General features: G+C 38.6%; 3 protein-coding genes across 22 annotated transcripts in view; 1 reads left to right on the forward strand and 2 right to left on the reverse strand.

Moving 5' to 3' along the window:
- Positions 1-1841: 1841 nt before the first annotated feature.
- akap12a (A-kinase anchoring protein 12a) lies at positions 1842-36298 on the forward strand. The gene is made up of 4 exons (XM_087289687.1): positions 1842-2412; positions 23157-23256; positions 23391-32274; positions 32597-36298. Exons 1-3 carry the CDS (start codon positions 2293-2295, stop codon positions 32237-32239), a joined length of 9069 nt encoding a protein of 3022 aa, XP_087145813.1. The 5' UTR covers positions 1842-2292; the 3' UTR covers positions 32240-32274; positions 32597-36298.
- An 89-nt stretch (positions 36299-36387) lies between these two features.
- Positions 36388-51257, reverse strand: zbtb2a (zinc finger and BTB domain containing 2a). 2 transcript variants are annotated; one of them, XM_087288712.1, is made up of 4 exons: positions 49651-51257; positions 42166-42303; positions 41144-41891; positions 36397-37704 (listed from the first exon to the last, which is right to left on the reverse strand). In XM_087288712.1, the coding sequence occupies exons 3-4, from the start codon at positions 41314-41316 to the stop codon at positions 36546-36548; spliced, it is 1332 nt and encodes a 443-aa protein (XP_087144838.1). In that variant the 5' UTR covers positions 41317-41891; positions 42166-42303; positions 49651-51257; the 3' UTR covers positions 36397-36545.
- Positions 51258-54513: 3256 nt separating this feature from the next.
- rmnd1 (required for meiotic nuclear division 1 homolog) overlaps positions 54514-72089 on the reverse strand; it is an 18359-nt gene continuing 783 nt past the window's right edge. For 2 of the 19 annotated variants that reach the window (XR_015512583.1, XR_015512589.1), the window contains exons 2-12: positions 68900-69288; positions 66276-66384; positions 65152-65227; positions 65003-65042; positions 62930-63030; positions 61331-61437; positions 61155-61246; positions 58766-58842; positions 58571-58691; positions 55904-56020; positions 54514-54701 (exon numbers count right to left, since the gene is read on the reverse strand). Coding sequence is in view for 12 of the 19 variants with exons in the window: in XM_087289120.1 (XP_087145246.1) it covers positions 54669-54701; positions 55904-56020; positions 58571-58691; positions 58766-58842; positions 61182-61246; positions 61331-61437; positions 62930-63030; positions 65003-65042; positions 65152-65227; positions 66276-66384; positions 68900-69286 (1233 nt within the window). In the remaining 7 variants the exon portion in view is untranslated. 19 annotated transcript variants of the gene reach the window in all.

The following is a 72089-nucleotide window of genomic DNA, read 5'->3' on the forward strand; positions in this document are numbered from 1 at the left end:
GTTTAAGTTTTATAAACAACCAATAATGACTTCTAGTTGATCATTTGGTATCAGAAGTGGCTTAAATGAAAAGCAAAGACCTCTAGATTATGCTTATTTCACCACAATAAAATATAATCATGCCTTGATTTTTAATATTTTATTAGATCAGTAAGGTCTGACTTTGCTTAGACAAAAGTCTTATCACTTAACAGAAATAATGTCCAGTATAGAATATAAAGTCATGCTGCAGTGGAAAAAGAGTTAATATTGTGTCTGACTCCCATGAGCTTAGAGGACTGCATCCACATTTCTCTGAAATGACTCAAATCACTTACTAATAGTCATCTGGAAAGGCAAAGAAAGCGTTCTTGCAGGACTCCCAGAGTTCATCAGGATTCTTTGGATTCATCTTCAATGCCTCCTCCATCTTACCCCAGACATGCTCAATAATGTTCATGTCTGCTTACTGGACTGGCCAATCCTGGAGCATCTTGACCTTCTTTGCTTTCAGGAATTTTGATGTTCAAGTATGAGGAGCGCTATCCTCCTGGGGAATTTTCCCTCTCCTGTGGTTTGTAATGTAATAGGCAGCATAAATGTCTTGATACCTCAGGCTGTTGATGTTGCCATCCACTCTGCAGATCTCTCACACGCCCCCATACTGAATGTAACCCCAAACCATGATTTTTCCTTCCCCAAACTTGACTGATTTCAGTGAGATTCATGGGTCTATGCGGATCCCAATAAGTCTTCTGCAGAATTTGTGATGATCGGGATGCAGTTCAACAGATAATTCATCAAAAAATCTTCTGCCACTTTTCCAAATCAACTATAAGTCAAGTTATTATTTGTTGCTCTTACAACTGGGTTCAATACAAGACTTTTGTCAGGTAGTGTACAAGTTCTATAGTATATACAGGGGTCGCCACAGCAGAATAAACCACACACTATTCCAACATATTTTTCACATAGAGGATGCTCTTCCAGTCACAACCCAGTACTGGGAAACACCTATACACTTTTGCATTCATACACTACGGCCAATTTAGTTTATTCAGTTCACTTATAGCACATGCCTTTGGACTGTGTGGGAAACCGGAGCACTCGGAGGAAACCCATGCGAACACAGGGAAAACATGCAAAGTCTACACAGAAATGCCAACGAGCCAAAGCTGGAACTCAAACCAGCAATTTTCTTGTTGTGAGGCGACAGTGCTTACCACTTTGCTAGCCCATGAAATGAGTTTAGATTTTTGTTTCCTGATTATTTAATTTCCTTATGTGACACCAAATTTGACCATTTACAAGTTTTAAAAACGACATAATAAAAAAGCATTTGTATCTTTTCATTCATTCATTTTCTTCTCGGCTTAGTCCCTTTATTAATCCGGGGTCGCCACAGTGGAATGAACTGCCAACTTATCCAGCAAGCCCTTCCAGCCGCAACCCATCTCTGGGAAACATTCACACACTACAGACAATTTAGCCTACCCAATTCACCTGTACCGCATGTCTTTGGACTGTGGGGGAAACCGGAGCACCCGGAGGAAACCCACGCGAACGCAGAGAGAACATGCAAACTCCACACAGAAACGCCAACTGAGCCAAGGTTCGAACCAGCGACCTTCTTGCTGTGAGGCGGCAGCACTACCTACTGTGCCACTGCCTCGCCGCATTTGTATCTACATCCTTAAAAATAAAAGTTCCAGAAGAATGTCTTTAAAGCAATCCAACAGAATAACCAGGTTAACTAATTTTGTTGTGGTAAAGAACCTTTTACAAGTTAATTTAGAGAAAAGTGGGCTAAGCCTTCCATGAATTTTCTTCGTAGAATCATTGATTTAGTTTTTTTTTTTGTTACACAATCTAAGAGTTGAAGGGTAAAATTGAGTTGATTTGTTTACACGGGTCCCATGAGAACATTACAGCATTTAAAGTTATAGCTTATTCCACATAGCATAAGTTAAAGCCTCTAGTTGGCTCTAATGCAATCAATGAATGGCCTATATATAAACCAGTGCGATGAATATAGAAACATAATTATGAGGAAAATACGTGCATTGTCGAGTTTTTTTTCCGGTCATCCCAGGACTCTGCTTCTCTGTCCCACTGATGCGTCGAGGCGTTCCGGTATGTGTGTTCATGTGATGCAGGGAGGATGTGTCCTAAAAGAGTTTGCATCGAGCCAAACTGCATCACTTCTGAGTCCGACCACCGCACAGCAAGCATCTGTGGATATCCCCCCTTTCGCTTTGCATTTATATCTGCTGAAAGAGAAGCAAGGGCAGAGAAGGAAAGCAGGATTGTGAAATGGGAGCTGCGACATCATCCGCGCGCCGGGACAGCAGAGGTGAGGAGGACGCGGCCGCGGAGGAGCTCACTGCAGCGGGGAGCGATGCTCCGGAAGACGGCAGTGCTGCGGATGACAAGGTAAAACCGTAAAGCTCGCCTCCTGCTGCAGAGAAATGCTTTAGAAAGTTTCAAATGCATATATATGAATCTAAGGACAAGCATGGGGCTGTATGTCAAAACAGAGTACATAATACACATGCATCCCCTAGGCAGGACTGTTTTAAAGGGATAGTTCACCCCAAAATGAAAATGTACTCACCTTCAAGTGGTTTCAAACTGAAGATAAGATATTTTGAGGAAAGTTGTAAACATTTAATCATAAGTGTGGGGAAATCTAACACTCAAATTACTCTAATTGGGTAGTTTACTTTCACTACATTTTTAGTGCTGGATCGGTACTTTTACTCCAATTTCCTTCAACCTTCAGCCACTTCATTTTTTCTTGTCTATAAGAATTGGCTGAGTAGAAAAATCATGCGATTCCTGTCCGAAAATAGACAGTAAATCACTTTATACAAAACAAAAATGGGCGCTATCTAAATGCAGCAACCCGCTTGAAAGTATTAAAGGTGTCCAAGAAGATTTCCAAAATCACCACTGAATGAAAGTCAATAGTTGCATGTTTCCATTCTAAACTTCAAGTGGTTTCAATATTTCATGAGTTTCTATCTTCCGTTCAACTCAAAAGAAGATGTTTTGAAGAAAACTGGAAACCTGTACACATTAGTGGAAAAACCAAATACTATGAATGCAATGGTTACAAGTTTCCAGCTTTCTTCAAAGTATCTGAAAGAGCCATAATTTGATTTAATAAAATTTATTAATAGTGCTCAAATAGCAGTTTACACGTTATGTTTAGTTCTGTACATTCGCTGACTTTACCCCTACTCTTTTGTTTGTAATGGTTTGCTCCGCTACTGTTTTTGGTTATATTACAAAATTTGACAGCGAAAGGAAGACAGAGCAACACCATCTTTTGAACAGAGTTTGCTGTTATGCTGGTTGAGAATTCAGTTAACATCTTTACTTGGAAAGAAACCAAAGTCAATATTGCCCGACTGATTTCCTGAAATCCTGATAGTACAGTCATTAAGGTTTGAAAAAAGTAAAGGAAGAGTAAATGACAGAAATGTATTGAGTGAACGACCTCTTTAAGGTAGCGTGATGCTCAATGTTGTGTAGGCAGATGAACTAACAATTTGGGATTTATGTCACAAGAAAAAATAGTGTACAAAAACTGTAGTGTTTTTTAAGGCATATACTGTTGAAGTCAGAATTATTAATTTAAAACGGCTTTTATCCTAGTCGAAATAAAATAAGACTTTTCCAGAAGAAAAATATTATCAAACATATTGTGGAGATTTCCTTGCTCAGTTAAACACCATTTGGAAAATATTTTTAAAAGACGAAAAAAATTCGAAGGGGGCTAATAATTCTGACTTCAACTGTATATAGCAAAGTAATTTTATACAGTCTGTTGTGGTAACTCTATAGCTGCTATGATTATATAAAGCTTATTGTAATATAAACAATGCAATGCTATATTTTCTACAACTATAGGGTATATAACAAACTAAAGATTCTGTTTTTTTTTGTTTGTTTTTACAGTATATCAGTTTACTATAGCTAATACTACAGTATGCCATAGAGTCTAAAACAAGCTGTGACGTTTTAACATTGGGTCAATCATGGGTTTCTTATTTGAGCCAACACTGAATTCCTGCTGAGAAAAAAACAGCTTAAACCAGCCTAGGCTGGTTGGATAGTCAACCAGCCTGGTTTTAGAGTGGCTTTGGCCTTTGCAGGGTGGTTTTCAGCCATTTCCAGCCTGGTCTTAGCTGGCCAGATGACCAGCTACAACTAGCTATGTCCACCTTAAACCGGGCTGAAAATGGCTGAAAACCAGCCAAGAATCGCCAAAACCCTTCTACAACCAGACTGGTCGAGCGCCTAAAAGCAGCCAAACAGCTTAGGCTGGTTTAAGCTGTTTCTTCAGCAGGCCTAATACAACACAGCAATATTTAGAGTGTGGCATTCTTTATCAAACTGTATATATATATATATATATATATATATATATATATATATATATATATATATATATATATATATATATATATATATCCGCGATTTTGGTTGTCTGAAACTGCAGGGGACAAATAAGATACGCAGATACAATTAAGAGAAGCAGCATGCAGAAGCAATAATATCCTCATTTGATTATTATTTTTTTAAATAGGAGAAACAATAAATGTGAAAAAGTGACCTTTTTTTGTTGTTGTTGTTTTTCTTTCCTAGAAGGCAGCACAGCAGATTTTCAGATTTAGCCATACAATGATTTCTTACATTTAAATGAACATGTTTTTTTTTTGGTAAAAACAATAGTTTTCAACAATGTCTATAAATTAAATATCCTCACTTATCCTCACTCATCCTAACATTTATTAATTTATTTTTTTAAATGACTAATAAAAGCTAAAGGAAGATTAGGTGACTGTCCTATTTACACTCATCGGCCACTTTATTAGGCACACCCTACTAGTGCCAGGCTGGACCCACTTTTCCTTCAGAGCTGCCTTAATCCTGCATGGCATATAGATTCAACAAGGTACTGGAAATATTCCTCAGAGATTTTGGTCCATATTGACATGAAAACATCACACAGTTGCTTTAGATTTGTCGGCTGTACATCCATGATGCGGATTTAAGGTTTTCTATTAGCTCGAACTAGGCCATTCTCCTTTGAACTCTGGCATCAACAAGGCATTTGCACCCACAGAACTGACGCTCACTGGATATTTTCTCTTTTTCGGACCATTCTCTGTAAACCCTAGAGATGGTTGTGCATGAAAATCCCAGTAGTTCAGCAGTTTCTGAAATACTCAGACCAGCCCGTCTGACACCAACAACCATGCCACGTTCAAAGTCACCTAAATCACTTTTCTTCCTCATTCTGTTGCTCGGTTTAAACTGCAGAAGATTTTCTTGACCATGTCTACATGCCTAAATGCATTCAGTTGCTGCCATGTGATTGGCTGATCAATTTGCGTAAACAAGCAGTTGGACAGGTGTACCTAATAAAGTGGCCGGTTAGTGTGAATGTTTGGCCTAAATTCACTTTACTGATCTATAAGTGATAAACAGTCAGATTTCAGCAGTTCAGATTATTCAGCATAGTTTTCTAAACGTTAAACTGATTGTGATTTGCATTTATTTCTATGTTGAAATCACTCGAATTGTCATATTTCTGCTTTATTTTGGCTGGTTTCTGTCGTCGTGTGGTATAAGAACTGTAGTAGTAAGTCATTTTTTTGGATAAAATCATGCACATTTTAACATTATTATTTTATTATTGGAAGCAGAATAATTTAATAACACTGATAACCTATGCATCCCTCAAGGCCGACAAAGAAACTTTCCATTCTCTGAAAATGAAGCGAAATTAAATTACACAAGGTTACTCGCTGCTACACGGCTCCTCTTCATGTGGATTGAATTTCTAGTTTGACCTTTGATGTCTGTTTGTATGTTTGGATTATTTCATTGCATTAAGTGAAGGTTGGAAATTTTAAATGCAATATTAAATTTTATATTGCAGACCATAAATTTAATTTTATCAATGCAATTCCACTTCTTTTAGTATTTAGGCTTATCAGTTGTTTTATACTAACGTGTGCATATATACTGTATCCATTACTATATATGATTTAGTTTTATAGATATTGCAAGGAGCTAAACCCGTGTAACATTTACATTTGATTTGATTAATTTATTTTCGAACAGAAATATCATACATGAAATATCATTAACAAAACATATATTTCAACATGGTTGAAAATAGTGATGAAGCACAAGCTTATTATTTTCCCACCCCACATACCCCACAACCACATACATCATTAGTCTATTACTTAAACTTATTTCTTCTTTTACTCATCTCTTCTTTTAACATGAGACATATTTTATCCTTTTGGCATCTTGGACAAATTATATGTTTGATTCCATTTGTACCTTTACATTTTGTAACATAGACCCCCAAAATACAGTACTGCAAATAGGCATTAATTAAAATTTCATCAAACCTTTCTCAATTTATCCTTTTTCAATCACCTTCATCATTATATTCCTTTAATAATATACATTAATAGTATACCTAACGTGCATTTGCGGCAATGAGAAAAGCAATAATTGTTTTATTATTAACATACATTTTATATATAATATGGCATGAAATTGGCTTTGAACAATGGTAAACATTAATAAATGTACAGTTGTCAAAATTATTATTATTAGATTTTTTCTTTTTCAATATTTGCTAAATGATGTTTAACAGAGTGAGGAATTTTTCACAGTATTTCCTATCATATTTTAGGTTAGGTTATTTTAGGTTAGGTTACTTTATTTGTACCCAAAGGTAGATTTGGTTTGCAGTCAAGAGTCCTCCTCTCATAACAGTGCCACACAAAGGAACTCACATAGTAACAACAACAAATGAACAATAAGACATAATAAACATAAAAAGACTTATAAAGAAGAAATAAATAATCACTCACCCCTGAAGCAACACAGACAAAAGTATGATGAATGCATGGCGATAAAAGCCAACAGTAGTAATTGTAAAAATATATATTTTTAAAATGGGTATTTGTTTTATTTATCTGTACATTTGACTTTTTAATGTTATATTAAAGTAATTGTAATTTAATTCAGTAATGTAAAGATGTTTCTGTTATTTAATTTTGTACAATTTTGTTTCCATTTGAAAACATTCTTCATTTCTAGTTGTTGCTAGATTGCACTGTATACTGTATCTCAGTTGAAAAATATAAATTTCAGCATTATCAGTAATCTGTGTGTGCATTTTTCTTGACAATAAACAAGTCATCCCACTTGTTTATCGTATCGCATTTGTAAACCGCAATTTTGACCTTAAAAATTGCAATGTGATATTTCTCCCAAATCGTGCAGCTCTCGTGTAGGGGATGAGCAGTGTCAATTCAAATTGAATTTGTGATTGTCTTTAGCTGCCTGGTGTACACAGCCTGCATTTGTATGATTGCACACTTTCCACAGTCTGATTTGTGCTCATCTGTGTGTGAGCAGCCTTCCTAAAAACAACATCTTTTGTCGTTAAAATATTTAACTGAAGACATGACTCCTCACACCATCTGACAAAGTCAATAAGTACTGGACCATGACCTGTTTCATTATTATGAAGTTGGCTGACAATAACAGGTCATCTGGAGTCTTATTTTTTTATTTCGGCTGGAATAAAAGCAGTTTTTAATTTTTTAAAAAACATTTTAAGGTCAATATTATTAGCCCCCTTAAGCTATATTTTTTCTGATTGTCTATAGAACAAACCATCATTATACAACGACTTGCCCAATTACCATAACCTGCCTAGCTAACCCAGTTAAGCCTTTAAATGTCACTTTAAGCTCAATATAGAGTCTTAAAAAATATCTACTCAAATATCATGTGTGGTCACCATGGCAAAGATAAAAAGTAATCAGTTATTAGAAATGAGATCCTAAAGCTATTAAACGTGTTGAAAAAAATCTCTCCGTTTAACAAACTGAGTCAAATACAGGGGGGCGAATAATTCTGACCTCAACTGTACTTTGTAATATTTATAATTAATAATCAGAATTACAATTTCCATGGAATAATTCAGTTGCAGCCTTAGTGCACATTAATGGCCAAAGATATTTGTAGTGCTCTTATTCCCAAAGGACTGTAGGAATTTTCTCCTACTGTGTGGTGTGCATTGATTTTTCCATGTAAAACATGATGAGGTCAGCTACGGTTTAACAGGAAGTCTGTGAGATGGCTTTTAGTCAAAGGAAAGCCATCTGAAACTCATGAATGTGTTCATTTATTTTGTTTTGTTGGTTATCCCTAGGGCCACCTTCATCGTTGAGGTTGGGTGCTTAACAATCAGAAAATGTAAATGTCAGAACATATTGTGATAAACTTCGTCAAATGTTTGGGGAAATCCTTAACTTGCATGCACTTCAATTGTTTTTGAGTGAGCAGCGCTGACTTAAACGTTAATACAACAAACTCAATGAGATTGTTACATAAAATAATATATAAATGCATAAGAACTACAATGACAAACTATTTATGGGGATTTACATTTGCAAATAATCGACATTTTAACAATAAACCTATGAGGTTGTTGTTGTTCATTATACATAGTTTATGTTTATTCATTGTTACCTAAACCCAATAAGTTAAGGTAACTCAAACCATTTGAGGAAACCGACTGCAACAAACCATTTGAAGTTAAAAAAACTAATCCTAATTAAAGCTGCAAGCAGCGATGATAGGGACCTCGCACCCGGGCTCACCGCCGCCCGGTGGCCTCAGGATGACAGAGAACAGCGAACAGTAATAATTTAAGCCGATATATAAAAAAAAATCTGAGAAAATCACAGATTTATGCCAAATTTCCTCCTGTCAGCAGGTGGCGCTATAACTGTGACTCACGATTGGCATGTAGATGTCTTCAGGAGAGGAAACTTATCAACCATGTGAAGTTTCAGGCAGATCGGACATTGTTTGGCTGAGTTATAAGCCAAACTGCCTTTTGTTAGCAGGTGGCGCAATGACAGACTCAATGTTGTTATGTAGATGTGTTCAGGAGAGGACTTTAATCAAACTTGTGAAGTTTCAGCCAGATCGGACTTTGTGTGGTTGAGTTATACTGCAAACTACCATCTGTCAGCAGGTGGCGCTATAACTGTGACTTAAGATTGGCATGTAGATGTCTTCCGGAGAGGAATCTTATCAACCATGTGAAGTTTCAGGCAGATCAGAGATTGTGTGGAGATTGTTTTATAAGACAAACTACATTCTGCCAGCAGGTGGCGCTATGAAAGACTCAATATTATTATGAAGATGTGCTCAGGAGAGGACTTTCATCAACCATGTGACATTTTAGGCAGATCTGACATTGTGTGGTCGAGTTACAAGCCAAACTTCCTTCTGCCAGCAGGTGGCGCTATGACTCTGACTCAATATTATTATGTAGATGTGCTCAGGAGAGGACTTTCATCAACCATGTGAAGTTTCAGGCAGATCGGACATTGTGTGGCCGAGTTACAAGCCAAACTACCTTCTGCCAGCAGGTGGCGCTATGACTGACTCAATATTGTTATGTGGATGTGTTCAGGAGAGGACTTTTATCAATCATGTGAAGTTTCAGGCAGATCAGACATTGTGTGGTTGAGTTATGAGGACTTCCTGTTCCATGGCGAAGCGTTGAGGTTTGTCATGCCACCACAGACACACCCCTTTACAAAAACTCTAGATCTTCACAATATATCATCTGTAGAGCTTTCAGATGACACCACTCTATTTTGGTGCTGATACGGGAAAGTTTGTGGAAGGAGTTTGTTACAGTGTCAAACATGTCATTTCCTGTGGCCAGCAGGTGGCGCTATAACTGTAACTGGATATCGGCACGTAAACCTGATCAGGTCAGGACTGTTATTAAATGTGTGAATTTTGAGGCAGATTGAATATTGCATGCCTGAGTTATAATGACTTCCTGTTTTGTGGCAAATCATCAAAGTTTGCGAGGCCGCCACGGACACGCCCATCGATGAAAACTCTAAAGCTTCGCAATTTAACATCACCAAGGCCTTTAGATGACAAAACCCAATTTTGGTGTCGATTAGATAAAATCCCTAGGAGGAGTTCGTTAAAATACAATGCCTGGAAATGGCAAAAATGCCACTTTTTCGCCACAGGAAGTTAAAAATACCCGACTTCCTGTTGGGTTTGAGATATGGCTCCAAGAGACTTTTTCGTATGTTTTGTCATGTTTGAGGTTTGTGCCAATTTTCGTGCATGTGCGTGATTCGTAGATCGGGGGCTCGTCCGTTTAATTTTTCTAGGGGGCGCTGTCGAGTCATTTTGCCACGCCCACTTCAATATTGTTATGTGGATGTGTTCAAGAGATGACGTTTATCAACCATGTGAAGTTTCACGCAGATCGGACATTGTGTGGTTGAGTTATAAGGACTTCCTGTTCCATGGCGAAGCGTTAAGGTTTGTCATGCCGCCACGGACACGCCCCTCGGCAAAAACTCTAGATCTCCACAATATATTATCACTAGAGCTTTCAGATGACACCACCCAATTTTGGTGCTGATACGATAAAATTTGTGGGAGGTGTTTGTTACTCCGTAAATCATGTCATTTCCTGTGGCCAGCAGGTGGCGCTGTAACTGTATCTGGTTATTGGCATGTAAACGTGTTCAGGTCAGGACTGTTATTAAACGTGTGAATTTTGAGGCAGATCTGATAATGCATGCCTGAGTTATAACGACTTCCTGTTTTGTGGCGAATCGTCAAAGTTTGCGAGGCCGCCACGGACACGCCCATCGATGAAAACTCTAAAGCTTCGCAATTTAACATCGCCAAGGCCTTTAGATGACAAAACCCAATTTTGGTGTTGATCGGATAAAATCCCTAGGAGGAGTTCGTTAAAATACAACCTCTGGAAATGGCAAAAACGCCACTTTTTCGCCGCAGGAAGTTAAAAATATCCGACTTCCTGTTGGGTTTGAGATATGGCTGCAAGAGACTTTTTCGTATGTTTTGGCATGTTTGAGGTGTGTGCCAATTTTCGTGCATGTGCGTGATTCGTATATCGGGGGCTCGTCCGTTTAATTTTTCTAGGTGGCGCTGTCGAGTCATTTTGCCATGCCCACTTCCGAAGCCCATAACAAACGTAAATTTTCGCCACTTCTGAGGCGTGTGCAAAGTTGCGTGAGTTTTCGGGCATGTTTAGCCCCTCAAAACCGCGATTCATTCCGCGGAAGAAGAAGAAGAAGAAGAAGAAGAAGAATAATAATTAAAGCTGCAAGCAGCGATGATAGGGACCTCGCACCCGGGCTCACCGCCGCCCGGTGGCCTCAGGATGACAGAGAACAGCGAACAAAAATAATTTAAGCCAATATTTATATAAAAAACCTGAGAAAATCACAGATTTATGCCAAACTTCCTCCTGTCAGCAGATTGCGCTAAGACTGTGAGTCAAGATTGGCACGTAGATGCCTTCAATAAAGGAATCTTATCAACCATGTAAATTTTCAGGCAGACGAATATTGTTTAACTTAGTTATAAGCCAAACTTCTGGTTGCCAGCAGGTGGCACTATGACTGTCAATCAATATTGACATTTAAATGTCTTCAGAAGAGGAATTTATTCAACCATGTGTAGTTTCATGCAGATAAGACATTGTGTGGCTGAGTTATAAGCCAAAATTCCTTCTGTCAGCAGGTGGAGCTATGACTGTGACTCAATATTGGCATCTAGTTGTATTCAGGAGAGGACTTTTATCAACCATGTGAAGTTTCAGGCAGATCAGACATTGTGTGTCTGAGTTATAAGCCAAACTACCTTCTGCCAGCAGGTGGCACTATGACTGTGTCTCAATATTGGCTTGTGGATTTCTTCAGGAGAGGATTTTAATCAACTATGTGAATTTTCAGGCAGGTCAGGCATTGTGTGGCTGAGTTATAAGCCAAACTTCCGGTTGCCAGCAGGTAGCGCTATGACTGACTCGATATTGTTATGTGGATGTGTTCAGGAGAGGAATTTATTCAACCATGTGAAGTTTCAGGCAGATCGGACATTGTGTGGTTGAGTTATAAGAACTTCCTGGTCAATGGCGAAGCGTTGAGGTTTGTCATGCCACCACGGACACACCCCTCAGCGAAAACTCTAAATCTTCGCAATTTAACATCACCAAGGCCTTTACATGACAAAACCAAATTTTGGTGTTCATCGGATAAAATCCCTAGGAGGAGTTTGTTAAAATACAACGCCTGGAAATGGCAAAAATGCCTCTTTTTTTTCAGCAGGAAGTTAAAAATATCCGACTTCCTGTTGAGTTTGAGATATGGCACCAAGAGACTTTTTCGTATGTTTCGGCATGTTTGAGGTGTGTGCCAATTTTCGTGCATGTGAGTGATTCGTACATCAGGGGCTTGTCCGATTAATTTTTGTAGGTGGCGCTGTCGAGTCTATTTGCCACGCCCACTTCAATATTGTTATGTAGATGTGTTCAGAAGAGGACTTTTATCAACCATGTGAAGTTTTAGGCAGATCGGACATTGTGTGGTTGAGTTATAAAGCCTTCCTGTTCCATGGCGAAGCGTTGAGGTTTGTCATGCCGCCACGGACACGCCCCTCTGCAAAAACTCTAGATCTTCACAATATAACATCGCTAGAGCTTTCAGATAACACTACCCAATTTTGGTGCTGATACGATAAAATTTGTGGGAGGAGTTTGTTACTCCGTAAATCATGTCATTTCCTGTGGCCAGCAGGTGGCGCCATAACTGTATCTGGATATCGGCATGTAAATGTGTTCAGGTCAGGACTCTTATCAAACGTGTGAATTTTGAGGCAGATCGGATATTGCATGCCTGAGTTATAAAGGCTTCCTGTTTCGTGGCGAATCATCAAAGTTTGCGAGGCCGCCATGGACACGCCCATCGACGAAAACTCTAATCCTTCGCAATTTAACATCGCCAAGGCCTTTAGATGACAAAACCCAATTTTGGTGTCGATCGGATAAAATCCCTAGGAGGAGTTCGTTAAAATACGACGCCTGGAAATGGCAAAAACGCCACTTTTTCGTCGCAGGAAGTTAAAAATATCCGACTTCCTGTTGGGTTTGAGATATGGCTCCAAGAGACTTTTTCGTATGTTTTGGTGTGTTTGAGGTGTGTGCCAATTGTCGTGCGTGTGTGTGATTCGTGGATCGGGGGCTCGTCCGTTTAATTTTTCTAGGTGGCGCTGTCGAGTCATTTTGCCACGCCCACTTCCGAAGCCCATAACAAACGTAAATTTTCGCCACTTCTGAGGCGTGTGCAAAGTTGCGTGAGTTTTCGGGCATGTTTAGCCCCTCAAAATCGCGATTCATTCCGGAAAAGAATAATAATAATAATAATAATAATAATAAACGGAGCAATTCCAATAGGGCCTTGCACCGTTCGGTGCTCGGTCCCTAATTAAAGCTGCAAGCAGCGATGATAGGGACCTCGCACCCGGGCTCACCGCCACCCGGTGGCCTCAGGATGACAGAGAACAGCGAACAGTAATAATTTAAGCCGATATGTTTAAAAAATCGGAGAAAATCACCGATTTATGCCAAACCTCCTCCTCTCAGCAGGTGGTGCTATGACTGTGACTCAAGATTGGCATGTAGATGTCACCAGGAGAGGAATCTTATCAACCATGTGAAGTTTCAGGCAGATCGAACATTGTTTAGCTGAGTTACAAGCCAAACTGCCTTTTGTCAGCAGGTGGCGCTACGACAGACTCAATGTTGTTATGTAGATGTGTTCAGGAGAGGACTTTTATCAACCATGTGAACTTTCAGGCAGATCGGACTTTGTGTGGTTGAGTTATAATGCAAACTACCATCTGCCAGCAGGTGGCGCTATAACTGTGACTTAAGATTGGCATGTAGATGCCTTCAGTAATGGAATTTAATCAACCATGTGAAGTTTCAGGCAGATCGGATGTTGTTTGGCTGAGTTATAAGCCTATCTACCTTCTGCCAGCAGGTGGCGTTATGACTGACTCATAACTGTTTTGGGGATGTGTTCAGAAGAGGACTTTTATGAGCCATGTGAAGTTTCAGGCTGATCTGACTTTGTGTGGTTGAGATATAAGGACTTCCTGTTCCACGGCGAAGTGTTGAGGTTTGTCATGCCGCCACGGCCACGCCCCTCTGCAAAAACTCTAGATCTTGACAATATATCATCACTTAAGCTTTCAGATACCAGCCCACCAAACTTGGTGCTGATACACAAAAAAATTGTGGGAGGAGTTAATTACTCTGTAAATCATGACATTTCCTGTGGCCAGCAGGTGGCGCTATAACTGTATCTGGATATTGGCATGTAAACGTGTTCTGGTCTGGACTCTTATTAAACATGTGAATTTTGAGGCAGATCGGATAATGCATGCCTAAGTTATAATGACTTTCGGTTTTGTGGCGAATCGTCAAAGTTTGCGGGGCCGCCACGGACACGCCCATCGACAAAAACTATAAAGCTCCGCAATTTAACATCGCCAAGGCCTTTAGATGACAAAACCCAATTTTGGTGTCGATAGCATAAAATCCCTAGGAGGAGTTCGTTAAGATACAACGCCTGGAAATGGCAAAAATGCCACTTATATGCAGCAGGAAGTTAAAAATATCCGACTTCCTGTTAGGTTTGAGATATGGCTCCAAGAGACTTTTTCGTATGTTTTGGCATGTTTAAGGTGTATGCCAATTTTCGTGCATGTGCGTGATTCGTAGCTCGGGGGCTCGTCCATTTAATTTTTCTAGGTGGCGCTGTCGAGTCATTTTGCCACGCCCACTTCAATATTGTTATGTGGATGTGTTCAAGAGATGACGTTTATCAACCATGTAAAGTTTCAGGCAGATCGGACATTGTGTGGTTGAGTTATAAGGACTTCCTGTTCCATGGCGAAGCGTTGAGGTTTGTCATACCGCCACGGACACGCCCCTCTCCGAAAACTCTAAATCTTCACAATATATCACCGCTAGAGCTTTCAGATAACACTACCCAATTTTGGTGCTGATACGAAAAAATTTGTGGAAGGAGTTTATTACTCTGTAAATCATGTCATTTCCTGTGGCCAGCAGGTGGCGCTATAACTATATCTGGATATTGGCATGTAGACGTGTTCAGGTCAGGACGCTTATCAAGCGTGTGAATTTTGAGGCAGATCTGATAATGCATGCCTGAGTTATAACGACTTCCTGTTTTGTGGCGAATCATCAAAGTTTGCGAGGGCGCTACGGACACGCCCATCGACGAAAACTCTAAAGCTTCGCAATTTAACATCGCCAAGGCCTTTAGATAACAAAACCCAATTTTGGTGTTGATTGGATAAAATCCCTAGGAGGAGTTCGTTAAAATACAACGCCTGGAAATGGCAAAAATGCCACTTTTTCGCCGCAGGAAGTTAAAAATATCCGACTTCCTGTTGGGTTTGAGATATGGCTCCAAGAGACTTTTTCGTATGGTTTGGCATGTTTGAGGTGTGTGCCAATTTTCGTGCATATGCGTGATTCGTGTATCAGGGGCTCGTCCGTTTAATTTTTCTAGGTGGCGCTGTCGAGTCATTTTGCCACGCCCACTTCCGAGACCCATATCAACCTGCTATTTACACTGCGTTTGGTGTGTGTGCAAATTTTCATGAGTTTTCGGGCATGTTTAGACCCTCAAAAGTGCCCCGATAGGGGGCGGAATAATAATAATAATAATAATAATAATTAAAGCTGCAAGCAGCGATGATAGGGACCTCGCACCCGGGCTCACCGCCGCCCGGTGGCCTCAGTATGACAGAGAACACCGAACAGTAAAAATTTAAGCCAATATATTTAAAAAATCTGAGAAAATCACAGATTTATGCCAAACTTCCTCCTGTCAGCAGGTGGCGCTATAACTGTGAATCAAGATTGGCATGTAGATGTCTTCAGGAGAGGAAACTTATCAACCATGTGAAGTTTCAGGCTGATCAGAGATTGTATGGAGATTGTGTTATAAGACAAACTGCATTCTGCCAGCAGGTGGCGCTATTAAAGACTCAATATAATTATGTAGATGTGCTCAGGAGAGGACTTTCATCAACAATGTGACATTTAGGCAGATCTGACATTGTGTGGCCGAGTTACAAGCCAAACTATCTTCTGCCAGCAGGTGGCGCTATGACAGACTCAATATTATTATGTAGATGTGTTCAGGAGAGGACTTTTTTCAATCATGTGAAGTTTCAGGCGGATCAGAAATTGTGTGGTTGAGTTATAAGGACTTCCTGTTCCATGGCGAAGCGTTGAGGTTTGTCATGCCACCACAGACACGCCCCTCTGCAAAAACTCTAGATCTTTACAATATATCATTGCTAGAGCTTTCAGATAACACCACTCTATTTTGGTGCTGATACGGGAAAGTTTGTGGAAGGAGTTTGTTACAGTGTCAAAAATGTCATTTCCTGTGGCCAGCAGGTGGCGCCATAACTGTATCTGTATATTGGCATCTAAACCTGTTCAGGTCAGGACTGTTATCAAGCGTGTGAATTTTGAGGCAGATCGGATAATGCATGCCTGAGTTATAACGACTTCCTGTTTTGTGGCGAATCATCAAAGTTTGCGAGGACGCCACGGACACGCCCATCAACAAAAACTCTAAATCTTCGCAATTTAACATCGCCAAGGCCTTTAGATGACAAAACCCAATTTTGGTGTCGATAGCATAAAATCCCTAGGAAGAGTTCGTTAAGATACAACGCTTGGAAATGGCAAAAATGCCACTTATTTGCAGCAGGAAGTTAAAAATATCCGACTTCCTGTTGGGTTTCAGATATGGCTCCAAGAGACGTTTTCGTATGTTTTGGCGTGTTTGAGGTGTGTGCCAATTTTCGTGCATGTGCGTGATTCGTAGATCAGGGGCTCGTCCGTTTAATTTTTATAGGTGGCGCTGTCGAGTCATTTTGCCACGCCCACTTCAATATTGTTATGTGGATGTTTTCATGGGAGGACTTTTATCAACCATATGAAGTTTCAGGCTGATCGGACTTTGTGTGGTTGAGTTATGAGGACTTCCTGTTCCATGGCGAAGCGTTGAGGTTTGTCATGCCGCCACGGACACGCCCCTCTGCAAAAACTCTAGATCTTCACAATATATTATCGCTAGAGCTTTCAGTTGACACCACTCAAATTTGGTGCTGATACGATGAAGTTTGTGGGAAGAGTTTGTTACACTGTAAAACATGTCATTTCCTGTGGCCAACAGGTGGCGCTGTAACTGTATCTGGATATTGCTATGTAAACGTGTTCAGGTCAGGACGCTTATCAAACGTGTGAATTTTGAGACAGATCTGATAATGCATGCCTGAGTTATAACGACTTCCTGTTTTGTGGCGAATCGTCAAAGTTTGCGAGGCCACCACGGACACGCTCATCGACGAAAACTATAAAGCTTCACAATTTAACATCGCCAAGGCCTTTAGATGACAAAACCCTATTTTGGTGTCGATCGGATAAAATCCCTAGGAGGAGTTCGTTAAGATACAACGCCTGGAAATGACAAAAATGCCACTTATTTGCCGCAGGAAGTTAAAAATATCTGACTTCCTGTTGAGTTTGGGATATGGCTCCAAGAGACTTTTTCGTATGTTTTGGCGTGTTTGAGGTGTGTGCCAATTTTCGTGCATGTGCGTGATTCGTAGATCAGGGGCTCGTCCGTTTAATTGTTATAGGTGGCGCTGTCGAGTCATTTTGCCACGCCCACTTCATTATTGTTATGAGGATGTGTTCAGGAGAGGACTTTTATCAACCATGTGAAGTTTCAGGCTGATCGGACATTGTGTGGTTGAGTTATAAGGACTTCCTGTTCCATGGCGAAGCGTTGAGGTTTGTCATGCCGCCACGGACACGCCCCTCTGCAAAAACTCTAGATCTTCACAATATATCATCACTAGGGCTTTAAGATGACACCACCCAATTTTGGTGCTGATACGACAAAATTTGTGGGAGGAGTTTGTTACACTGCAAATCATGTCATTTCCTGTGGCCAGCAGGTGGCGCTATAACTGTACCTGGATGTCGACATGTAAACGTGTTCAGGTCAGGACTCTTATCAAGCGTGTGAATTTTGAGGCAGATCGGATAATGCATGCCTGAGTTATAACGACTTCCTGTTTTGTGGCGAATCGTCAAAGTTTGCGAGGCCGCCACAGACACGCCCATCGACGAAAACTCTAAAGCTTCGCAATTTAACATCGCCAAGGCCTTTAGATGACAAAACCCAATTTTGGTGTTGATCGGATAAAATCCCTAGGAGGAGTTCGTTAAAATACAACGCCTGGAAATGGCAAAAATGTCACTTTTTCGCCGCAGGAAGTTAAAAATATTCGACTTCCTGTTGGGTTTGAGATATGGCTCCAAGAGACTTTTTCGTATGGTTTGGCATGTTTGAGGTGTGTGCCAATTTTCGTGCATGTGCGTGATTCGTGTATCGGGGGCTCGTCCGTTTAATTTTTCTAGGTGGCGCTGTCGAGTCATTTTGCCACGCCCACTTCCGAGACCCATATCAACCTGCTATTTACACCGGGTTTGGTGTGTGTGCAAATTTTCATGAGTTTTCGGGCATGTTTAGACCCTCAAAAGTACCCCGATAGGGGGCGGAATAATAATAATAATAATAAAAAACGGAGCAATTTCAATAGGGCCTACGCACCGTTTCGGTGCTCGGTCCCTAATTAAAGCTGCAAGCAGCGATGATAGGGACCTCGCACCCGGGCTCACCACCGCCCGGTGACCTTACGATGACAGAGAACAGCGAACAATAATAATTTAAGCCAATATATTTTTAAAAATCTAAGAAAATCACATATTTATGCCAAACTTCCTCCTGTCAGCAGGTGGGGCTATAACTGTGACTCAAGATTGGCATGTAGATGTCTTCCGGAGAGGAATCTTATCAACCATGTGAAGTTTCAGGCACATGGGACATTGTGTGGCTGAGTTATAAGCCAAACTACCTTCTGCCAGCAGGTGGCGTTATGACTGACTCAATAATGTTATGTGGATGTGTTCAGTAGCGGACTTTTATCAACCATGTGAAGTTTCAGGCAGATCAGAGATTGTGTGGAGATTGTGTTTTAAGACAAACTACATTCTGCCAGCAGGTGGCGCTATGACTCACTCAATATTGTTATGTGGATGTGTTCAGGAGAGGACTTTTATCAATCATGTGAAGTTTCAGGCAGATCAGACATTGTGTGGTTGAGTTATAAGAAATTCCTGTTCCATGGCGAAGCGTTGTTTGTCATGCCACCACAGACACGCCCTTCTGCAAAAACTCTAGATCTTCACAATATATCATCGCTAGAGCTTTCAGATGACACCACTCTATTTTGGTGCTGATACGGGAAAGTTTGTGGAAGGAGTTTGTTACAGTGTCAAACATGTCATTTCCTGTGGCCAGCAGGTGGCGCTATAACTGTAACTAGATATCGGCACGTAAACCTGAATAGGTCAGGACTCTTATCAAACGTGTGAAATTTGAAGCAGATCGGATAATGCATGCCAGAGTTATAAAGACTTCCTGTTTTGTGGCGAATCATCAAGGTTTGCGAGGCCGCCACGGACACGCCCATCGATGAAAACTCTAAAGCTTCGCAATTTAACATCACCAAGGCTTTAAGATGACAAAACCCAATTTTGGTAATTATCAGATAAAATCCCTAGGAGGAGTTCGTTAAAATACAACGCCTGAAAATGGCAAAAGCGCCACTTTTTCGCCACAGGAAGTTAAAAATATACGACTTCCTGTTGCGTTTGAGATATGGCTCCAAGAGACTTTTTCGTATGTTTTGCCATGTTTGAGGTGTGTGCCAAGTTTTGTGCATGTGCGTGATTCGTAGATCGGGGGCTCGTCCGTTTAATTTTTCTAGGTGGCGCTGTCGAGTCATTTTGCCACGCCCACTTCAATATTGTTATGTGGATGTGTTCAAGAGATGACGTTTATCAACCATGTGAAGTTTCAGGCAGATCGGACATTGTGTGGTTGTGTTATAAGGACTTCCTGTTCCATGGCGAAGCATTGAGGTTTGTCATACCGCCACGGACACACCCCTCTGCGAAAACTCTAGATCTTCACAATATAACATCGCTAGAGCTTTCAGATAACACCACTCAATTTTGGTGTTGATACGATAAAATTTGTGGGAGGAGTTTATAACTCCATAAATCATGACATTTCCTGTGGCCAGCAGGTGGCGCTGTAACTGTATCTGGATAGTGGCATGTAAACGTGTTCAGGTCAGGACTCTTATCAAGCGTGTGAATTTTGAGGCAGATCGGATAATGCATGCCTGAGTTATAACGACTTCCTCTTTTGTGGCGAATCGTCAAAGTTTGCGAGGCCGCCATGGACACACCCATCGACAAAAACTCTAAAGCTTCGCAATTTAACATCGCCAAGGCCTTTAGATGACAAAACCCAATTTTGGTGTTGATCGGATAAAATCCCTAGGAGGAGTTCGTTAAAATACAACGCCTGGAAATGGCAAAAACGCCACTTTTTCGCCGCAGGAAGTTAAAAATATCCGACTTCCTGTTGGGTTTGAGATATGGCTCCAAGAGACTTTTTCGTATGTTTTGGCATGTTTGAGGTGTGTGCCAATTTTCATGCATGTGCGTGATTCGTATATCGGGGGCTCGTCCGTTTAATTTTTCTAGGTGGCGCTGTCGAGTCATTTTGCCACGCCCACTTCCGAAGCCCATAACAAACGTAAATTTTCGCCACTTCTGAGGCGTGTGCAAAGTTTCGTGAGTTTTCGGGCATGTTTAGCCCCTCAAAACCGCGATTCATTCCGCGGAAGAAGAAGAAGAAGAAGAAGAATAATAATAAACAGAGCAATTCCAATAGGGCCTACGCACCGTTTCGGTGCTCGGTCCCTAATAAACAGAGCAATTCCAATAGGGCCTACGCACCGTTTCGGTGCTCGGTCCCTAATGAGTACTGTGAGCTTAATTCATTTGAGTAAATGAAGCAATTTGAGCCCAGTAAAACCCAATAAATGAAGAGATCTCAAACCAATTGAGTACTGTATAAGTTAAGGCAACTCAAGCCGTTTGAGGAAACCAATTGCTACAAACCATTTGAGTTAAACTAATTTATATAAGTACTGTGAACTTACTCCATTTAAGTTGAAGTAATGAGGTATTTAATTAACTCATTACCTTCAACACAGAGTTCAAAACTTTTCAAATGAGTAGAATTAACTTTCAGTCAATTTTGAGTTAAGTACACTCTATTTGACAATGTATGTGATCTTATTAAAAATTATTCATACGTTATTAAAGTTATTAACCCTTGACCTGCATTGTAACCGCCTGGGTGATGTTTTGCCCATAGGTTCTCAGTAAAACAAACACAATTGATAAAAATAAAATGCAGAAAATTTAAGTGATTTACAATACACTTTACAATAGAAATTAACTTTGAGCATTTTAATAAATCTTGATTTAACCAGACAATATCTTTGTTTTTTTTTTTTAGCTATTTCTGAATTTTGTAAATAATCTGCAGATTTCTGCTGAACAATTTTGAGTGTTTAGATGCTGAAACCTTTAGGAAAAATTAAAAACCATGACTTAATTTTTTTTTATTAAAGGTTAAATGCAATCAATTAATAAGCACCATTTGTTTGGTAAAAGGTGGTTCCTTTCGCTGAGGCGACCTCTGAAATAGAGACTAAGCTGAAGAAAAAAGTATAAATGAATATTTGTTAAACAACTACAATAGGTCTATAATACATCCTCTTAAAGACATTATTAATAAACAAATTTTATTGAACAGACAAATCATCTAAAAATCTTAGATTTATATATCTAATATTAGCAAAAAATATAAAAAAAACTAAATATTTTTAAGTAGATAAATGTTAAAAAGTATTTAAAACTGAAATACATAGAAGTAAATATTTACTTTTAAATATTTTCTCTCCCCCACCACACCACACATGCCTAATTCAGGTGAGTGGGCTTGACAAACCACCTGCAGAAAACACTCTCTTTCATCTTTCTGGCACCTGCACCAGTTTTGCACACTTGCACAACACTTTCTTATAGGGCTGTGCGATAACCTGATATTGATCGTGGACGGTCAAAATGATTGCACAATCCACTTTTTCAAAAAAATCGTTGTATTGCCATATAAAATATTCTTAAACAAACATGGTAACAGCATATTTTTATATTGGGACATTAGTTTGGTTGTATTGTACCTTCATAATAAGCAAAATAGTCTTAAAAAAACAACTTGAAAAAGAATGGGGATAAAAATCGTGAATCGTTATATGATATTTCTTCCATATCGCCCACCCCTACTTTCTTACTAAAAGCATTGTGCATTTATGATGGGTGCTACACACAGGTGAGTGTGCTTGACAAACCACCTGTGTGAAGCACAATTCTCTCTATAAAAAACACCCAACCTCCTTACTGTAGCACTTACCTCTCTGAGCACTAATAGTTCCTTTATGTAATTAGCACTTGTGTGACTTCTTGTTGAGTCACTGAATGCCTCTTTAACTTTAAGTTGCTTTGTACAAAACTTACTTGCTTACTTACTCCCAGGGCCAGTTATACTATAGTTAATATTTAGCTGCACCATGCTGGCGTTTCATGACATCTAATTTTTATGAAGTGAATTTTAACCAACACTCAACCCCCGACCTGGAGGACCAGAACACACACACACACACACACACACACACACACACACACACACACACACACACACACACACACACACACACACACACACACACACACACACACACACACACACACACACAGGACAATTTAGCTTACCCAATGACCTACAGCGCATGTCTTTGGACTGTGAAGGGAAACAGGAGCACCCGGAGGAAACCCACGCCAACACGGGGAGAACATGCAAACTCTGAAATGCAAAACTGACCCAGCCGAGGCAACAATGCAAACCACTGAGCCACCTTGACACCTACTGTATTGCTTTGTACAAAAGCATCTGCTAAATGACTAAATATAAATAGAATATTTACAGTATGCTTATATTAAGTAACAGATGTAATCACAGGGTGAACAATCTTTAATTCAGCTATCAAGTTTTCCAACAGATTTCTGTAGGCACAGATTCCATGTGGGCCCTGTCATGACTTATATACTACATCCATTTTTTGCCTTATTTGTCACTCTTCAATCTGTGCTTTCTTTTTCTTAGCTTCTACAGACAAATGGACTGATCTCCAATCTGAATGTAAAGACAAAGGAACCTGCTGATGAATTAAATTGCCCATTTGAGGACAGAGTACTTGCAGATGGTAGGTGAAACTGTCATCGCTCCCTCAATGTTTCCCACTGTGATAAGAAGAGCATGTTTATATAGTTGTAAATATTCATGTGCAAATATTTTATGTATTTATAATGCATACTACATTTTTTATTTATTTGTCAGTCGGCTCTGGGTTTGTCACATTAAAAGAAGATGGCACAGAAACCCTCGAAGACCTACAGAATTTGGATTCTCTTCACCCAAATGCTAAGAATGAGAGCGGTGAGATGGTCAATGCTGGTGTGACTTTGAAAGAAGAGACTGAGGTGGACAGCCAGGTGAATGATATCAATGAGGTTGGCTTCAAAAGAATCTTCCGGTTTGTTGGATTCAAGTTGACCCTCAAAAAAGACGCATGTGAAAAGACTCAAGCAAATGAGCAAAAAGAGACCGAAGAGAATGAGCAAAAAGAAGACAATGCCTCAGAGGAGGCCAAGGATGAGGATAGTGTCGTGGCTGCAATTGAAATCACACCTGATGAGACTCATAAAAGTGAGGAGTCTTCTGATGCAGCAGAACCTCCTCCACAACAAACAGACAATGAAACAGAGCTGGATCAGGACATAAAGATAGTGGAATTTCATGTGGTGGACACACCTGGTAAAGAAATGGAGAAAGAGTCGAGCATTGAGCCAGAGGAACCAATGTCACCAATCAAGCAATTCTTTACACAGGGAATCTTTGCCAGTTTAAGAAAGAAAAAGAAAGAAGAGGAAATACAAAAAGAGAGCAAGGAAGATGAACTCAAAGAAAACGAGAAGACAACTGCTGAAGAGGAGGCTGAAAAACAGGACAGTAAATGCATGTGCCTTGACATCCCTTATATTATATCAGAGGACGGCAAAGATTCACAGGAGAAAGGCGATGACAGTTTGTTACCAGAAGGAGAGCTTCAGAATTCTTTAGAGAAAGATAAGGTACAAGGAAGTCCACTTAAAAGACTTTTCCGGAAATTTTCCTCAAGAAGGCAACGAGAAGGTAAAGCTGCGGAAAAGGTGGCTGAGGTTGAGGAACAAGTCTCTGAACAGCCAAAACCATCCTCAGAGCTTGGGAAAGCAGAGGAACCATTAATTGGGGAAACAGTAATTGAAGAACCAACAGTCGGGGAACCAAAACCTGCTGATGAGCAACCGGTGGGTGATGTAGGCCCTCAGGAGTCCAAAAAGAAATCTGACACCACTGTGTCTTGGGAGGCACTGATTTGTGGTGGCTCTGCTAAAAAAAGGGCTAGAAAAACAAATGAGGATGAAATGTCAGACAAAGGACAGGAACATGATAAAGTGACAGATTCTCCACTGGGAAGTTCCATTGAGGGTGATTATGATCATCTGACATCGTCGAATGAACAAACTGGAAGTCCTGCAGAAGGGGAGGTGGGATCCACATGGAAAACCTTTAAAAAAATGGTCACCCCAAAGCGGAAGGTTAGACCCGGAGAAAGCAGTACGCCTGAGCAGATACCTTCAGATGGGGAAATGAGCAAAGATGAATCGTTTTCTAAGAAGAAACTTATTCCAGGTCATAAAAAGAGAAAATCAGAGGCAAAGCAAGACCAGACATCCTCTGATGAGGCTGCTAAGGATCATGAATCAGATGATGAAACGCCAGCTATTATTCCATTGTCTGAGTATGAAGTGATTGAGCCTGAAACTTTGAAGGAGATGAACGAGCAACGAGTTGAAATCACAATAGAGCATGAGATGCCAGAGATCCCATCACAGGCATTAGAAAAGGACACATTCAAGACTGTAACTAAAATTTCAAGTAACACTGCACCAGCAATTATACAATCCCTCTCAGAGGACTTTGAAGAACTCACAGACTTTTTGAGCAAACATCAACAACTGAGTGATATACCAGAGGAAGGCATCGAGGAAAGCATTGAAACACCAGTATCATCTGCTGAGTGGACAACACAAGATGACACCTTAGCTGAGGACATTGTGGAGTTGACAGCTGATGCAGTTACTGCCCCAGAACCAGAAAGTATTTTGGGGGATGACACGACTGAAATGGTTTCAGCTCTGTCACAGCTAACTGAATCACCAAGGTCATCTGGACATGTTACACCAGTGTCGGCTGAATATGACGTACAAACATCAGATGCAATTCTACATGAAGCTATTCAATCCATTTGTATGACTCCAAGTGTTCAATCAATAACTACAAAAAATGAAAGTCAAAAATCGCTGGCTGTGTCATTTTCACCTTATATCGTACAGTCATCCACACCAGAGGAAACAAAGGTTTTGGTTGCACATAAGAAAACGGAGGCAACAGCAATATGCATAGGTCTAGTATCTCAAGAAATTGAGTCTGTTGAAAAACATCTCCCTGCACCCTTAGTGGAGGCAATACTTGAGGTCTGTGATACTGTCCCAACTGAAGTAGCCTCTGATAACTTTACAGATGAACATGAAGTTGCGGGATTTGGGACAGATGAGGTCTATGAAGCTGAAATCAAGGATGTGAAGACTGAGTTTCAGGAAAGAATTGTGAATGAAGAAGAATCTACTTCTGAAAGTGAACGAGACATAGAGCAAGTCATTCAGTTAGTGACAGAACCACTTGTGGATGAATCAGAGGAGACTCATATAAAGGACAAAAAAGAGGAAAGTACAACTGGTATTGAACTTAGACAAGATATCGACACAATGCAAAGTGAATCTGGCCTGGATCAGGTTATGTTAGATATAACCCATAGTCCTGAATTGGAGTGTCCATCTTATTCAACAGATGAAATTGCATATAATCAACTAGCAGCTGGTGAACCTACACTAGATACAATTTCTCAGGTAGATGAACAAGAAACTGTAGACAAAATTCTTGATATTACCAAAGCCATAGATGCCCCTGTAGAAGACACTGCCTCAGCAGTGGAGTGTCTGGAAATCAAAGAGAATGTTAATATTATTAGCCCAATTACAGATCAAATACAAGTAGAGACAATAGTGTTAGAAGATAGTTTACAAATAAAAGATGTTCCATCAATACAAGCTGATGTAAAAGATGCTGATTTATCAGTAGATGATTCAGGTGACATGTCCATCAAGGACATCGGTGAGAAAATGGAAGCAAGTGGTGACGAAAAAATTGCACAGCAGGAGATTAAGGAAGATCATTTAGAAGAAGAGACTGGGGATGTTGTTTCCTCGGAACTTGTTCAAAATGTTAAGGCTGAAAATATAGCAGAATCTATAGATGATTTATTAGTAAAAGAACAGTTGCCAGCCGAGAAGGCATCACTTACAGAACCTGTATTAGAGAAGGCTAAAGAGGCCCATAAAGATGTTACTGATACAGATGTGGATGACAAAGTGGTGGACAATGCACATGACCGAGCTGACAGGATTTTTGTGAAAGACGAACTTGCACCAAAGAACGAGCAACCTTTAACAGACACTGATAGCAATGAAACTGAGAATCAAGATCTTTCAACCCATTTAAACAGTATGAGTGAATCTCCTGGCATAGTTGTTGGAGAAACTGAAAAAGGACAAACTGAAGACATAATACCTGTTGTTTCTGAGTTTTCAAAAGATGTACTTGAGCCCACAAAAACACCAACAGAACCTGAAGTTAGCTGTGAAGCTATACCAACAAGTCTAGGGACACCTTCAGCAGAGGTGGAAGTAAAATCTATACCAGAAGAAATTGTAACTTTTAAAACAGAGGAGTGTAGTCAAGTTATCCAACAAAATGAACAGCTACAATCAAGTGAGAATAACAAGACTAGCAAAGTTTTAGAGATGGTTGCCATTACTGAGAATACAACAAAACAATTAGAGCAAGAGAAAGCTATAGTGGCCGAACCAGAAGCACAGGTACTGACAATGTCCGAGCTACCAAAGGCAACAGAACAAGAGGGTGATTCATCTGAAGATACTGTAGTTCACGGGGAAGCAAACGATAGTGACCAGGCCCAAGCAGTGACATTAACAGATACAATAAGAACAGCAGTTCAAGATGAAATATATAAAGAGGCTGTTGCTTCCATACTGAAACCAGAAAGGGTTGACTCAAGGATGACTGTGACTGAAGAAAATGAAGCATATGCAGATTCTATGCAAAAATGTGAACCCCTTAGACAGAAAACAGAAATGACACTGTCAAAAGAGTTGCAGGTAGACAAGACAAATAATAAAGATGAAATACTAGCGGTGACAGAAGTAATTCCCAAAGAACAGGTGCCACCACTGAGGTCTGAAGTGACAGCAGAAATGCCAGATGTTACGGTTTCTGAAGTACAAACAAAAGTAGAGAGTGAACTCAGGGCTGCAACGCTTGAAGTGACAGAACCAAAGGTAGAAATGCCAGTAATAACAGAAGTTACTGTAGAATCAGCTGTAGTAACTGAACCTGAGGTAGAGAGACCTATAGTAACATCAGTTGTTGCAGAACTTGAAGTAGAAACACCAGTGGTTACATCGACGACAAAAGCAACTGATACTCACACTTCCCAAATCATAGATGCTGACACAACAGAGCTGACAACAGTGATCAAAGAAGATGTGGAAGAGAAGCCCACTGTGATTTCTGTGGTAGTTACACCAGCTACACCTTTAGATGAAGCAACACCAGTTCTAACTCAAAGCCATGAGTCAAGGGTTGTAGATGAAGTAAAAGACGAAAGTGTTGAGCCAAGAGCAATAGAAACACCAAAGGTTGAAGCAGTGATTGTTAGGTCTATGTTAGCTCCAGCAGTAGAGATACAGAATGTGATTCCAGTGGTAAAAGCACCAAATCTTGGCTCAGTTACAATGACAGAGGGTTCGTCTCCAGTAGTAGAAGCAACAGTATTAGAAACAACAGCTGCCACAGCAATAAAACCCGATGTGGTAGAGATCCCAGTGGTACAGACACCAAATATAGATTCAGTGATAATGTTACCAGCTATAACATCTGTACCTTCAAAAGAAGTTACCCTAGATTTGACATCATTTGCAGAAACACCACTTGACAATGTTACAGAAATTCCCGTTGTTTCGCTCACATCAGTAAAACCAACTGTTGCTGCATTAATGCAGACACCAGATGCTGAGATACAAGCAAGGATTCCAATGACAGTAACAGAAGTTGCATGTCCTGTAGTTGTTACAACAGATGTAACTCCAGTAGCACCCGGAGGAATTGTGATCCCAGCAGTAGAAACTCCCCATGCAACTTCATCTACAGTGGTATTAAAAACACCAACTCAAATCTCAGTAACTGTAACAGAAGCAGAAGCTCCAGTCACAACATCTGTGGCAGCATCAGCTGTAATCCCAGTAGAAGAAACAGTCAGAGTAAAAGAGACTTCCCCTCCAGGAGTTGTTTCAGTAACTGCAGCAGTAGAAACTCCTGCCACAATCCCTGTTGTACAAACTCCAGCTGTAAAGTTGTCTTCATTGGCAATGGTTGAGACACCAGTAGTAACGCCAGTGGTACTAATGCCAAACCAGGTTTCAGAGAAAGCAAAGGAGACTGCACTTTCAGCAGTCATTTCAGCAGTAGAAACAGCTCCTGTGATCCCAGCAGAAGAATATCCTGTTGTAAAGTTAACTCAAGTTGCAGTGGTTGAGGCACAAGTTGTGCACCCAATGGCAGAGACACCAGGACAGGGTTTGGTCCGATTAACAGAGACTTTACCTCCAGCAATTGTTTCAGATGTAACAGCAGCAGTAGAAACACCTGCCATAATCTCAGTTGTAGAAACTCCAGTTGTAATGACAACACCAGTCACAAATTTTGAATTACCAGTTGTGAGCACAGCGGTAGAGATACCAGGCCTGGTTTCAGAAATAGTGAAAGAGACTGCATCTCCAACAGTGGTCTCAGCAGAAGAAACACTTCCTGTGATTCCAGTTGTACAAACTCCCACTGTAAAGTCAACTGAAGTTGCTGTGGTTGAGCCACCAGTTGTGACATTAGATCAGGTTTCATCGCTAGTATCAGAGACTTCACCTCCAGTAGATGTTTCAACAGTAGAAGCACCTGCCGTAATACCAGTTGTGGAAACTCAAGTTGTAAAGTCAACTCCAGTTGCAGTGATTGAGATACCAGTTGTGACCCCAATGGTACAGACACCAGGTGAAGTTTCAGTGATAGTAAAAGAGACTGCACCTCCAGCAGATGATTTAGCAGTAGAAACATCTCCTGTAATGCCAATTATAGAAAATCTAGTTGTAAAGTCAACTCCTGTTTCAGTGCTTGATGCACCAGCTGTAACCCCAGTGGTTCAAACACCAGGCCAGGGTTCAGCCAGTGTAATAGAGACTTCACCTTTACCAATTGTTTCAGGAGCAACTGCATTAGTAGAAGCACCTATCATGATCCCAGTTGTAGAAACTCCAGTTGTAATGGATGAGATGCCAGTTATGACCAAAGTGATACAGACACCAGGTCAGGATTTAATGATGGTAAAAGAGACTACACCTCAGGTAGTTTCAGCAGTTGAAACACCTCTAGTAATACCAGTTGTAGAAACTCCCGTTGTAACATCAACTCAATTAAAAGCAGTTGAGGCAACTGGTGTGCTCCCAGCAGTACAGGCACTAGCCCAGGATTCAGTCAGAGAAACAGAGACTCTACCTCAAGCAATTGTTTCGGGAGTAACTGCAGCGGTAGAAGCACCTACCATGATCCCAGTTGTAGAAATTCCAGTTGCAATGGTTGAGATCCCAGTTGTACCCCCAGTGGTACAGGGACCAGACCAAGGTTCAGTCAGAGTATCAGAGACTTCACCTCCATCAGTTGTTTCAGGAGTTACTGCACCAGTAGAAACCCCTGCCATGATCCCGGCTGTAGAAACACTTGTTGTAATGTCTACACCAGTTGCTGCGGTTGAGACACCAGTTGTGACCTCAGTGGTGCAGACAGCAAGTCAGGTTTCAGGAATAGTAAAAGAGATTGTACCCCCTGCAGATGCTTCAGCAGTTACTTCAAGAGATGAAACTCCTGCTGTAAATTCAACTCCAGTTGCAGTGGTTGATCCACTTGTTTTGACCCCGGTGGTACAGATATCAGAGCAGGTTTCAATGAAAGTAACAGAGGCTTTACCTCCAGCAGAGGTTGAGACAGTAGTTTTGACTGCAGTTGTAGAAACTGCAGTTGTAAACCCACCCCCAACTGCAGTTACGGAGACACCAGTTTTGACCCCGGTGGTACAGATATCAGAACAGGTTTCACTAACAGTAAAAGAGACTTCGCCTCCAGCAGTGCCTGAGACATCAGTTTTGACTCTAGTAGTAGAAACTCCAGTTGTAATACCAGCTCCAGCTGCAGTTACTGAGACACCAGTTTTGACCCCCGTGGTACAGATATCAGAGCAGGTTTTACTGAGGGCAGAAGAGACTTCACTTCCAGCAGTGGCTGAGACATCAGTTTCGACTCCATTAGTAGAAACTTCAGTTGCAAAATCAGCTCCATTTGCAGTTACTGAGATACCAGTTTTGACCCCGGTGGTACAGATATCAGAACAGGTTTCACTAACGGTAAAAGAGACTTCGCCTCCAGCAGTGCCTGAGACATCAGTTTTGACTCAAGTAGTAGAAACTCCAGTTGTAATACCAGCTCCAGCTGCAGTTACTGAGACACCAGTTTTGACCCCCGTGGTACAGATATCAGAGCAGGTTTCACTGAGGGCAGAAGAGACTTCACTTCCAGCAGTGGCTGAGACATCAGTTTCGACTCCATTAGTAGAAACTTCAGTTGCAAAATCAGCTCCATCTGCAGTTACTGAGACACCAGTTTTGACCCCCGTGGTACAGATATCAGAGCAGGTTTCACTGAGGGCAGAAGAGACTTCACTTCCAGCAGTGGCTGAGACATCAGTTTCGACTCCATTAGTAGAAACTTTAGTTGCAAAACCAGCTCCATCTTCAGTTACTGTGACACCAGTTTTGACCCCGGTGGTACAGATATCAGAGCAGACTTCAGTGAGGGTAACAGAGACTTTACCTCCAGCAGTGGCTGAGACAGCAGTTTTGACTCCAGTAGTAGAAACTCCAGTTGCAAAACCAGCTGCAGTGACTGAGACACCAGTTTTGACTCCAATGGTACAGACACCACGTCAGGTTATAGTGACGGTCACAGAAACTGCACTCCCAGTAGTTGCTTCAGCAGTCAATGCTGCAGCAGAAAAACCTTTTGTGGTCCCAGTTGAATCTTCAGTACTAAAGCCAACTCTAATGACAACACCAATTATGACTTCAGTGGTAGAAAGGTCAGTTCTAAGTCTAGTACTAGAAACTACAGCACCAACTACAATTGCATTGACAGAGAGACCTGTTATGATCCCAATGGTACAGACACCAGCTTTGGTGTCAGTGATCGTAAAAGAGACTGCACCTCCAGTGGTTCTACCACCAGTGACCACAACAGCAGAAATACCAGTTAAGAGCCCAGCGGTAGAAACTCAAGCAGTAAAGCCAACATCAGCAGCGACTGAGACACCCATTTCTGTCGTCCCTATACCAGAATCACCTGTTGTGACCCCAGTTGGAGAGCAAGTAGCAGAGACACTAACAACACCAGCCACGCCCTCTGTAATAACACCACCAATTGAGACTGTGATGGAGTCACCAGCTGAAGTTTCAGAAGAAAAGGCAAAGCAGCAAACAGAAGTAGCAGAGGCACTTACTTTAGCCCCAGTTGTAGAGGCACCAGCTACACCTCAACCTGTTGTGACACCAGATGTAAAGGAAGCAATAGTGCAAGTAGTTGCAGACAAAAAGGAAGCAAATACAGAGCCTTCTGTTGTATTTGAAGATGCTGTACAACAACAAGAGGTAAATACATCAATTCAAGAAAATCCTAAAGGTCCCATGCCACATAAGGCTGTAGTTCCTTCTACAGAACCTCAGCAAGAGATGGAGGAGGATGTCTGGGAGGATGCTGTCGATAACATTGGAGACTCCCACTGTCAGTTGACACACACAGAGGGTGAATCCCAAGATACTGCTGCTAAAGAAGCATCCGAAGCCGTAATTTGAAAGTGACGTGCTAAACCACAAACAGTGTTTTGTTAGTAAGTGACTTCATCATATTTCTATATTTTCCAAGTGGTGCTCGCTGCAGAGCCATTTGAGGAGAGCTGAGCTCCAGCGAGGGGGAGCTTAAGCTTGAGCTCCACCTTTTTTGCACTTCTTCTACGAGTGATGTCACTGGGGGTAGGGTTAGGGGTGGGGTTGGTGTACGCATTAAAACAGCTTACAGGAGGAGGAGCGACAGCTCATGCTCCCCCTCGCTGGAGCTCAGCTCTCCTCAAATGGCTCTGCAGCGAGCACCCTCTCAAATTATCTGTTAAAGCTTTTTTTTTGTTAATGAAAATACTGATTGTATCATTTCAGATCCAAGTTTAACAACAAAAGATAAGAACTTCTACATCTGGAAGAAGCCACGTGCAGCACAAAATCAGCCAGGGCTCACGTTTCTATACAACAAAGAAATGACCACACTACTGAGAAGTAAAATTGCTTCATCAATTTCCTTGACGTTCTTTGATCAAGCATTACATTTTACTTTGACAAAGAAAATATTACAGTATTAAAACTATAAAAAGCAGCTATTTTATCATATTTATACTAAGGATATTTGTCAATGGGCTTATTATTTTTATCCTGACTCTGAAGTTAGCTTATTAAACAATATGCTGTTACAAAACTGAAACAGAAAGTTTTGTTATAATATAAAAGTATTTGTACGCATTATATCCTATAGCTGGCATGTTGAGTAAAACAATTGTCATTGCTGAAGGCAATTACGATGACTTGTATTTTAAAAAATGTACTAATTAAATAAATAATGAGGTATATTTATTTTAAACCATCATATGCCTTTTGATAAACCTCTTTCTTCTATACTCTAAATAGTAATTTACAGTTTACCAAAGCTGTAATGAGTATTGAAAGTTTAAAAACCGCAGTCATGCTTCATTAAGAGAGGTGTAAATGGTGTTCAGTGAGATTAAGTCACTTAATTTGTGACTAAAATGTAATTTTTTATACACTCTGCTGTGTGCCATTGTTAGAAATGAGGTTTCATTTACAGTTTAAGAAGTACTTGACTACTCTTAGCATAAAATAAGCATGCTTTTTTTTTTGCATTTATTGGCTTGTTTTTTCACTCAATATTACAGACCTATTACTACTGCATATGTACCCAGTGGTTTTACTTTTTTTAAACATTATATAAGCTACCATGCCTGTGTTTAAAGCATTTGAACTGACAGAATAAGCCAGTACGGCATTGAAATCAAGATTTGTTTGATGAAGTGTTTGAAACCACCTGTACAGAAGGTTTGAGTATATTATACTATGCATAATTGGAGGAATTGCAATATTAACAATCCCCTAAAATTAATGGTCTCAAATTCCTGGAGGGCCACAGCTCTGCATATAGTTTAGCTCCAATCACCTCCAACTCACTGCTGGTTAATAGGGTATATGCAGAAGGACTTTTATTTTTCAGTGACCTGACTCAAGTGCTTCCGGTGAACTATGTATTGTTTTAATTAAAAATAAATGATCTTCAAAGCCTTACTGATATACAATATAAAGTGGGTCTCCGATTGTACAAGAAGCACTGCAATAAATTAAATTTTTTCCATACCATGTCTTTAAAATATGAACATTTATTTTACCCCAGTATATTTAATAGCATTTCTGTGCTTGCCTGCTGATCCCGATGGGCAGGCGTGTGTGTGTGTAAACGACTTTTTATCTCATTTTATGCTTGAACAACTAAATCAGGGGTGTCCAAACTCGCTCCTGGATGGCCGGTGTCCAGAAGAGTGTACCTCCAACCCTAAACAAACACATCTGAACCACCTAATCAAGCTCTTAAGCTGCGGTCACACTGGGCTTTTCCTCCCATAGACTTCCATTCATATACACGAGAATGCGTCAGACCGGAAACGCAGGGTCATGCGTCAAGTTTCGCAGGTTGCTGCGGTGCAAGGTTCAAGCTTGGTGAACTCTGACCTGACGCATCACATGACCGCATGAGAACAATCGAGGATCAAAACATGACATCTCTGGACAGAAATTGAAACATGGAGCAATTGCTCGCATTTAAAAATGTCTAATAAGCTTGTTTAATCCCGCCCCATTTCGCAGCGCCACACGACAGAATAACACATGCTTAAACTCTAATGTGACCGCAGCTTTACTAGATATTACCAGAAACTTTCTGGCAGGTGTGTTAAAGCACGTTAGAGATAAACTCTTTATAAAGAGATAAAGTTTGGACACCCCTTTTAGTTCACACCCCTGAACTAAATGAACACTTAAGTCTGTTTACTGATTGTATTTCAATTACATTACAACATCAATGCTGCAAAAGAAACCGTGTAAAATTGAAAAAAGTCACATTAACCGTTCATTGGAAGTTTATCTGTGTGGAAAGACATCAAATAGAAAGGCCCCTGGAGGGCTGGTGTCCTGCAAAGCTTAGTTCCAACCCCAGACACACCTCAGCTAGCTAATCAAGCTCTTTCTAGGTATACTAGTAACTTTCAAGCAGGTGTGTTGAAGGAAAATGGAGCTAAACTATGCAGTACACTGGCCCTCCAGGACCGAGTTTGGACACCCTTGCTAGTCTCTAGTAGTCTTAGGGTGCTTTCACACCTGCCTTATTTAGTTCGATTGAACTGCACTAGAGTTCGTTTTCCCTTTTGGTTCGGTTGGGCAGGTGAGAATGCAGCAATCGTACTCGAGTGCGCACCAAAAGCGGACCAAAGAAGCGTACCAAGACCTGCTTGAAGAGGTGGTCTCGGTACACTTTCAAACGAACCCTGGAGCGGTTCGTTTGTGGTGAGAATATGATCCGTACTAAAACAGGTCCAACCGCAAAAAGTACTGCGCCTTTTGGACTAATCCAGCTGCCGTAGGCCGATGCGCTGTGCATTGTGGCATATGGAGGAAAAATATTTGTTGAGAGTGCTTTACCAACAGAGCATTGGCATTTTCCCGCACGAATTCCAACCAGTCAATAAGCAGTTTAGGAAATATGTTCAACAGCATCTGGCCCTTGAGAGATGTGGATTTTGTCAGATGACTGCATTTTGGTTCGTTTCAACTGGTTCGGACCAAAGCCAGCAGTGTGGTGTGAAAACAACCAAAAGATGGCAGAAAATGCAACAATGTATCATTTATTGCACTTGGTCCGGACCAAAAGGAAGCGAACTACAGATGTGAAAGCACCCTAAGGGTGCTTTCACACCTGTGAATCAATTTAGATGTTTCGAAACAGAGATTATAAATGTAACATTGTTGCTCTTTGCTCTTGGAGCGGTTCGCTTTCACATTGCAAAGTTTCTAATTGGACCAAAAGAGCTAAAACAAGTCACGTGCGAGTAAACTCTCCTCACATTGGTCAGAGTGTCAGGGTTTATTTTGCAGAGTCCCGCTCAGCTGTCAGGAGAGGTGGTGGTTTGATAGTGATTGACAGGGTGCGCGCGATGTGTCTGAGGAGAGATGCGGTGGGGAGGGGTGAGAAGGGTGCGCGACGATGCCTATTTGAGGACCGGGAGGGAGACGTGAGATTACCGGGAGATCATCACTCGTTTGCGGGCATCCGGAGACTCGCGAAACTTCCCGCCATACTCATAATTCTCTCTTCATATAGCCGTAAGCCTATTAAATATCCATAAAACACTGTGATATAACCGCGCTCGATCGGATCGCTTTCTCACTGTAATCGAACCGCTCCAGGGCCACCTCATTCAAGCGATCTCAGAGCGATTACTTTGGCGCAGAACAGAGCGCGATTGCCCTGTTCATATATGCCAAACGAACCGCGTTAATCGAGACACGTTCCGAAACAAAAGTGTAGGTGTGAAAGCACCCTTAAACACCTTGATTAGCTGGATAAGCTGTGTTTGATTAGGGTTTGAAGCAAAATTGTGCAGAGCTGCGGCTCTCCAGGAATCGAGTTTGAGACCTATGCACTAAATACAGGGATATAGTTCCTGGATTCTGACGCATTTCAAAATGTATGTCTTAACATGAATTATATTTCAAGTTTTATTTAAATAAAGGAAACTTTACCCATCTGTGGCTCATGGTTTATCAGATGTAATTGCATTTTAGTTTGATAAAAATGCTGGTTTCTTTTTCCATCTGCAACAGAGGATGCTTTAAACAGTAAATAACACTGCCATTTTATTAGATTCAAACAAATTCACAATATACCTCTTAGGTACAAAATTGCAAACAAAATTAGAAGTGACCTTTAAAACAAGAATCTGAATCGATAATGACACATAAATAGTTAAATATTGCCACTGAAAGAGATGATTTAAGATAGAGTGGTTACTTCAGGAGGAGCTGCCAAATCCTGATTTTCATGATCCGCCATTGAATATTCTGCTGATGCCGCAGCTTCATTTTCAGTCAAACACTGATGTTTGGGAACTTCTGACGGACTTGCAAATGGTGTTGCACACATGCTGCATTTATAGGGTCTTTCTGAAGTCTGAAAGAGAGCTTCCACCTGACTGTTGTCTTCTCCGCCACACAGAACCAAGCTTTGCTTATTGACCATGATATAAGAATCTGCATCCTGGCTCAAACAAACATGTCGAGCAGCCTGGTTCGCTCTGCAGAAGTTCTTTCCACAAGCACTGCACTTGTACGGTTTTCCTGTGTGAATGTACATGTGCTCCCGCCAGTGGCTCTTCTGAATAAACTTGCGAGCGCAGGTTGGACACTCAAATTTTCGCCGTTTCATTTCACGACCCATCTCAGTGCCATCCAGGTTATCTATATCTGCGATTTCAGAAGATGGTGGGGTGTCTTCCATCCACGCATGTTGATCGGTATCACTAATAACATCACTGTCAGCATGCAAATTGTCTTCCTCCATATCCTGACATTCAAGATCAATATTGTGACCATTTGGCGTGGCTGATACCTGTGGCTCGGTTGTTTGGTTTGTGTGGACCTGTAGATGTTCCTTTAACTTGCATCTCTGGCTAAATCGAACTCCACAATAATTGCATGTGTAATGCTTTCTGGAAGAAGCACTTCTGCTCATTATGCCATATGTGAGGTGTTGGACCATCGTGGCTGCAGGGTTCTGGGTGGGTGAGTCTACGCCAACAGGTCGTGGAGATCTATAATCCATATCAGAGTTTTCCAAAAATTCACGACCAAAAACATCAGAGCTTTTAGCATAAACGTCATCCTTGCACGTTGAGTTTCTTTCAGGCTGGCTGCACGTCTGATCAGGGATCTGTATGCCGTAAAGGGAGTTCGTCAAAGGTGTACAGTGGGATTCGGGGTTTATAAGAAGACTTGCCTCCTGTAGTAAGGGGTAGGCATGCAGAAATTTTACCCCCTGCTCAAGACGAATGGGGTCGATGGGTTGTGCGGTAAATTTTCCAGTGTACATTAAATTAAGCAGGTAGCTAAAGATGTCGGCCTGTATGTCTGAAGGCTTCAGGCGAACACAGTCACTAAAAAAAAAAAGAAGCAGAAAAAAAAAAATCATTCAGCAGTGTTAGAGTTTTCATGTATTAATATTTTTTCCTACTCTGTGGTTGTTATATCTTGTAGACTGATTTAATGTGAAGGAATCTTCAAAAAGATGTGGCATTTACATGTTCTGAAAGCCATTCTTAACCAATGACATTAATGTGTGATGCACAGAAAATGCTAATTATGATCCGATCTCAAATATAACTTATGACCAAACTATCACAAGTGTATTGTTTATCACACTTTACATTTATTTTTATTACAATATAATCATTTATAGCAATTGCAGAGAGATCGCCTTCCGCGTCATTCAAATCACGTGTATGAAAGCATTTTGGCTTCTCTACAAAATATAATGACGACAGAAAAGATTATGGTGAGATCTACCAAAACACTGTTTGTTTAGCCTGCATTAATGCATTCAGTGTACGTTGCGCAATTAAACATTAAAAGACTGTGATCTCAATTAAAACCTGCACAACATGAATGATAAATGATAATGATTTGCATTTGTTTATTATTTCTTTGCAGCGCTGCACTTAAATCTGTATTTGATCCTGAGAAATTCAGTTTTACACTTTTTTCGGTTAGTTACAAACAATTAAATAACACAGAAGTACTGGAAGAACAGTTTATAGTTCATTGGTGAAGATTAAAATCCCTGTTTAATAGAGTGGAGGAACTATGACGTCAATTTGTATGCAAAAACCCGGAAGCGAGTTAGCATTTTAGCAGTTCCGGTTCCCTCGTCCCAAAGTCAATGGGTTTTTTGAATGGGGTTTCAGTAAAAATGCTTAAATAAGGTTCGTGGTAAACACAAACTCAAAATACTTTCACGTTTTGTTCTACGACATAAAACACATCAGTTACAGCACACTCTTGAATTTTTAAATCGGTAATGCTTCTTTAAAAAGACAGTTGCTATCAAGTTGCTAATTGGGACTACAGGCGGTGTCGGAGACATTATACGTCATCGAGCTGATCTGGTCTGGAGCGCAGCTCGCTCGTGATGGGTATTTGGATTTGTCTGTTATTTAGGTATTTTCATGAATAGTATTTTATAGTTTGTAGTATTTTTCTAATTGGGAATTCAGATTTTGTGCAGATAATTCCTTCACTTGTAAAGGCTGTCGAGACAGATTCATTTGTTGATCATTTATTTTAATAAACAATATTATGAAGATACTGCTTACTAGTGCAGCCTGTCTCTCTCCTGCTCTCAGTAATGCAAACGTTTGAATAAATGTGTTAAATCACATGCATGTTAACTGTCATTTTAATGTGATCAAGTGATTTTTCGTCGGGTTTTTCTTCTTCATCTGAACACATTTAACTCTGTCATAACAGCAATATTTACACTCCTCCGTAAAATGTACAGCATATGTGACTGTATGGGCTGCTTTTCAGTGTATTTCGTGACAAAAAAGGAAAATTTAATGTGGCTCTATGTCCATGACGGAACTTAGGCATTTGATGGATCTGTTCCTCCTCACGCCTCATTTCTGTCGTCTGTTGAGGTAAGCAGGCTGTGTGCACGCGAGCGATACACTTACTTAAATATGTCTTATGATAATACTATGTAGGCAGACTTATACACAGTTTTAAAACTTTTAGAACAGTAAAGCAAAACAGATGTATTTCCCACGTAAAAACGATCCAATAGGCACGTAGGCCTATGTGTTTTTGCGTATTTGTTTATAATATATACCGTGGATTATAATGTAATATACATAGAGAATAGCTCTTTGTCATGGACATTATTTCTAAAAATAAGCTTGATAAGTCGTCTGTAGCAGGGTGGGGCTAACGTCACAGGCGAACGCCCCGAGGGCTCTGTAGTCCGTTTGTAGCCTAATGTTAGCTTTTCAATTCTTGCGTTTGCATTTAAGATCAAAGTTGTATTTTCGTGTGAGGATTATCCGGCTGGACAAAACGTGTAAGTGTCAAGAACAGTGTTTAAACACAGAATTTATTAATTGCAATCTTCGAAAAGCCTATGGGAAAATTCCATAGGGATTTTCACGAGGGAACCAGTTTTATGCTAGCAGCCGATTAGCCTACAAAGTGACGTCATAGTTCCTCCACTCTATGGAACTTGACGCTGGTGAATGTTGTAGCAATTACATTGTGTAAACAATAGGTGGCGACAAACAACCATTAAAATTATGTCACTGACTAGGTTTAAAAAATGATACAGCTATATCGAAAAATGAAGTTTTATGTGTGAATTGTTGAGTCATTAATTGAAAATATACATGATATGTCGTACAAGATGTTAGATTTCTATATTTAGCATTATCAGTTTTTTTAGCTGGTTCTTTCTTGATTTTTATTTTTATGAATATTGAAGGTTCTAAGTTCTGTTTGTTAAAATGGTTTTGGCAGTATTATTTTTCTACAAATAGAAAGCAAATGACATTTGTCTCCTTCCTTTTTTGCTGATCTGAAAAATGGTCCGATCCGTGACTCAAAAACCGTAGTGTGATGCGAACAGTGAGATTTGTGATCCGTTACACCACTATCCGTTCTACAGACAAAACCAGTAAACTGCAGAGCTTATGCAAGCATATTAATATCTTTATGAATGTATGTTTCTGAAATATGTTTTTCTCACCACTGTCATCTTCTAGTGTTGATTTTGTTATTAAAAGTAAAGTGCAGAGCACATGCTCAAAAAGAAAAGAAAACAAATGCATATTTGCAAAAAAGACTATCAAGCTGAGAAAACATCCTAATCAGTGAAACAACACACGTGCACACAAATTCTCACAAAACATGCAAATGCAGAAATGTTATGCAAATAGACTAGACCAGTGGTTCCCACAGAGGGGGGTTGCTTGGTGATTTCCAAAACATTTTTATATGTTATGAAACTATCAGAACTACCATATTTTCTCCATAACCTACAGAAGATAAAAATAGTATTTAATAGTTGCATAAAAACAACATACAAATAAACAAGCATGTTAATATTAAACAAATAAATAATGACTTCCTGAATTATATGATTGTTAGACTGTTGCACTTGTTCATGTGTTGATATGCTTGTGTTTATATAGTTCCCATTGGTGTGTGCACCGTTGTGTGCGATGATTGTTAGTGTTTTTCTATTTGCACATTTTTATGACTTGCAGCGCATTTGAGCTCTGTCAGCCACCTTACATTTCCTTGCAAATGCAACCCATTATTTTAAGACTAAAAAAAAACCCACTATAAATATTTGACATTAACATATATAGCTACTAAATCAAGTTTAATCTTGTGTACATTATCTGTGCATGGGTGCAAGAACAAGCTACTGATCAGCCACCGGTTTTACAAATAATAAGGTTTGTGAGTTCTACATATACTGTAGCCCATTTAAAAGAACTCCAAATGTAAATGAAAACCGTCTATTTGCAATCAAATTCACATTACCTTTCCTGATGGATGAAGAGCATGCGGAAGTAGTTTGAGAACGCAGCAAGAACAGCTTTATGGGCTTTGAAAAGAACATCTCCGATGGCCACGGTACAATCACAGAGAAAACCAAACTCTCTCTGAGCATTGAGGCGCTTCAGAAGAACAAGACCATGATGGGCCAAGTCCATTTTTTCCACCTTAAAACACAAACAAAGTAAAGTAATTAATTTTTATCAGTCAATTCAATTAAAGTTAATTTGAATAGTGCTTTTCTTCGAAGCAGCTTCACAAAAGGTGCACATTGTATTGCATTAAAAATCAGAAAAGTTATGGTTATTAGTTACTAATAACTTTAATTAAACGGTAACTAATAGCTTTTACCAGTAAAAATTATTATATACAAGCATAGTTAACCTGCAGTTGTATAATTGAGGTAAAGTTCATTTAACACTTACACATTCAGACTTTCTACTAAGTAATATCATTTCATAAAAGTTTTCTTTGCAAATTTTCAAAAGTGAAATCATATTAACAACCAATGACTATCAAGACATTGTTCACAGTCAAATAAATAGTCCTAATGTTTTGAAGTCATACTAACATGTGATTTTTGGGGGTCGAATATTCAAAGTACCAAGATAAACAATATGTGGGAGAATGTCACAGGTTGTCACTGAATGAATGTGCTAATAAAAAACAACTTTGCCTAAATATATTCAAATTACCATGGTAAAAACAATATAGGGAGTGTCACAGGTTGTCACTGAATGAATGTGCCAATATAAAACCAACTTTACCTCAATATTCAAAGTACTATAGTAAAAAATACAGGGAGCATGTCACAAGTTGTCCTTGAACGAATGTGCTAAAATAAAACCAACTTTACCTCACTATATTCAAAATACCATGGTAAAAAATATAGGGAGCATATCACAAGTTGTCACTGAACTTGTGTGCTAAAAAAAAAAAACAATGTTACCTCATTATATTCAAAGTACCATGGTAAACAATATACAGAGCTTATCACAAGTTGTCACTGAACTAATGTGCTAATATAAAACCAACGTTACCTCACCATATTTAAAGAGCCCATATTATGGGTTTTTGAAAATTCCCCTCCATGTAGTGTGTAACACAGCTCTAAGTGAAGTGAAGTATCCAGCTAAGGCTTAAATCTGTAAGAATACAGTGTTTAAAACTGTTGATTCATCTATAAAAGAGTCGACTCATAGTGCTTCAAACGAGTCGCCTTGATACCGACTCATTAGGTGTTTCGCCATGACGTACGAACGAAACAAAGTTTTTCACGTGCACGCGCAAACCCGGGAGATTTCAAACCTGAGGCCCCGCCCTCTGACGCAGTAACCCAGACACACACACACACACACCCACAAACACACGCACACAAACATGCCGGTCGATTGAAGTCACATTGCAGATGGATATATTGAGTCTCTACCCAAAGATGAAACCTCAGCATTATAACCAAGCAGTTGGAAACTACTGGAAACTTCTGGAAGCTACATGCTACAAAGAATACTTCATCTGCGTTTGTTAAAGGAAGGATCAGTAACTTACTGATGGACATCAGGATGGGTTTCTTCCATTTCTCAAGTGTAAGTACGTGCGGTTAAAGTTGTTGCCTCGTTGACTCTAGCTTGCAAATGTATTTAGTTGTGTTTTGTTACTTGTAACCGAGTGTACTGTATCAGGTTAACTGGCCATATTCTCTTATCGCGACGATAAGAGCGATAAGAGAATCGCGACGCGACGCGTGCTGCTTTGTTTATGGAGCTCCGTGGTAACGTTAGAGGTGTGCATACCCGCGGCTGTCCCCGCGCCAGATTTCTGCGGCGCGAGAATAAATTTCCGAATAAATCGCCGGAGCGGTCGGTAACGGGTTTGATTTGGGACGGGAGCGGGCTGCCTGAGAAAGAGAAAGATGTGTCTGCTTGGTGCTTGTCTGTTAGTGCGCATGCGCGCGTATGAGAGAGAGAGAGAGAGAGAGAGAGAGAGAGAGAGAGAGAGAGAGAGAGAGAGAGATTCAAAAATGGCAGTTGGCTGCAAGAAAGTCAGCTCCTAAGCCAACATAATTTTTTACCAGAAATGTATGTTTTTTATGACCCAAATCTTGACTAAACTTATTGGATACTCATCTGTGAACAATAGAGGCAGAAGAATATTAAGGTAAGACCTCTAAAAAGAAATTGATACCAACTGGAAACTGCATTTAATTACAAACATCAAGCTAACAGCTAAAGCTAACACCAGTGGCAGTTATTTCAGTTAAGAACAATATGGGTCTACCTAGAGCTGAGGCATTTTTCAAAAATGAAGAGGAGCTGGAGATAATCTATCCAGGAGAAACTAAATCTGCTAAAGAAAAGAAAAGGATGAAAGAAATGATCCTGAGAGAGAATCCAGAAATATTATTGTCTGACTACAGTGGACCAGAAGACAACAGAGTCCAGTGTAACCTGCTTTTCTTTACTGAACACTCATCAGCCTGGCACACCGTCCTCTGCTCTGCCATGGCATGTATAAGAAAAGGAGACATCAGCAAAGGCAGACAACTAACCCTAGAAGGAGACAACAACACAAAAATGACTATTAACATCTACCACAATGGTACAGTCATGATCCAAGGACCAGAAACCAGCCTTAATGAATTCCAGAGGAATTTCGGGAACTTTAAAATGGAGGTTCACAAAATTAAAAAAGATCCTGAAGTAAAGAGACAGGCTGAAGACGAGTCCAGCACCTCCTCTGTCACCATCACAGAGCCTATCCCCAGGACTCCTGCAATACACAGACACACCAGCTCTCCTGCTTCTCCAAAGATAAAGGCCCTAAGAGACAACGTCGCTGATCTGGAGCAGGAGTTTTTCTTGTTTAAGGAGCAAACCAGCAACAGCCTCCATCAGCTGCTGAACCTGACCAACCATCACAGCATACAGCAGCTCCATCAGCTCTGCTCAGCCGTCAGGCAGCTGGAGGAGGCCAATCAGGAGCTGCGGCAGGAGCTGTTAAGAGTAAGAGAGGAGCTGGGCAGAAGAGAACAACATGGACACACACTGGAGAGACTGCTGGAGGAGACCAGAGCCCAGCTCCACATAACACATCAGCAGCGCTGTGTCAGCACACAAACACACAGCAGCTCCACAACTCGGCAGAAGCATGTCAGCAATACACAAACACACAATACTTCCATGGCTAAATCCTCCACACATACTACTCAACAACAGAGTGTGAACATCCACTCTCAGAGTTCAATCTGCCCTGCAGCTCGTCAGTCTCCCCGAACCTCTAAGAGCTTCAGGAGAAAGAACAGCAGCACTCAGCACCATTCACCAGCTACAACACCATCCATGAACAACATCAGAGAACAGAAGAAAAAAGAGCACATCGTCATCCTCTGTGACTCTAATGGCCACCACCTCGACCACAGACGGCTGTTTGCAGGCAGATCAGTGCAGAAGTTCTGGTGTCCCACAGCTCAGGCTGCTGTGAGACTGCTGCAGGAGGGAGCGCTGGGGGCTCCAACACACATCATCTTGCACACTGGGACCAATGACCTCAGCACTCAGAGGGTGGACGTCATCAAAGCCTTGACCAACGCAGTGAGGACCGCTAACAGAATCTTCCCCAGAGCCAAAGTCATCGTCTCAACCCTTCTACCCCGCAGAGACGTACCACAGAGGTCTATCAACACAATCAATGAGGAGATCACCAAAATCTGTTCCAAAATGCCTAACGTCCATATAGCCAACCATTCCCACATCACACATCACCACCTATATGATCATATACACATCCACCAAGAGGGCATGAGACTGTTCGCAAAAACTATCAAGGCATCAACCCTTAACAGTGCTCAAAAAACACCCTGGAGCCACGAAGAGAGGATTGAGCATCTCCCCGGCAACCAAGCGGACAGCTACGCCACTGTAGTGGCACACAGAGGTAGATCTGACCCCAGTGACCTCACACAGATTAAACAAATGCTGAAAATGATTTGCAACAATTTATTAGGATAAATTTACAGTGGATATGTAGTCTATAAACTGATCTAGTCATTGTATATTTTATAGTCATGAAATAACCTATAGAATTGTATAAATAATTTATTATTACTGCTTTTTATTCACTGGTATTTTGTTTTATTTTTTATTTTTATTTTTTTTTATTTGGGTCATAAACTCGTACATTGTTCTGGTAATTGCGTTATTACTTAATGGCTTCTTTTAAAATAACAAGTTATAATATTCAAGGAATGTTCTCTTCAGCCTTTGGGGAGAAAACTACTTACCCTGATTTTGTAAATATTCTAGATAATACAGATATAATTATATTACTTGAGACATGGAGTCGTTTAGACTCTAATTCCCACACTCCCCCAAACTACAGAGAGCTTTGTGTCCCTTCAATCAAACAGCCTAATGTTAAAAATGGAAGAGATTCAGGAGGAATTATAGTTTGGTTTAAAGATCACCTGTGGCGGTATATTCAGCCTGTAAAAAAAGGAACAACACATATTTGGATAAAAATTAAAAAAGGACTTTTATGTTTAGGTGAGGACATGTATCTTTGCGCCACCTACATCCCCCCGTATGAGTCCCCTTATTATAATGAAGAGATCTTCTCAATCCTGCAGTCAGAGATCAGTTATTTTCAGTCTCTAGGCTCAGTTTTATTAATGGGAGATCTGAATGCCAGAACAGGGAAGGAGGCAGACTGCATTAGTTCAGACGGCGACAAATATACTATTGGCTCACACACATATGACCAAACATGTTTTGATAAAATGCGGCAAAACTATGACAACATCATAAACAAACATGGAAAACAAGTCCTGCAGCTTTGCAATAGCCTAGGTGTATATATAGTGAATGGCAGAACAAAGGGTGACTCTCTGGGTCGACCAACATATAGTTCACACCTAGGGGTCAGCACAGTAGACTATGCCATTACAGACATTGACCACAGTATAATTAATTATTTTACAGTGATGCCACAACTGCCGTTTTCAGACCACAGCCACATTGTTCTCAGTTTGAAAAGATCACAGAATGCCTGCCTATTCTCAGAACAAAAAATAAAACTGCATCCCCTGCCACCTAAATTAATCTGGAGTAAAGACAGTCCTGCCCAGTATGAAGCAGAGCTCCACTACACTCAAGTGGAGAACATGATCAATGCATTCATACTGACTTCATTTGGTAAAGAGGAACAAACTATAAATTTAGCAACCGAACAGCTGACCAATATTTTTTCAACAGTTGCCCAAAAAATATTGAGGAAAAATCTGAAATACAAATCTAAAAAAGGAAAAACTACAGCTGGCTGGTTTGACAAAGAATGTCAAAATACAAGAAAAGAATTAAGACAATTGTCAAATAAAAAACACAGAGATCCGACAAACCAACACACACGAGGAAAATACCAACAAACTCTCCAAATGTATAAATCACTATTAAAAGAAAAGAAAGCTGATCACATGAAGTTAAAATTGGATCAAATTGAGGAGGCTATTGATCAAAATTTGTTTTGGGATTTATGGAAAAGATTAAATCAATCTAAAGAATCGAAACAAATTCCCATTCAAGACCCAAAAATCTGGACCAAACATTTCGAAAAGCTATATTCACAAAAAGAATTGAACCAAAAACAAAAACATCTGACCTCCCAATTACATATATTAGAAAATACTATTAAAGATCAGCTAAACCATTTAGATATCCCAATACAATTAAATGAGTTAACAGAAAAATTAAAAAACTCTAAAAAATAAAAAGTCCTGTGCCTCAGATGGAATCTCTAATGAGATGCTAAAACACAGCAGTCCTCAATTAAAAAACGCCATCTTGAAATTATTCAACCTCTTGTTAGAATCAGGACATTTTCCAGAAATTTGGAAGGAGAATTTAATCACGCCAATATTTAAAAATGGTGAGAAATATGACCCAAATAACTATAGGGGCATCACAGTGAGTAGTAACCTGGGGAAATTATTCTGCTCTATCATTAATGATAGACTGGTTGGGTTCATCCAGGAAAACAAGATTTTAAATAATTGTCAGATTGGATTTATGCCTAAAAAAAGAACAGCAGATCACATCTACACACTCCAAACACTCATTCAAAAACATGTCCACCAGACCAAACAAGGGAAAATATTCAGCTGTTTCATTGATTTTAAAAAAGCCTTTGATTCGGTGTGGCACAATGGGCTTTTCCTAAAACTCTTACAAAGTGGAGTTGGAGGAAAAACCTATGACATAATAAAGGACATTTATAATGGGAACAAGTGTTGTGTAAAAATAAACAATAAGCGGACTGATTATTTCACTCAGGGTAAAGGAGTCCGTCAAGGCTGCAGTCTCAGCCCGACTCTATTTAACATTTATATCAATGAATTGGCATCAGCACTTGAGAAGTCCTGTAGTCCTGGCCTGAGCCTGGAGGACAGAGAGATCAAATGTCTCCTGTATGCGGATGATCTGCTGCTTCTGTCTCCTCATGAAGAGGGTCTTCACCACAGTCTCTCTATCTTGGAGGAGTTTAGCACAGACTGGGCATTGCCCATTAACATGCAGAAGTCCAAGATCATGATCTTCTGTAAAAAACCTCGTCTGGCTGATAAAAAAAGACACACTTTTAAAATCAGAGGAACAATACTTGACCACGTCACCTCTTATAGTTATTTGGGTCTGACAATCACAGCCTCTGGACACTTCAGTCAAGCTCTAAAAGACTTGACCGCTAAGGCACGCAGGGCTTTTTATTGTATTAAAAAAAAACCTTTTTAAGTTTAACCCACCCATTAAACTGTGGCTGAAAATATTTGACACCATAGTAAAGCCAGTCCTGCTGTATGGCTGTGAACTCTGGGGACCCACATTTAAATTAAACTATGAATCTTGGGAAAAAACTCCAGTTGAAATCTTTCATCTGGAGTTTTGCAAAAACATCCTCGGAGTTCACAGAAGCACACCTAGCCTTGGTTGCAGAGCAGAACTAGGCAGGTTCCCTCTGCTCTCAGAAATCCAGAAGAGAGCAGGGAAGTTCTGGCTCCATCTGTCAGACTCCAGCCCAGAGAGCTACCATCAGCAAGCACTCATATATAGAAATGCACATCCGGCCAGCGACCCCATGCACTATCTGGTGGAAAAACACCAACTAAATTCACAAACCCTGTCCCAACATATAAAGACTAAAGAAATCGTCTCGATCTAAAGAAAGCGTGCTTCAACCAGATTAAACCTGGTTATGAACTGGCCCCGTATCTGACCAACATTAAGAGCCCCGGTCAGAGAAAGCTGATGAGCCGGTACCGTCTGAGTGGACACAGTCTGAGTGTGGAGACGGGCCGACACAAGCGCAGCTGGAGGAGCCCAGAGCTCAGACTGTGTCCACACTGCTCTGCTGGAGTTGTGGAGGATGAGCTGCATTTCCTCACTCACTGCAGCAAATATCAGAGCATCAGAGAAGCTTACTTCACACAAATGTCTCTGATTCTACCACAATTCCAGCAAGCCACAAATACGGAGAAACTCCATTATATTTTGGGAGAAAATGAAAAGTGTCTCCACCTAGCAGCACAGTACGTGTCCTCATGCCACCATGTGAGAGAAAAAGGCTGAACCCCCTCATCCCTTATTAAAGCTCTCTGTCCTTTACCATTTATTATTATATACTTTTGTTAATCTTTTTTTTTTTATTAACTTGTTTATTGTGACAACATATATGTATAATATAACGATATGTATATGTGTTTGTTTATTATTACTTATATTTCTTTTATCTATATGAATGTTGTGTATTTTGTTATTGCTTTGGCAACATTGTGATTTGTTTTACAGTCATGCCAATAAAGCTCTTTGAATTTGAATTTGAGAGAGAGAGAGAGAGAGAGAGAGAGAGAGAGAGAGAGAGAGAGAGAGAGAGAGAGAGAGAGAGAGAGAGAGAGAGAGAGAGAGAGAGAGAGAGAGAGAGAGAGAGAGAGAGAGAGAGAGAGAGAGCTTTATGCTTGGTGCTGTGTGTGTGTTTATACAGATTTTCGGTTTTGTTCTCCCCCGCTCTTTAGCGGGATCGGGCGCGGCGGGCAGAATACGGGGCGTGTTCTAAGGCTAAAACCTGGCGGGTGCGGGCGGAAGCGGGAGCGTTCTCGTCCGGAGGTGTGTGTGTGTGTTTGTGTGTGTGTGGCAGCTAAAATCCACGCCTACACTATCTAGCGTGTATGAACTGTGATTACTTTTTAAATTGCTGATTAGCTATTGGCCATTTCACTCTCTGACTGAAGGCAGTCGACCAATCGCGACAGACTGTCATCGGTCCAATCAGCGCAGATTAGCTTCGCGCTAAGGAGGGGTTTGGGAACAAATGAATCACTGAACGATTCATACAGGAGTCGCTGGGATAATTAGGTAAAAATAAATGCAGATTATAAGACCATGAAAGTGTTTTTTGACCTTGCATGCATATTAAACTGTTGTTGGAGACCCTTACAACCAAGATATGACCCTATTTCATGTATAATATGGGCTCTTTAAAGTGTCATGGTAAACAATATATGGAGCATGGGCCGGTATTGGATTCTGACAGCATGATAACCTTGGATAAAAATGTCACGGTTTCACAGTATCATGGTATTGTGATTACTGCTCTAAAATATATTCTTTCTAAATGTCTGGGTAAAAACAACAACTTTTTTCCCCGTTTGAACACAATATTCAACCTTTTTTCTGAGAAACATTTATAATATTTTAGAGCAGTAAACGTGTCAGGCTAAATTAATTATTGACTTCTGCTGTCCTAATTGGTTTCAAAAACTGATTTTTGAATTTAAAACAGCATCTTTTCTACTTGAGATACTGTTTTCCTAAAAAAATGAAAACAAAAAAAGTGAATAAAATAAATAAATAAATAAATAAATAATATTAAAAGAAATTGTACACATACCTTAGGACCAGTATTGCAGAAAATTTTGACGGTTTTAAAACCTTGACTTTTCCAAAGCGCGGTATACTGTACCTTGAAAAGGGTTATCGTCCCATGCATATCACAAGTTGTCACTGAACTGATGTGCTAATATAAAACCAACGTTACCTCACTATATTCAAAGCACCATGGTAAACACTACAGGGAGCATGTCACAAGTTTTTACTAAACTAATGTACTAATATAAAACCAATTTACCTCAATATATTCAAAGTACCATGGTAAACAACAAAGGGAGTGTGTCAAGTTGTCACTGAATGAATGTGCTAACACAAAACCAACTTTACCTTAATAGTTGTATAGTATAAATGACGTCTATGTGCATGTTCAATCAAGTGTTTTTGTGTATGAAGTTTATATGTTGTCCTTGTAGTCTTCGATGGTTGGCATCATTTCTTCACAGGTCAGTAAATTTACATTCCTCATTAACTATTCTATGATATCTTGGTCATTTTATACTAGTTTCTATATACTTTATGTGTAGGGTAACATCTACCTGTTCCCATTAATACAACAGAAACCTATTTGAGCACTGCAAAACAAAATAATATATATAAAAAACAGGAAAAGAGACCCCACAACGTCCTACTTAAAATATAAAGTGTGGTTTCAGCGTCTAAATCATGGTCTAAATATGTTTTGAGGCATCTGTGTGTGTGTGTGTGTGTGTGTGTGTTGGTTGTAGCCCCGCCCATTCTGGTGAATTCCGAGTACAAAAGTTTCCGCGGACAAATAGGAAACACGCGCTCAAGCATTGAACCCAACAACATAACGTTACACTAATTAATAAGCCGAGGAAACCACAGAGATGGACAGAGGAATGGAAAACGATACTCTTTCAATAAACGAAAGCCACGCCAGGAATAAAACGGTCAAACCATTGATCATACTCAGTCAGGATCCGCGAAGTAATCGATAGCGCGCATCGTAAACAAAAAACCGACAACTTATTAAACGGTTGTTTCACATGAGACGTCACTTACCGCGTTGTTTTTGTCGACAGGATTCAGACGCTTTGTTCAGGTTGGTTTGAAGGCTCAAAAAAAGGAGGAAATGTTTTGACCGCGCAGTCTGAGTTCAGTCAGCCAGATCTGCTGCTGCTTTCCGGAGGCTTTGAATCACATGACACGGGCGCGCGCCTGATCGAACGCCTGTCAATCACTGGAGGCTGATCAATCAATCAGACAGCACGATGACGTCATGTTTGTTTGTTTTTTAGCATCCGTTTTTATATCCAGGGAAATTATGAATAAATGTATGAAATTTAACATTGATTAAGATGGTCTCTCATGTTCTCACTGTTATTGCCATGCTGATGCTCCTAATACCAGTTTGAGCACATTTACAGCGCAGTTCAGATGAAAAAAACGTCAGATTTTTTTCCCTCAGGGTCCTGTGTGTATGTTCAATAATTTCAATTTTAATTATTATTTAATATTTTCTTTCCCATTAAAGTGAAATAATTGAACATATACAGGCTGAGGAAAAAAATCAAATAAACATTTCAGATGGTGGTTTTCGCAACTGAACTCTTCATTTTATATTTATTTATTTAAGTATAAGTTAATCTAAGACAATACTGAAGAACTCTGCGCATGTCTAATTGGTTTCATATTTCATAAGCTCATGTATAAGGGTCAGGGAATATTTGGCGAAAAAAAGCTGTCATTGTCTCTTTCCCACTGGTAATAACCTAAAGATTATATCTAGATTCATTCATTTTCCTTCTGCCTAGTTCCTTTTTTTATCAGGGGACGCCACAGCAGAATGGACCACCAACTTATCCAGCATTTTTTACACAGCAGATGGCCTTGCAGCTGCAACCCAGTACTGGGAAACACCCATACACTATTGCCAATTTTGTTTATTCGATTCAGCTAAAGTGCATGTCTTTGACCGGAGCACCCAGAGGAAACCCAGACCAACACAGGCAGAGCATGCAAACTCCACACAGAAATGCCCACTGACCCAGCCGGGGACAGTGCTAACCATTTCACCACCGTGCCACATATATGGAACAAAATCAATACCAAAAGTGTTGAATTAAAAAGCTTATCGAATAGCACAAACTCAGAAAAATAATACACTAATTAAACAACTGCTTGCATTTTAATGGCTTGAATTGCCAGGGTTTGAAATTTTAGGCCCTGAAATATATCACAGCTGTTTATTTAAGTTTATTTAAAACACATTTTCATACTTAAAAAAATAAATGATTCTTATTTAATTTCCAGATTTCATGTTTAATATTCGAAAGACAATTTTAATTTACTTTATTTCAGTTAAAAAAATTGCTTCCATAAATTCAGTGGCTCAAATTCGGCTGTTATAATTTCACACTGACAATATTAAATGCATCTTTTGTGCTGTTATTCGCTTTTTTCCTCAATTATTTACTGGTTTAAACATCTTAAATTGGTCCACCTGTTTGTGGAAAAGCAGCTGGAGATTGTTAATCTGTATTCTAATGCTTTTCCTGCAGTTCCCGGATGTAATGTCAAATTTTAAGAGCCGAATTTGATCCACTGAATTTTTGAAAGCCATTTTTTGAACTGAAATAAAATTGAAAATTGGATAAAATTGAAACTGAAAATGACCCTCTGAACATTACGCTGCGTATTTTCCACCAGTATTGAATATTTTGTGAGTGAAACCGTTTTTGAAATATATTTAGCTGAAATATTCACAGCTGTGTTAAGTTTCAGGACCTAAATTACAAACCCTGGCAATGCAAGTCATTAAAATGCCAGCAGTTGTTAATTCAATGTATTATTATTTTCAGTTTGTGCTATTCGATAAGCTTTTTACTTCAATACTTTTGGCATTTATTTTGTTCCATACACCTACAGTATATCTAGATTATAATAATAAAAGTTGTTGAACAACCTCAATTTTGTGTGTGCATATTTATTATGCATCGTCTTGTTTTTTTATTTACTTTTTATAATGATGTCATGTGATGATAACAGCCCTTACATACAATTCAAGAAACAAATGTACTTCAGCCCTCCGGTGAAATAGTTTTATACTTTTTCAAGTATTTACCAAACGTTTCACAGAGATGACAGAACATAATATTCATTTATTCATTTTCTTTTCGGCTTAGTCTCTTTATTATTCAGGGATCACAGCGGAATTAACCGCCAACTTATCCAGTACATGTTTTACACAGCAGATGCCCTTCCAGCAGCAACCCATAACTAGGAAACCAATACACACTCATACACTACACTACGGACAATTTAGCTTACCCAATTCACCTGTACCGCATGTCTTTGGACTGTAGGGGGAAACCAGAGCACCCGGAGGAAACCCACGCCAACACAGGGACAACATGCAAACTCCACACAGAAATGCTACATGACCCAGACAGGACTCGAACCAGTGACCTTCTTGCAGTGAGGCGACTGCTAACCACTGAGCTACCGTGTCATCCTCTGTTTGTACACATCAGAGCAGTTACATTGCAGTATAAAAATAGAGGATGTTAGAAATCAGTAGAATGAATACGGGCCCCCTTAAAATCACTCTAATAAACATGGGAGGGTAGCAGAGCTCACAATATAGTATCAGGCACATTTGTTGCTTTTCCATATAATGAACTGCGAGTTTTGGTCACAGATTTATTATATATACAGTTGAAGTCAGAATTATTAGCCCCCTGAATTATTAGCGCCCCTGTTTATTTTTTCCCCCAATTTCTGTTTAATGGAGGGAAGATTGTTTCAGCACATTTCTAATCATAATAGTTTTAAAAATGTATTTCTAATAACAGATTTATTTTCTCTTTGTCAAAATGACAGTAAATAATATTTTACTTGATATTTTTTAAGACTCTTCTATACAGTTTAAAGTGATATTTAAATGCTTAACTAGGTTAATAAGGTTAACTAGGCAGGTTAGGGTCATTAGGCAAGTTATTGTATACAGATGGTTTGTTTTGTAGATTATCGAGAAAAAAAAATAGCTTAAAAGGGCTAATAATATTGTCCCTAAAATGTTTTTTAAAAAATTAATAACTGTTTTAATTCTAGCTGAAATAAAACAAATAAGACTTTCTCCAGAAGAAAAAATATTATCAGACAAACTGTGAAAATTTCCTTGCTCTGTTAAACATCATTTGGGAAATATTTAAAAAAGAAAATCAAAATCAAAAGGGGGCTAATAATTCTGACTTCAACTGTATGTTCATTATATTCGCAATATTGCATTTAAAAAAATAAAATAAAAAAAAAACAGCAGGGGTGGTCATCTCAGGACAACAGTGAATTCAATCCAATAAAACTCGCTAAAATTGTAGCATGCCAATAATCCACAATTATTTATCCACAGAGATTATAAACGAGCCAAACAGAAACATAATAAGCCACTGTTCACCCACTATATCTGGACAGTTCAGTTAAAACCTTTATTTGTGGATTCTGTGTCACATTAATAATAGAAAAAGACCAGAAGACTAATCAATGAGTCCTTCAATTACATTAACAGAAGATAAAATTATCTGCTGGTTTACAAAATACTACTGTAAGACAGCTGGTCCTCAGAAGATCACACGAGCAAGCTCAAACATCACCTACAGAGAGAGGAAAATGAGGAAACAGCATTTATATAAACAATTGGAGGACATAAATCAGAGTATGTAGACATTTCAGCAGTTTTTGACAATGCAGCTTATTAGACTTTCGAGGAAAATTTTTCTAAAGCTTCAAGAAAAATAACCTGAAAATTAATAAATCTCTATTTACCCCTGTTGGAAATACTGTATGTGGGAGTTACAATTATAGTACACTGAGCACAGCTAGTGTTTTCCCCCAGGTATAAACTTTTGGTGGAAGGCTTATGCGACTTTTCAATTTCATATTTCAATGTTGTAATGTAATTAAAAAACAATCAGTTACAGTAAATAGATCTAAGCATTCATTTAGGTGCTCAAGCGTACAACGAGACGAAAAGGCAGTTTACATAACTCCACTGAAAATACTGAGGTAAAATAAATGTTAATATTTTAAAGACATGTGCAGAATAATGGAATTTACTGCAGTGCTTCTTGTACATTCTGAGACCCACTTTATATCGTATCTCAATTAAGCAGTGGAAATCGTAGAGGAAGACCTAAAACAGCGATTTTGGTCACTTAACAGGTCACTTAAATGGGCTTAAACTGAGTTACTGAAAATTAAAAGTACTTGTGCATATAACCTATGCTGAATCTTTATTCTCTGACCTGCAGATGGTAGTATTCTATCCCTAAAATATAAGACAATATCCAGAACCATTTTAAATTAAATTTAGTTCAGAATTTCAATGATTAAAAAAAATATTAATTATAAAAAAATTAAAATAAATAATTTAAAAGTTTTATAAGCCAAAATATGGCATGTTTGTGTAGTATATGCCTAAAAAACTACAAAATATCCACAAAAACACAGTAAAAATGCAAAGTTGACAAGTTAAAAAAAATAATAATATAAAATTAATATTAATATAAAAAATTAATATAAATTAATTAATTATATATATATATATATATATATATATATATATATATATATATATATATATATAAATATATATATATATATATATATATATATATATATATATATATATATATATATATATATATATATATAAATATAGTTTGTGATATAGAAATGTATATTTCATTTTTTAATTGCTCTGTAAACATCTGAGTGATAAACATCCAAGGAACTCGAGTGTGATTTGTTTTTAGGCATAAATAAGTGGATTTCCCTTGATTCTGTATTTTCTAACCTCAATGGTGATCAGCACAACAATCATCCACTCCAGTCTGAGACTGTGTTTCTCACTGAGGTGATTCCTCATCAGGTCTGTTAGTTCAGTGCAATGCTGTAATTTCTCATTCACAACCTAAAAAAACAAACAGTGTATTAGAGCTAGTCCAACATATGTCCATCAAGTCTTATTTCTCCTTTTATTTTTAGTCTAAATTCCACATGAAGTGGAAGATGTGACCATTTTTTTGTTTCGTATTGTGACGAAGCTCCTAGAGAAACGGAATATTATTTGAGAAAACAGTGTATATGTGGCTTGTTTTATCTACTGAGAGCTGATTGGATGTAGTATAGTAGCCATTTCAATCAGTCAGCTCAGGAAAATGGTTTGGGGAGAGTTATTACAACCTAACAGATGCCTTCTCCACATCATTACTGTTTGTTGACAAAACTGACAGCTGGAGGGGCGTGGTTAAGTGTGTTAGCCCCGCCCAATACATCAGACAGATGTAATCTGAGAATTAAACTGAAAACAAACAGGAAGTGCATTTTCAGATTTCAATTTTAGATTACAATAGCAAACCATTTGTTTTTACTGACATGCACAAATGAATTGTTCAACACAAAACTAGCAACGTGAGCTAACAAAATCAATATGGTTAGTTTTGATTCCATGTGTACTTTAACTGTTATATTGACGCATATTAGTCAGAGAGTTGCAGTACCAAATATAAACAATCGGTAAGACATTCAAAAGACATCAATTGTTCCAGTCTATCATCAGAAAACTAAATTAGATCACATTTTCTTCCTCTCTGATTCAAACATTCATTCATTCATTTATTTTCTTGTCAGCTTAGTCAAACAGTACAATTATAAATTCTTGCACTAAGAACAATATTTAGGTTAAATCACAAACAAAAAATATATAATAAGTCAAATAAAATAACTTTATAAATAAAACTTACACATATTGGGCCATAAAAGCAATACAGAAAAATATAGAAAAACAAATATGCAACAGGTACAAGAGTAAAAAATAAATAAATAATAAAAGTAAATAAATTAAGAAATAAAGAAAGAAAAGAACACATATAAGCATACATATTTTATATGTGCTGTCCATTAATAACTAAGCCAGGGGCAAGGAAATGAGGTCAAATATACAGTTTTATTTATTTATATTTTATTATTTATCATTTTGTCAAATCCTTTATTATTTCTTTACTATTATGTTTTATTATTATTTTTAAAATGGGACAGCAATATGTCTATATTCTGATATTCACTCACCGGCCACTTTATTAGGTACACCTTACTATTACTGGATTGGATGGACATGGTCAGCAACAATACCCAGGTAGGCTGTGGCGTTGACAAATGTTCAATTGGTGCTAATGGGCCCAAAGTGTAACAAGAAAATATCCCCCACACCATTACACTATCACCACCAGCCTGAACCATTGATACAAGGCAGGATGGATCCATGCTTTCATGTTGTTGATGCCAAATTCTGACTATCGTCCGAATGTTGCAGCAGAAATCGAGACTCACCAGACCAGGTAACATTTCTCCAATCTTCTATTGTCCAATTTTGGTGAGACTGTGCCAATTGTAGCCTCAGTTTCCTGTTCTTAGTTGACAGGAATGACACCCGGTGTGGTCTTCTGCTGCTGTAGCCCATCTGCCTAAAGGCTGGACGTGTTGTGTGTTCAGAGATGCTCTTCTGCAGACCTCGGTTGTAACGAGGGGTTTTTGAGTTACTGTTGCCTTTTTTTCAGCTGGAACCAGTCTGGCCATTCTCCTCTGACCTCTGCCATCAACAGAGCATTTGCGACCAAAGAACTGCCGCTCACTGGATATTTTCTCTTTTTCGGACCATTCTCTGTAAAGCCTAAATATGGTTGAAAATCCCAGTAGATCAGCCGTTTCTGAAATGCTCAGACCAGCCCGTCTGACACCAACAACCATGCCACGTTCAAAGTCACTTAAATCACCTTTCTTCCCTATTCTGGTGCTCGCTTTGAACCACAGAAGATCATCTTGACCATGTCTACATGCCTAAATGCATTGAACTGCTGCCATGTGATTGGCTGATTAGAAATTTGCATTAACAAGCAGTTGGACAGGTGTACCTAATAAAGTGGCCGGTGAGTGTATATAAAAACAATTTCCCCAGGTGACTTAATATTATTTGAAAGTTATTTATAATGTTAGATTGATTAGGATTATTCTGCAGTGGGAGTGCATTTCCATAACATATAATAATAAAAAATTAAAAAAAAGGAAAAGATACAATTGATATAAACTGTGTTTAACGTTTCCTGAGTCTAACAGTCTTCAGGTACAGTAACTTAATAATAGAAATAAAACATTTCAATAAAATTAAATGTTGTTAAAGTCACAAATGGTACAATTTCTCAACACCTGAATGCTTTTAAAATCATTATACAATCAAAGACATATGCAAATGATCAATTATAATACAAACACAACGATGCATATCCTGCAATGTGACTATTGTGAATGAACACATTGCGATGTTGATGCTAAACCGATATATTGTGCATCCCTAATTAACTCAAACTGTATATCTAACCTTTTTTTATTTGAATAGACTTCATCAGATCATGCATCCATTCTAAATAAGTGGGCATGAAGAGTTATTTCGTGCACATTCACTAACCTTGACTCTTCTGTTGATATTGAGGAACTGGCAGGTTTTGTCATAGAGCAGCTCCAGATCTTCTCGGTCCCAGTAGAAGTCAGGTGTGATCAGTAAATCAGAGCTCAGGTTTATGCAATGCCTGTAAAAGTGTAAAAAGATCATGAGAAGAGCAGTAGATTATCGGTGATTATACGATCCCAAAACAATCCAGACCTCAAAGAAAAGAGCTCCCCTATTTTCTGCATGACGTCAGCCCTCGACAGTTTCACTCTTTGTCCAGACTTGAGCATCTGGTAACAAAAAAAATATATATGACAATGACAATAAATATTGAAAAAAATACATACAACTCATTTAGATGAAGGCAAAATAATTAGCCCTAGTTTTATTTATTTATATATTTTTTTGCTCAAGTGATGATTAACAGATTTTTTTCAACACATTTTTGATCATTATAGTTTGCCATTATGACAGTCCATAAATCATCTTAGAGTGCTATTTAAAGGCTTAACTAGGTTAATTAGGCAAGTTAGGTTAATTAGCCAAGTCATTCGACAAGTGTTTTTTTTTTTTTTCCGAAAGTCAAAAATACACTCACCGGCCACTTTAATAGGTACACCTACTAGTACCAGGTTGGACCCCCTATTGCCTTCAGAATTTCATTAATCCTTCGTGGCATAGATTCAACAAGGTACTGGAAATATTTCTCAGATTTTTTGGTACATACTAACATGATAGCATCACGCAGTTGCTGCAGATTTGTTGGCTGCAGATCCATGATGCAAATCCCCCGTTCTCCACTGACCTCTGGCATCAACAAGGCTTTCACTTGATATTTTCTCTTTTTCAGACCATACTCTGTAAACTCTGCAGCAGATCATCTTGACCATGTCTACATGCCTAAATGTGTAGTTGAGTTGCTGCCATATAATTGGCTGATTGGAAGTTTGCGTTATTAAGCAGTTGGACAAGTGTACCTAATAAAGTGGCCGGTGAGGGTATATAATTCCTTAAGAAGGCTAATATTGAACATAGCTGATTTTATTTAGATTTAAAAAAAAATAGTTTTATTTATTCCAGTCAAGCTAAAACGGTAAATACGGTAATACGGTAAAAATAGGAAATACGGTTCTCCTGTTAAAAATCAATTGGTGTTGATTTTTTACCTCGTCATCGTCGCCACTGGCTTGCTCGGATCGGGACTTGTTGAGCTGCGCTTTGGTGGAGTTGCTCTTCAGTGTTTGGACTTTCAGCAGTAAAATATACACCATACTGACCTGAACTAAACTGAACTTCAACTCTGAAATCTGGACTTTGCTAGAACTATGTTAAGCTGCTTTGACGCAATCTACATTGTAAAAAGCGCTATATAAATAAACATGAATTAAATTAAATTAAATTGTTACATGTGACGTTCTCCTACCTGTAATTATTACTTTAATTCATATTGTTTGTCTTTTTCCCTTTTCAGTTTGCTATTGGTTGATTTGGTGACGTCAGGCTTTAAAAAAAAGGAAGGAAGCAAACTTCTGGCTCGCTCATCATTTCTCCACTTCACCGCAGTTTCTGATGGCTTTATTGTAATGTTCTTCTTTGTATTTTCCTTTTGACTTTAGTTTGAAGTGGGGAGTCCCAACCTGCTTTAGGTTTGTTTGGTTGTTATCTATAGCTATGTTTCCATCCAAAAATGCAAATAAACTTTATGCGCAAAACTGGATTATCGCATAAAAAGTGGGAATGAAGCATCGTTTTCATCCAACGAGTAAAAGCGAACAAAATCGTCACTTCCTGATTAACTGCCACCAAATATCAACAGTAAAAACTGCCTTTGCTGCAGTAGGAGAAGCTGCATCAATCTTTTCTAAATGAATGCGCCTCAGAAGACAATCCTGACAAGTAGTGAGCGCGCAGTGGCGTTTGAAGTTGTCAGACGCGGAGCACAGGCGCTCTTGATTCTGGAGGTCATTAATAATATAATAGCATTAATACTGAAATGGTTAGGTGTTTTATAATGACCAAAACAACATTTCAGATGTTTTATAATGTGCTCAGCCTGACGTTTTATCCATTTACACACATTTTAAGCATCACATGATCTCTTTTAACAAAATCACATGACCTTTTTTAATGCGCATGCTGGAGTTTGTGCGGTAAAAGTGTTTACATCGCAGTTTATGCGCATCTTTTCTTATCAAATAAAAAGTTTATCCTACCCAGTTAGGCGCATACATTTTTTTTGGTGCATTTTCAAAATGTATGCGCATCATGGCGTTTCCATCAACTGGTTTTTTTATGCGCATTTGCAAAATGGAAACATAGCTTATGATGTTGTTGGGCTCCCCATCTCTTCTTGTCGTTGTGGATTGTTTTGCTAATTACGTTATGTTAATAAATCTGTTGGAGCCCTTAGGCCATTGTTTATTTATATTATGTTGTGTTTGGATCACAAGTCTTGTTTAAGTAGTGATACTTGGGATATATTTGAAATAGAATTTAAGATTCACAGGAGGGCTAATAACTGTGTTTGCAACTGTGTGTTTATGCATCGATTAAATATAGAGAGATAATTCTTCTAACAAAGAGCAGCAAATGCTGGTATTACCTAAAGAGTACATAAGTGGATCTATACCTCAGGAATTGACTGGATGGACTCAACAAAGCTGTCGAGAGTGACCTCCCATATTGCCAGTTTCACTGAAATCAAGCAATAAACACACATGAAAGGACTGATATTAATTAATCACAGTGTTATTGATAAATGTGCTAACATGATCCCACCTGACAGAGATAAGGCATTGGAAAAAGCGAACTTCTCCAGAATAACCTGCTCATAATCCAGCTCTTCATTAAACAGGAAAACCCCATGGCGGAGCTTTGAATGACCTCTGAACCAACAAACACAAACAAAAATTATTACATTCAAGAAGTATAGTTTTCAGTGTTGTGTGTAATTAGTTACAAATTAACTAGTTACTGTATTTTTACTACTTGTTAACTGGAAGAGTATAGTGTTACTTTTTTAGGTGACTTAAATTTTGTTACTCATATTGTAATTACCTAAAATACTCTATATTAAACATTTCTGTATAAATCAATTTAGAAAAGCAGAAAATAAGCACCAGTTTTGTTCTAATATATAAAATAATACATTACCTGGCAAAAGTCTTGTTGCCTATCCAAGTTTTAGGAACAACAAATAATACCTTGACTTCTAGTTGATCATTTGGTATCAGAAGTGGCTTATATGAAAGGCAAAGGCCTCTAGATTACGCTTATTTCACCAAAATAAAATATGATCATGCCTTTATTTTTAATTATTTAATTAGGACAGTAAGGTCTGACTTTGCTTAGACAAAAGTCTTACCACTGAACAGAAATATTGTAGAGTATAGAATATAAAGTCATGTGGCAGTGGAGAAAGATGAATATTGTGTACGGCTCCCATGAGCTTGGAGATCTGCATCTTCAATGCCTCCAGCATTTTACTCCAGACATTCTTAATAATGTTCATGTATGGTGACTGGGCTGGCCAATCCCGGAGCATCTTGACCGTCTTCGCTTTCAGGAACTTTGATGTGGAGGCTGAAGTATGAGGAGCGCTATCCTGCTGAAGAATTTGCCCTCTCCTGTGGTTTGTAATGTAATGGGCAGCACAAATGTCTTGATACCTCAGGCTGTTGATGTTGCCATCCACTCTGCAGATCTCTCACACGCCCCCATACTGAATGTAACCCCAAACCATGATTTTTCCTTAACCAAACTTGACTGATTTCTCTGAGAATCTTGGGTCCATGCAGGTTCCAATAGGTCTTCTGCAGTATTTGTGATGATTGGGATGCAGCTCAACAGATGATTCATCTAAAAAATCTACGTAGAACTAGAACTAGAAGTCAAGTTATTATTTGTTGCGCTTACAACTGGGATTGACGACAATACTTATGTCAGGTAGTGTATGTTTAGCAAAATAATTAAATTTTTTCAACTAAAGAAAGTTGTTACATTTGTCTGACAATTGCACAAGCTTAAGAAACAATGAATTGAGTCAGAAATTAATTACAATATGTAATGAAATTTGGTGCCATCATTTAATAATTTTTGGTATTTTGATACATATGATGTTTCCCTTTTCTTTTAGGAGTACATTAATAGCTACTATAAAAACAGTTTGAATCAAATTTAAATAATTAAAAGAATATATAAATACTGTCCATTTATGCATCTTTTAATTAGGATTGCTTCAAGGAATTAAATGACTTATAGAATAATTAAATTACTTTAATACATGCAAAGTAATTAGAAAAGCAATTTTAATGATGCAATTTGTAATTAGTAATTCATTACTTTTTTAAAGTAATTTCACTAGGTTTCGTGACTTACTCTCCGACTGTATAATTAATCTCTTCATTTTCCCAGTAGACCAGCGCGACTTCATAGGGTTGAATTTCGTGCTGCTCGAGAATCTTCATCGTTGTCTTCATCTAAGGATAAACATATGTGGTAGAGATTGTGTAGACACCTGCAGGACACCAAATGATCTTTTGACTAATTTTGTGAAGGAGATTTATTTGCAAACTATTTCATATTCAGTCATGCGTAGACACAATAGAAAATGTATGAAAACCACACTGAATAATTGTCATTGCATATCAGTAAATTCTACTATAAGCTGGAAGAATTTAATTTGTTTGTTGGTTTGTTCTGTAAACTATCAAAAAAAATAAGCTTAAAGGGGCTAATAATTTTGACCCTAAAATGGTTTTTAAAAAATTAAAAACTGCTTTTATTCTAGCCGAAATAAAACAAATAAGACTTTTATCAGATAAAAAAAAAATTATCTGACATACTGTGAAAATGTCCTTGCTCTGTTAAACATCATTCGAAAATATTTGACATAGGAAAAAAAAGCGGGGCTAATTATTCTGACTTAAACTGTACATTCGATTAGTCAGTGCCAAAGCTAAAAATTGAACTAATCCAACAAAAGAACTTAAGATCACAGCTCAAAAATTAGTACACCCAAGTTAATATGTTGGGGGAAAAAACATTAAATTAAATTTTAGTAAACAGAACAAAATCAAGAGAAACAAAAAAAATTACAAAGTTGATTATCTTTTTTTTTCTTTTTTTTTTTGGCAAAAGCTTGATTGAATTCAAATGTGTTATTTTTCTATTCCTAAAAATGTTTAATGATCAAACTCTTATATTAACGGATATAACTTATTAAACTGATTCGTTTAAATGCAGCAAAATGTATTGACTACATTCACTGAGAAATTAATAAAAATATTCATTTTCCCAAAGGGGATGTCCTCATTTATATATATACACACATTCATACTAGGCAGGGGACGACAACCAGTTTCAAGGTTCCTTGAAACTTTTTGGGACTTAAAAAGTTCGTCCGGCCCGGGTTTCTACATCTCCTGAAATGTTCGAGATTCAACTTTTGCTTTTGTTTTCTAAAGCTCGTGTGCGTTTTTGCATTAATCTTTTATTAAAGACTACTTTCCGCTAGGCTTCACAGCTGACGAAGCAGTGAGACCGAGAGAAAAAGTAAATAGTATAGATTCTTTAATCTTAACAATTCAGAAAAACTTTACTCTTGTTGCTCGAAGAGGATTAAATGACTGGTCTAAACTGGCTGCAAAATATACGTACACCATTAGTGGTTAATCAACGCATTTGCCTTATTTAAATAATCAACAAGTTTTATTCTTGTAATTCTGATTTTTTTTAGAGATATTTTCAGATTTTATTCCTTTTTCTGTCATTTATTTCTCATTTGCTGATTATTTTATTAATTTGACTATGTTAATTCATTACATAGGCTCTTTTTTTTCTTTTTTTTCAGCAGTCTTTTTTTTTTATTTAACTCATTGAAAAGAAACTGTAAAACTGTGTTATAATAAATAAAATTATTGTTAGAAATTAAATTATGTTTTGTTAGTCACATATAGTGAACTGTTTATGTGCTGTGGGTAAATGGTGTGTTTCAATCTGGCTACAACTGCAAGTATATCAAACCTGTAGGAAGCAACTGCAAATATTTTCTTTTATACCGTTCCTACAGTATATGTAAGGTTTTTTAATGTGTTTTTGATAAGTATTTTATTTAGTTTTTTGGGTTGTCGTGTCTTTTTAGGTTGTAAGCAAATCTGTGTTTTTGAAACTAGCACAAGTTAATGATTTATTTTAATTACTTAGCCTGAAATGTTTATCCTTCCAAAATATTATAAATGTTTTTTTAATAAAAATACATTCCTTTCAAAGGGGAATTTTTTTAGTTTTTTTTTACCAAGACAATTAAAAAAAATATTTATATATTTTAGAGCAGTAATCACAATACCATGAAACCATGATATTTTTATCCAAGGTTATCATAGTGTCAGGATCTTATATCAGTCCATGCCTAATTTATACACATGTACTGTACATGTAATCACTACTCACAGTTTTGTCCTCAACATTCCAGAACACCACTGAGCCTTCTCTATAGTGTTAAAAAATAGATAAATACATCAATAAATACTTTTATAACAATGACCGTTTGACTGAAATTAAAGCTCAGAAATGAAAGTGGCTAAAATCATTTAACTTACCTGAAGAAGAATATTGTGCCACTATCATAAGGCTTTGCAGAATTATCTGTTCCCATCACCAAAACATTAGACGCATCTGAAATCCACAAGACTTATTTACTGCAAATAAAGACTGCATACTCTTTAATAGGGCAGCATGATATTGCAAAAATCTGACATTGCGATATTTTGCTTTTCTGTGATATACAGTTAAAGTCAGAATTATTTGCCCCCCTTTGATTTTTTTTTTCTTCTTTTTAAAATATTTCCCAAATGATGTTGAACAGAGCAAGGAAATTTTCACAGTATGTCTGATAATATTTTTTCTTCTTGAGAAAGTCTTATTTGTTTTATTTCGGCTAGAATAAAAGCAGTTTTTAATTTTTTAAAAAACATTTTAAGGTCAAAATGATTAGCCCCTTTAAGCTATATATTTATATAGCTTAATTATTATATTACATTTTCAAAAGTCTACAGAACAAACCATCGTTATACAATAACTTACCTAATTACCCTAACCTGTCTAGTTAACCTAATTAACCTAGTTAAGCCTTTAAATCTCACTTTAAGCTGTATAGAAGTGTCTTGAAAAACATCTAGTCAAATATTATGTACTTTCATCATGACAAAGATAAAACAAATCAGTGATTAGAAATGAGTTATTAAAACTATTATGATTAGAAATGTGTTGAGAAAATCTTCTCTCCGTTAAACAGAAATTGGGGAAAAAATAAACAGGGGGGCTATTAATTCTGACTTCAACTGTACATCGCAATATGAATATAATTTCACCAGATGAATTGAATAGCTCTATTTGAAAAGATTTAATTCATTTAGATAGGTTAGGATAATAAAACTTTTTTAAAGTGTTTGCATAAATTGTAATAAATTACATGCATATTTAATTACAATCGAGCAGAGATAAAGGCGAAACAAACAGTGCTTTATGGTTTTCTGGAGAGTCTAACAGTATTCGGGTACAGAAAGTGAAGCATCAAAAATAAAACAACATGGTCATCACTATATAAACAATTTAAAAATAATAATAATTTATTGTTTTAATGTTTATTAAAGTGTGAATGAAGTGTATTGTCTTCTTTTAAGGTCAAAAACCTAAAAAGTGAAAGTGATGCAAATGAACAGACCTCTGGGAAACTCCTTGATTTCACTGAAGCCGTGAGCGATGAGATCGTGACAGAGAGTTGGTAAGTGATACTGATCTGCTGTTGCGTATGCAATGCACTGCATCATGTCCTGAAAGATGGAAATAAATGCATACCAGCAGTAATCATACATGTGACTCATTGCAGAATACTGGGCACATATCAAGCAATTTTCAGTCATTTTTCTTGAAATTGGAATCATATACAATAGGGATGTGCTATTCGGGTAAAATATCTAAATGTTTTTTTTCCAAAGATATTGCAATTTCGATTTGATTTGCGATTTAATATCAATATTCTGTATCGTAGCTTCTTACCGCTAAAATGCAGTGAATGTTAGTTAAGAAAAGGAACTGAAAACATATTAACTTACTTAAACATTTGTTCAAATTTGTTTAGAAATATTCAGAAATTAAACAATATTTTTTCTCTAGAGCAAACAGAAGTGATTTTTGGCATTAGTTATCTCCTGGTGCCTTTGTGATATTTGTTCATATGGTGTAACAACTGCAAACATCTCTGGAATTGTACTTTGCTAGCTACTAGATTGAGTGTTATTAGCAATACTTTTAGTTGACTTTTTAGCAAGACACTCCTCATATAGCCGCCTGTGGTGGTTTTTTAGGTGCTGGTTGTTGTATTACTGCGACAGGTTTTACAAATTACCTGATTTTGTTCGGTGTCTTTGACTTTGAAACCAATATATTCTAATATTACCGACATGCTGTTATTCTTTAATAGGAATTTGTCTATTACTGCTGAAGCGGCAGACATCATTCTACTTGTCCGCACTTTCTTGTTTGTTTTTTATTGTGGGCTTTCCGCATAGTTCGGTTGCGCAATTCTGATTGGGCAGAACAAAATTGTGCTCACTCAATTGGCTAATAAGACTGTCACACACAGGCATTTGCTCTGGGTGGGGAAAATTATATAATACATATATATTTCATATATTTTCGCAGCCTCTTGCAATTAGCTAATTGCAACGTTTCAAATCACGATTGCGATTGAATTTCGATTAATCGCACAGCCCCAATTAGGGCTGGGCGATTTTTCCGATTGTTTCGATTAATTCGAATTTACGTTTTGATGACGATTTAATTGTATATTAAATCGAGAATCGCGATTTTTTAAAAAAAAAAATACATTTAATACATTATAATGGCACTAATGTGCTCTGTATGAAGCACGAAGCGCCTCTCGGCGACGCGCTCAGGTTTCTATACACACACCACACCAGCACCGCCCAGCCACGAATCAGGACGCAGTTCATTTTTCAGCCGCGCCACAGAGCGCCATCTGATTCGTTTCATTTTAAATATCATGCAAATGTGCGCGTTTGGTGTGTGATAGTTTAAACTGTCATGTGCGCGCCGTGTCGCGGCGCTTCTGGTGTGCGACCAGCTTGACTGCCTGTTAAAGCGTGAAGTCATGTAGGATTTTACTTGTTGCATTAGTCTGAGTCACGTCTGTGTGGATTGTCAAGATATAGTCTCTTATCAAGTCGATAAACTCGATCTCAACATGAAGGACGTAAAAACCTGCCATGTGAAAAACCGCGCCGATCTTTTGGTTTGAACACGAGTAGAGGTGAGGGCCTGTAGCAGTGAAAATGAAAGTACCCGCCCCCATGACGTCATTTAGCGGAACTAGTTGAAAACCAGACAGATCAGGTAGCATAATACAGAGAGTGGAGCAAAGCGCATCAAATGATCGGGATTTAAAAGGGGGAAAAAGAAAAATAGATTAAATATATTATTTATATTAGACACACATCTGGTACTTGTATTTGCTCCTGCTATACGTCCACAACTTCACACATTGGGTTAAATTAGGCTTTACAGTTTCCATGTTCAGTCGTTTTCTTCCACTGTATCTTTTTAAGAAAAAGCAGCAGCTTTACAACCTGTCATTCAATCAGAAGACAAAGTCAAAGCCGAGCTGACAGCCAGTCTTTCCTAGACTCAGCAAAACTTGCAAAAAATACCTCTGTATTCCTGCAACTGCAATATTTACACATATATTTCTTATTCAAATCTTCTGCAATGCTATTTAACTCGAGAATTTGTTTTACATTTATTTACATCTTGACCGATTTTTGTATGACATGGCCATTAAAAATACAATGTTCCTTAACCAGATGGTTTTTAAAGTTACTTTTAAAGAGAGTGTTACTTCAGTCATGTTGTTGTAATGTTTTGAGAAGACTAGTAACACAATAAAAAAAAAAAAATCGAAATCGAAAATCGGTCAAACTTTATAAAAAACCTAGATTTTTTTTTTTTGCCAAATATTCCAGCCCTAGCCCCAATATACAACAATAATCAAAAAACAATTTTTAATATTTTGCATTAAGGGAATGCTTTATTCTATTGCCGATTGTTGTTTCACTTAACTTTACAGTCTGAGTAAATTCTAAATGTACAATGTTTATTTTGCCTGCTTAAATTGTTATTCTTAAAAGTGAATAATTAATCTGCGCAAGTTAATCTGCCAAAAATGTTTGTTTTGGTAATCTTAAATCAAAGTTATTTGCTTCCACATTTGGTGTGGCGTTCCTTCTGTTGATGTCAAAAATGTACTTAGGAAAAACAACAACAACACACCTCCTCCAGACTGGGTTGACTGGCTCGTGATGGTTGCTTGGTTCTTGGTCCCTTAAAAGTCCTTTTCCCAGACATTCCTCCTTGTTTCAGCACTATGTTTGTGGCGGCTGTTGTGGACTGTAATCTTACTTGGAAACTCCATGTTTTGGATATGAAGTTTAAAGGGGTCAGCACTTGAAAACGTGGTCCTCTTTTTTGTAATATACAATGATGTAAAATGGCGGGACAGTTCCTCTGGTCTTTAAAGGGGGTTTGCAGTGCCAGTGTTGAACAGTTTAACCTGTTGGATGTGACACTGTTTAAGCCATTTATCTGTCTGAGAGTAAATCCACAAGCCTGTGTGCTTTTCAGAGGCTGCTGTAACCTCCATAACATCTTCACAAACATGCCTGTGCGAATCAAAGAGTTTCAGAATTAAAACAGTGTTAAATTAACTTAAATTCAGAGCAGAAAATAAACAGATGTACAGTTGACTTTACATTGGGTACGGAAAGTATTCAGGCCTCCTTACATTTCACTCTTCCAGCCAAACTGAGCTATCGGGGGAGAAGAGCCTTGGTGAGAGAGGTAAAGAAGAACCCAAAGATCACTGTGGCTGAGCTCCAGATATGCACACTGGAGAAAGTTGTAGAAAGTCAACCACCACTCCAGCCGGGGCAGAGTGGCCAGACGGAAGCCTCTCCTCAGTGCAAGACACATGAAAGCCTGCATGGAGTTTGCTGAAATGGTGAGAAATAAGATTCTCTGGTCTGATGAGACCAAGATAGAACTTTTTGTCCTTAATTCTAAGGCCCCGTTTACACTAATGCGTTTTAGTTTGAAAACGCATAAGTTTTGCTACGGTTACGCCATCCGTCCACACTACGCCGGAGTTCTCGAGCGCCGAAAACGAAGCGTTTCGAAAACGCTGGAGAGGCCGTTTTCATTCTGAAACGCTGCTGCTCCGTCTCAGTGTGGATGGGGAAAGACGGAGACATCTGAAAACGGAGGCGGGGCTGCAGACATTCGCCTCTCTGATTGGGGCTTTTCCTCAATATTAAGTAGCCTAACACACAGTTCAGTCCTGAATCTTCTCCGTGTAAGTTCAGACTTCGCAAGTTTGATCAAGGCTGCAGTCTCTTCTTCTCAGTTTGATATGGAAAACATACAGAGGACACAGGTAAATCTTCACAGGGAACAGTGTACTTTATAACTTCATTCACATCACCCTGGCTACGTTGTTTCACTTTCTCAACAATAAAATGTAAACTTGATATAAGGAACTGCCTATTTTTATTTTAATATTAACAACTAAACAGACAGCAGAAATGTTGAGGCGTCGTGCTGCATATATGAGCGTCATCTTCACTGTGTGAATAGTTCTAACAAAACGGAGCCAACAACTGCCTCCTTTCAATTTCAGTGAAAATACGAAACATACCCTCTCTTTTGCTGAATATCAGTTTTAATAATCGATAATGGCCATTATAAAAGTATAACATACAATAAGTTTATACACTATAGGAAATAAAGGCAAGCGATCAGTCAATATACAGAATGTAGGCTATGTGGTTACATTAATCATTAACTTATCTTTGCGCTCAGCCAAAACACGTTACCTGAGAACAAGTAATAGATTCCAATGACCAAAGTCGGGGAATATGTCGTTAGATAAAGACAACAAGATGAATGATATATCACGTTTAATAAATATAGTGAGATTAGATCCAGCGGGAGATGCTTGATGAGAAGTCCGACTAGCAGAGCTCTCATCTGGGTAGATGGGCTCCAGCGATTGCCAAAGTGTGTGTGTGTGTGTGTGTGTGTGTGTGTGGTCACGTGATGTGCGTTTTCAGCGTTTTGGTGTGGACGGAGAGCAGTTCAGAAACACTGGGTAAAAAGCGAGTGTGGACGCGGATCGTTTTCATTCTAAAACGCCGTTTTAAAACTAAAACGCACTAGTGTAAACGGGGCCTAAGTGGTATGTGTGGAGAAAATCAGGCACTGTCCAATACAGTCCAACAGTGATGCTGGGGGGATGGCAGCATCATGCTTTGTAGGGGGGTGTAACAGATCTGGGTTGTTCCATGATGTGTACGATCACAACCCACGGTTCAGAACACACTTGGCCAGCGGATTGATTGAATTTTTTTTACTGGTAGATTAATCCTAAATTGGTAACGATCACAGAGAGATCGCTTCTCACTTCATTCAAATCACATGTAAGAAAGCATTTAGGCTTTCCTGTAAAGTATAATGATGACGTAAGATGTTGTGGTGGGTTATTTGGCACGTGGTGGGTTTCATTAAAGGTAATTTCTGTCACTACTTGTGCATTAATTTACATTAACTTAGCCTGCATTAATGCATTCAGTGTAAGCTGCTCGATTAATCATTAAAAGATTGGGATCTCAACACCCACACAACATAAATTATAAATGATGGTGATTTGCATACGTTTAATATTCGCACAAATTGCTGGATTCAAATCGGAAAACGCAAAAATCAAGAAAGAGATTCAGTCTTTTGAGTTAGTTATGAAGTTACAAACAGTCAAATAACACTGAAGTACTGGGATAGCAGTTTGTGTTTATGGTAAAGTAGTACAGTGGCTGGGAAGTGCAAAACAACGTTACAAAGTGTGAAACACTTTTACAAAGCTCGAGACAAATATACATTTCGGAAAACATTTTTACTTATCATTAGACACAATTACATAAGAATTTTTTTTTTTACCGATAGGTGGCCATCAAAAATATGCCACTGAATAGTTTTTTATAAAAAAAAAAAGATACATCTAGCAATGAAACATGAAGTTTTATGAGTGAGTAACTGCATCATTTATTGAAAATGAGACTGAAAATAAATGTGGGTACAAACTATAATGTTAGATCAGCTACAGTAGTAACAGTGAATTTTTCACAGTAATTAATATTTTACAATTTATTTTTATTCGGCTGATTATTTCTTCATTAAATTTTTAATAAAATTACAGCTTCTAAGTTCTGTTTGTTAAAACCAAAGATGCTTGCAGTGCTGTCTTTCTAATAAAAGGAAAGCAAATGACATTTGTCTCCTCCTCTTTTTGGCTAATCCGAAAAATCTGTGACTAAAAACCTTTATGTGATCTGAACCGTGAGATCTGTGATCCGTTACACCAATAGTAGTGGAGGTGTTTTTCAGCTGCAGGGACAGGGTGAGAGGTTGCAAT

Source organism: Danio rerio, chromosome 17 (genome assembly GCF_052040795.2).
Source record: "Danio rerio strain M-AB ecotype USA chromosome 17, GRCz13ab, whole genome shotgun sequence".
NCBI lineage: Eukaryota > Metazoa > Chordata > Actinopteri > Cypriniformes > Danionidae > Danio > Danio rerio.

Excerpts from the sequence above, each read along its gene's own strand:
- akap12a (XM_087289687.1), top strand. The coding sequence starts at position 2,293 with ATGGGAGCTGCGACATCATCCGCGCGCCGGGACAGCAGAGGTGAGGAG. Across the intron at positions 2,413-23,156 it reads GCAGTGCTGCGGATGACAAG|CTTCTACAGACAAATGGACT; the intron begins GTAAAACCGTAA and ends TCTTTTTCTTAG. Across the intron at positions 23,257-23,390 it reads GGACAGAGTACTTGCAGATG|TCGGCTCTGGGTTTGTCACA; the intron begins GTAGGTGAAACT and ends TTTATTTGTCAG.
- zbtb2a (XM_087288712.1), bottom strand. The coding sequence starts at position 41,316 with ATGGACTTGGCCCATCATGGTCTTGTTCTTCTGAAGCGCCTCAATGCT. Across the intron at positions 37,705-41,143 it reads CTCTTCATCCATCAGGAAAG|TGACTGTGTTCGCCTGAAGC; the intron begins GTAATGTGAATT and ends TTTTTTTTTTAG.